The 72089-nt window shown below is 43.0% G+C and overlaps 1 protein-coding gene across 1 annotated transcript; it reads right to left on the bottom strand.

Annotated features, from left to right (window-relative positions):
* Positions 1-11615: 11615 nt before the first annotated feature.
* LOC122563024 (G protein-coupled receptor 61) lies at positions 11616-47688 on the bottom strand. The gene is made up of 2 exons (XM_043716336.2): positions 47262-47688; positions 11616-19281 (listed from the first exon to the last, which is right to left on the bottom strand). Exon 2 carries the CDS (start codon positions 18932-18934, stop codon positions 17588-17590), a length of 1347 nt encoding a protein of 448 aa, XP_043572271.1. The 5' UTR covers positions 18935-19281; positions 47262-47688; the 3' UTR covers positions 11616-17587.
* Between the last annotated feature and the right edge of the window lie 24401 nt (positions 47689-72089).

The raw sequence follows: 72089 nt of genomic DNA, 5'->3' as shown, positions 1-72089 counted from the left end.
CCCCTCATTATACCCTGGGGAAAAGTCTCTGGCAGTCCAGTCTTTCTATGCTTCTCACCATCTTGTGAACCTCTATCAAGTCACCTCTCATCCTTCTTTGCTCCAATGAGAAAAGCCCTCGCTCCTGCAATCTTTCTTCATAAGACATGCCCTCCAGTCCAGGCAGCATCCTGGTAAATCTCCTCTGCATCTCTCTAAAGCTTCCACATCTTTCCACATGAGGCAACCAGAACTGAGCACAATTTTCCAAATGTGGTCTAACCAGGGCTTTATAGAGCTGCAGCACAACCTCACTGCTCTGAAACTCAATCCCCCTGCTAATGAAAGCCAAAACACCATCTGCCTTCTTAACAACTCTATCACCTTGGGTAGCAACTTTGAGGAATCTATGGATATGGACCCCAAGATCCTTCTGTTCCTCCACACTGCCAAGAATCCTGCCTCAACCCTATGATCTGCATTCAAATTCAACCATTCAAAATGAATCACTTCACACTTTTCCAGGTTGATCAGTCCAGTTCTGCATCCTCTCAATGCCCCATTGCAACCTACAACAGCCCTCCACACTATCCACCATTCCACCAATCTTCATGTCATCTGCACACTTACTAACCCATCCTTCCATTTCCTCATCAAGTAATTTATAAAGATCGCAAAGAGCAGAGGTCCCAGAACAGATCCCTGCAGAACACCACTGGTCACCGAGCTCTAGGCTGAATACTTTCCGTATACCACCACCCGCTGTCATCTATTGGCCAGCCATTTCTGTATCCAGACAGCCATATTTTCCTGTATTCCATGTCTCCTTACTTTTTGAATGGGCCTACCATGGGGAACCCTATCAGATGGATTGCTAAAATTCATGTACACCACATGTACTGCTCTACCGTCATCAATGTGTTTTGTCACATCCTCAAAGAACTCAATAAAGCTTGTGAGGCATGACCTGCCCCTCACAAAACCATGCTGACTATCTTTAATCAAACTATGGTTTTCTAAGTAATCATAAATCCTGTCTCTCAGAATCCCCTCCAGTAATTTACCTACCACTGACAAAAGACTGACTGGTCTGTAATTCCCAGGATTATGTCTATTCGCTTTCTTGAACAAGAGAATAACATTTTCCACCCTCCAATCATCTGGTACTACTCCTGTGGACATTGAGGATGCAAAGATCATCGCCAATGGCGGAGCAATCTCTTCCCTCCTTTCCTGTAGTATCCTAAGGTATATCCAGGGGGCTTATCTATCTGCACGTTTTTCAAAGTTTCCATCCTCCTTCTTGACATCAACCTGTTTGAGCATATCAGCCTGTTTCATGCTGTGCTCACAAGTGAAAAGGTCCCTCTTACTAGTGAATACTGAAGCAAAGTATTTATTAAAGACCTCCCCTAACCTCCTCTGACTCCAGGCAAGAGATCCCTATCTAAATAGTTAGAGGCTGCAGAGCTGAGGATGCAGAAGGATCTGGGAGTTTCAGTGCATGGATCACAGAAGGTTAGTCTGCAGGTACTAGTAATCAGGAAAGATCATAGAATATGATGGTATATTGTGAAGGGAACTGAAAGCAAGAATAAAGAGGTTATGCTTCAGCTATACATGGTATCGGTGAGACTACATTTGGAGTACTGTGTACAGTATTGGGCACTGTACTTACAGAAGAATGTTAGTGCATTAGAAGCAATTCAGAGAAGGTTGACTAGACTAATGCCTGGAATGAGCAGACTGCTAGAGGAAAGGCTGGACCTGTATCTTCTAGGGTTTAGGAGAGTCAGAGGTGACTTAACCAAAACATATAAGATCCAGAATGGACTTGATGAGGTGGATGTGTAGAGGCTGTTTCCTCTTGTGGAACAATCTAGAACTGGGGTCAAAGTAGAAATATAAGGTGTTGCCCATGTAAAACAGAGATGAAGAAATACTTTTTCTCTTAGAGGGTTGGGAGGCTTTGGAATTCCCTTCTTCAAAAGGCAATGGATACAGAAGCTTTAAATATTTTTAAAGGAGAGGGAGATAGATTCCTGATTACTGAGGGGATGAAAGATTATCAGGGATATGCAGGAATGTAGGGTTGTGGTTAAAATCAGATTGAAGAGTGGAGTTGGCTTGAAAGGCCAAGAGGCCAACTCTTGTTCCTTATTTATACGTTTATGTGATACCTCAAACAAAAGACACACCTCAGTAGGTGCTGCAGCTGGGAGGTCAGTTTGGATTGCGGTGTAAGGGGTAGCAGATTGGCCAGAAGAGTTTGAGGAAAACAAAGTTCTGAAAGGAGTCCTTCAAACTAGCCATAGGGGCTGCGAAGTGTGACATTTCTGGAGGAATCATCACATGAGATCCTACCTCCACCAGCTCCACTCCAAATGCTGCAGCCAATTGCCCCTTAGTCACAGAGCTGAAGCCAGCTGGATGAGGTCTGGACAGTTTGCGTGGATACTATAAACCAGTCACGTGCAGCTCCTTTGACAGAGGAAAGGAATTGGACTGTAGAGGAGTTTACAGCAATCACTGAATTAGAATTTGAAAAGGTGACAATCAAACTCGTGCAGTGAGCTGTCGAATGTTCCCCTTTTATCATCACAGCCTTCTGAAAACAAGGACTTTGAGCTGAAAGGTCAGACTGAAAAGGCTTCTCAGAAGCGGCAGTCTTGTAGACTCCATCTGATGTAAGATGAAAGGGGGTGAGTCAGAAAATCCACCACTTTCTCTCAAGCTGCTTGACCCAAAGCTTGTGATGACTGTGCCAAACATTAACCCCTCCAGTGCCTGATCTTCACTACCTAATACCCAAATAGCAGGGGTTGCTTGTCACTTTTTAAAATAGTATTCAGGTGGTGCAGTTAGCGTTACATCAAACAGCATCAAATCCAGGTCATTCGGCCCAATGAAGCTTTACCTGTACTTCTGTTCTCAGCAAGACTCCTCCCCTGTCTCATTCTGTCCACATATCTTTCTATTCCTTTTTCCTCCATGTATTTAACATGCTTCCCCCTAAGTGTATCTCTGCTACTTATTTTAGACACTGTCTCTGGTAGTGAGATCCACAGCCTTATCACTCTCCAGATAAAGAGGCTTCTCTATTGGATCTGTTAGTGATTACCATGTATTTATGGCCTCTACTTCATTGCTTTTGAAAAATTCTTTCGCGGACACGACGGGCAAGGCTGACATTTATTGCTCATCCCTCATGTTGAACCACTTTCTTGAACCATTGCAAGTGGGTACACTCACTGTGCTGTTGGGAGGGGGAGTTTTGGGATTTCAATACAGTGATGACCACAGAACATAGAACATAGAACACAGAATGTAGACTATTACAGCACAGTACAGGCCCTTTGGTCCTCGATGTTGTGCCGAACTGTGGAACCAATCTGAAGCCCATCTAACCTACACCATTTCAATTTCATCTATATGTTTCTCCAATGACCATTTAAATGCCCTTAAAGTTGGGAAGTCTACTACTGTCTCAGGCAGTGCAGTCCACACCCCTACTACTCTCTGAGAAAAGAAAGTACTTCTGACATCTGTTATAGAGTCATAGCATTATAGAGATGTACAGCACAGAAACAGACCCTTCGGTCCAACTTGTCCATACTGACCAGATATCCCAACCCAATGTAGTCCCACCTGTCAGCACCAGGCCCATATCTCTCCAAACCCTTCTTATTCATATACCCATCCAGGTGCCTCTTAAATGTTGCAATTGTACCAGCCTCCACCACTCCCTTTGGCAGCTCATTACATACACGTACCACCCTCTGAGTGAAAACGTTGTCCCTTAGGTCTCTTTTATATCCTTCCCCTCTCACCCTAAACCTATGCCCTCTAGTTCTGGACTCCCCCACCCCAGAGAAAATACTTTGTCTATTTACCCTATCCATGCCCCTCATAATTTTGTAAACCTCTATAAGGTCACCCCTCAGCCTCCGATGCTCCAGGGAAAACAGCCCTAACCTACTCAACCTCTCCCTATAGCTCAAATCCTCCAACATCCTTGTACAAGATTTACATCCTTGTAAATCTTTTCTGAATGCTCTCAAGTTTCACAATATTATCTATCAGCCTTCAATTTAAAGGTATATCCCCTTGTGCTAGCTATCACTATCCAAGGAAAAAGTCTCTCACTGTCCACCCTATCTAACCCTCTGATTATCTTATATGCCTCAATTAAGTCACCTCTCAACCTTCTTCTCTCTAACAAAAACAGCCTCAAGTTGCTCAGCCTTTCCTCATAAGACCTTCCCTCCATACCAGGCAACATCCTAGTAAATTCCCTCTGAACCCCTTCCAAAGCTTCCTCATCCTTCCTACAATGTGGTGACCAGAACTGTACTCCAAGTGCAGCCGCACCAGAGTTTTGTACAGCTGCAACATGACCTCATGGCTCTGAAACTCAGTCCCTCTACCAATAAAAGCTAGCACACCATATGCCTTCTTAACAACCCTCGGTTGAATGGTGAAGGAATGGCGATATCCTTCCAAACTGGAATGATCTACAACTTGGGACAGAGCTTGGAGGTTCCCACATCCTGTTTTGTTGACTTGGTAGAGGAGAATGGATGGGGGTGTGGCTGGGAGATGCTGTCAAAGAAACCTTGGCAAGTGTGTAGTTTCATTTCCACTGAGGCCAATAACCTCTCGCTTCATTCTGGGTGTCAAAACTTTGGAATTCAAAAAGGTAGTAAGCTATTCCAGATCCTACTAATACATTGTAATGTGGTCCTTTCCATTCAAAAGTGAATCCAGATGGAAGAGAAGAAGGGGACCTTACTGATCTGAGAGAGTTGTCAATTCTGACTGAGAATAATCCAGAAGATTTCATCACATGCCCTTCATCTTCAAACCATCCCATTCCCACACTCTCCTCATTATTCCATCCTCTAGATTCACTGTTCTTTGATGTCTAAATGGAAAACCATCTTAGAGTCATAGAGATGAACAGCACGGAATCAGACCCTTTGATCCAACTCATCCATGCCGATCAGATATCCGAAATTAATCTAATCCCATTTGCCAGCACTGGGCCAATATCCCTCTAAACCCTTCCTATTCCTATACCCATCCAGTTGCCTTTTAAATGCTGTAATTGTACCAGCCTCCGGCTCATTCCATACACACACCACCCTCTGCATAAAAACATTGCCCCTTAGGTCTCTTTTAAATCTTTCACCACACGCCTTAACCCTATGCCCTCTGTATTTGGACTCCACTACCCCGGGGAAAAGACCTTGACTATTTTTACTCTATCTGTATTCCTCATAATTTTATAAACCTCTATAAGGTCACCCCTCAGCCTCCGATGCTCCAGGGAATACAGACCTAGCCTCTTCAACCTCTCCCTATAGCTCAAACTCTCCAACCCTGGCAACATCCCCGTCTATTTTTTCTGAACCCATTCAAGTTTCACAACATCTTTCCTATAGCAGAACTAAACACAATATTCCAAAAGTGGCCTGACCAATGTTTTCCAATTGGATGAACCCTCTCAGATGGATGGAAAAGATCTTATGGTTTTATTTTAAAGAAGATCAGGGGAGTTCATTCTAAGTGCCCCAGTTCAATGTTTATCCTCCAACTAACATTACCAAGCTAAATTATATGATTGTTTGTGGGAGTTTGCTATGCATAAATTCTCTGCTACGGTTCCTACATTACCACAATGACCATGACTGGGTACGATTTCCTTCCCTAAAGAGCATTACTGAATTAGATGGGTTTTTACATCAATTGACAATGGTTACATAGACATCATTAGATTTCTTTTTTAAATCCGAGATTTTTTATTGAATTTAAATTTCACCTTCAGCCATGGTGGGATTTGAACTCAGGAGCACCAAGGACAGTTGTTGCACTCCCTGATGGATTGATAATTCATTGCTGTTTGTAAATTGAAACTCCAGGACCTTGTGGTGGTTTATTTCCCTGCTACAAGAAGCAGCTAAGGCCTTTGTTTTAGAGTATATGAATCCTTCCACTAACAGCAGACATTATTACATGTAATGTGTCTGTGAGAAGAAAGTTTCAATACAAATTCTTTGTTTAAAAAAATCCACCAACACCTTTTATTCTGTGACAGATTTCACTTCCAACCAACAAAGCTCAACATTTTTCTTCTCGCAAGAATTATAATTTTGTACTGAAATGACTCAACATCACGATTGATTGAAAGTGAATGAGAACTGGAAATCAGACTCAAGGACATCAATAGAAATTCATTTCACACAGTTTGAGTGGAATAAAACAGGACTGTTAGGTGAGATCATTAGGTTTTCTCTGAACAGTGAAATCCTTTCATAATAGACATATTTCCATTCATAAACCCATTACAACAGGTGCGGCTTCGTTCCAATGAGACAATTTCTACCCTATCTATTGTCAATACAGGAAGATGTCCCTCAAACACTGCCTGCAACTAGTGAGCTTAGAGCCTTTGTATGTTAAATTAACAACAACTTGCTTCCTCATAAGCACCTTTAATGAAGCGAGATATTCCAGGAGGTAAAGCAGGATGAGATTGGACCCTAAGACCATTAAGGACATAATAGAGCCTATGACTGAAGGTTTTGTTAAAGAGTTAGGTTTAAGGAGGGACTTAAAGGGGAAGAAAGTAATAGAAAGGTCTAGGGAGGGGAATTCACAAATTAGGCTCCAGCCAGTTGAAGGCACAGCTTCCAATGGTGGGCGATGAAACCTGGGGCAAAATTGGAACCAAATGATCTCAGTGGGTTGTAGGTCTGAAGGCAATTAGCGAGACAGAGAGAGAATGGGCCAAAAAAGGATTTGAACATCAGAATGAGAATTTGGAGCCAAATGTCTTCTTCTCCTTCTTCTTGGCTGGTCCCTTAGGACTGAGGATGGCGTTTCTTCTCTCTGGAATGGTGGGCCCTGCGGTGATAACACAGTCTAATGCTGGGTCCTCATACCCTGCCACAGGAGGGGATAGGTGGTGTTTGAAGGGGTGGCTGGGTGGGATGCTTAGGTTTCTGAAACTCTCCTATTACTGTTTGTACTCAGCCTGTCAGAGGCATTCATGTTGGTTGTCTTCTTCATGGATGCTTCTTTTCCAGCTTGAACTGTTTTGGCAATGTCTCATGAGTCAGTGAGTAGATAGTATATTTTCAGAGAGGCTTTAAGACCATAAGACCATGAGACCATAAGAAATAGGGACAGGAGTAGACCATTTAGCCCCTTGAGTCTGTTCCACCTTTCAATAGGATCATTGCTGATCCAACATTACTTTCCTGGGCTTTCCCCACAACCATTCTCCAGTTAAATAATGCTCTTTCTTTCTCCCTTCCAAAATGAACAAGTTCACATTTTCCCACGCTCTCCTGACGTCATATTGTGGCTATACAAGGCATTGGTGAGACTGTATCCGGAGTACTGTATACAATTCTGTTTTCCCTCCTATTGGAGGGATGTTGTTAAACTGGAACAGGCAAAAAAAAGAATTGCAAAGATGTTACCGAGACTGGAAGATTTGAGTTATAAGGAGAGGTTGGATAAGCGGGGACTTTCTTCCCTGGGTCGTCAGAAGTTGTGGGGTTTATAAAATCATGAGGGGCATAGATAAGGCAAATAGCCAAGGTCTTTGCCCTAGAGTAGGAGGTTCCAAAACTAGAGGGCACAGGTTTAAGGCAACAGGGGAAAGATTTATAAGGGACTTGAGGGGCATCTTTTTCACATAGGGAGTGGTGCGTGCATGGAATGAGCTGCAGAGGAAAAAGACATTTGGACAGGTACATGGATAGGAAAGGTTTAGAAGTATGGGCTAAACACAAGCAAATGGGACTAGTTCAGTTTTGAAACCTGGTTGGCATGGATGAGTAGGGTTGAAGGATCTGTTTCCATGCTGTATGACTCAATGACTCTATTTAACCTATCAATATCTCTCTGTAAAGTGCTTGTATCCCTCTCACAACCTGACATTCCACCTATTTTTGTGTCACTTGCAAATGTGACAACAGCATCTTCACTTTCTTCCTCCATGTCACTAATATATATGGTAAACTTTGAGGCCAACCATGAAGTGATGTATTTTTCCGATCCTTCTGGTAACTGCTTGCCGTGATGGAACTGGGAGTAGAGAGCTTGTTTTGGAAGTCTTGTGTCAGGCATGTGGTCAAAGTGGCCTGACCAATGCAGTTGATTGACAGTAACCAGTGCCTTGATGCCGATAGATGGCATTGATATTGGAACGACTATCACGAATCGCAGGATTTTACTGTGCAGATGGAGGCCATTTGGTCCATAGTGACTGCATTGTTTTTGTTCCCTACTGACAATCTCCTGCCTTTTGCCCATATTCTTGCACAGCATTTCTATCCAAATGCCCATCCAATGTCGTCTTGAATGCCTGAATTGAACCTACCCCCACTACATTTCCAGGTAGTGCATTCCATACCCTGATGACTCGCTGGGTGAAAACGTTCTTTTCTCATATCACTCTTACACACCAGTGGATTTGTGGGATTTTATTAATGCATCACTGGTGATATTTCTCAAGGGATGTGTGTTATCTGTTGTACATTGTCCACATCTCCGATGGATATAGAAGGGCAGGTATCACAGCTGCCCTGGAGACCACAAACTGGTTATTAGGTTTCGTGTCATTGTTGCCAACACCAGAGGAGATGTTGGATTTAATCATCAATGTCTGTCGTTACTGAAAGAAGCTTCCCAAGGTAAACATACTGATCTTTATTGTCCAGTGGTTCTCGATGTATCTTGGTTTCTCTCTCTGCAAATGTTGCCTGGTCTGCTGTGTATTCCCAGCATTTTCTGTTTTTATTTCAGATTTCAGCGTCTGCAGTATTGGACTAATAGTTTTGTTGTCTTGTTTGGGACTTCGTATTCTGCTGAAAATGAAAAGTTACATCCTTACGTTTGTGCAAGTAAAGATAAAGGAGCTTCCAAAAAATTTTTGAAAGAACTGTGGATGCTGGAAATCAGAAACAAAAACAGAAATTGCTGGACAACATCAGGAGGTCTGGCAGCATTTATGGAGAGAAATCAGAGTTAACATTTTGGGTCCAGTGACCTTTCTTGATGATGAAAATTCTCCCTGACATCTGGCAGCTTGATCTGTTGTCATTGGTACAGCCCTTACTTGATCAATCCTCTCAGATTTAAATTGTCATGAGGTCTGGGATCTCGGTATTGTCCTACTTTATACAGGCCTTCTTCCTAGACTAGAATCGCTACAGTGTGGAAGCAGGTCAAATGGCCCTTCAATCCACACCAAACCTCTGAAGATCATCGCGAGCTTCCTACCCTAAGCCTATAACCCTGCATTTATCATGGCTAATCCACCTCACCTAGGCATCCAGGGGCACTATGGACAATTCACTATGACCAATCCACTTAACCTGCACATCTTTATGACCCCGTTGGAGGAAACCCACGCAAACACAGGGAGAATGTGGAAACTCCACACAGACAGTTCCCAAAGGTGGAATTGAACCTGGGTCCCTAGCGCAATGAGGTAGCAGTGTTAACCACTGAGCCACTATGTCGTCCCTGCTCTAGTCTTCAGACTATATCTACTCTAAATGCGTGCTGTATTTTGTCTCTGCCTCTTTATCATACATCAGGGGCATCCCCAATTTTATTTGCTCCACCATTGATGACTGTGCCTTCAGATGCCTGGACTCTAAACTCTGGAACTCCCTCCTGAAAGCACACAGCCTCTCTCACTCTCTGCTTAAAACTCACTCCTATACCCAGCCTTATATTTATCAGTTCAAACTTTGTCTGCTTGGCTCCTGTACTGTGCCTTGGGGCATCTTATTTTGTAAAGGGTGCTATATAAATGCAAAGTGTTAGAACAGATAACAGTACAGCACAGGAACAGGCCCTTCGGACCACCAGGTCTGTGGCGACCACAAATATTGTTGAAAAATTGGTTATTGACATTTTATTTTGCCAAAGAACCTGGGCAGCTGGTCCAATTATCAGACGCTTCTGAGAGTGAAAATAAATCAAAATGTCATTGTTTTTGATGTAAGCTGTAACTTCCACCCTTCACCACCTCACACTAGGAACAGAATCATGTTCCACAGGGATCCTTGCTGCCTATAGAGTCACTGTCAGAGGAAAAGAGTCCACATTTTCACTAATCAGTAATGGTGACCATCATTACCCAACCACTCAATGATTTACAATTAGTCTTTCAGGAATGAGCCAATTACTCACATAACCACTCTGGTCTATGCCTCCAGACCTACTTTGTATTTAGTCTCATGCTGTCCCTGTCCTGGGAGTATTTGGTGGGGACGGTGAAGTGGAAGCTTTACTTTCAGTTTAAGAGAGTAGAGAGTGCTTTACTCTGTACCTAGTCCCTGTCCTGCGAGCCTTTGATGGATGCAGTGTAGAGACAGATTTACTTTCAATTTAAAAGAGTAGTGGGAGATTTAATTTCAGGATAAAAGAGTAGAGAGAATGTTACACTGTATGTACCCCCATGCTGCACTCTTTATGGCAGTGTTTGATGGGAATATAAAGAGAGAGCTTTATTTTCAGTTTAAAAAGTGTAAAAAGCTTCACTCTGTATCTAACCTCATGTTCTCTACATCCTGCGAGTGTTCTGTGTGGATACTGAAATGGTTGCTTTATTTTCAGTTTAAAAGAGTTGAAGGAGCTTCAGTCTGTATCTAACCCTATGTGTACTGTTTTGGGATTATTTAATGGGAGCAGTGTGGAGAGTCCCTTACTTTCAGTTTAAAAGACCAGCAGGAACTATACTCTGTACATAACTTAATATTGTACCTGTCCTGGGGGTATTTGATGGGAACCAAATAGAGGGAGTTTCATCACTAAGGTTTGTAATTTCTACCTCACTGCACTTAGAGTCATAGAATCATACAGCACTGAGATAAACCCTTTGGTCCAACTTGCTCACACTGACCAGACATCCTGATCGGACCAAGTCCCACTTCATCCCTGTCTCAGCTCACCTGCTGCAGAAACCTTCTTTTATGACTTTGTTACCTCGTGTTGGAATGACACCGATTCACTTGTGGCTGGTCTCCCACATCTATAGACCATCCATTACTCTGCTACTGTGTCTTAATTCATAGCCAGTCCTGTTGCCTGTTACTGCTTGGACTCACTGACCCACACTGGTTCTCTACAGTCAAGCAACATCTAGATTGGAAAATACTCATCCTTTTTTTGAAATCCTTCCATAGTGTCCACCTCTCTTATCTCTGTAAACTCTACCAACGCAAAACCGGTTGTGATGTCTGCACTTCTCTAGTTTTGGCCTTTTGAACATTATCCAATTTAATCACTCCAACATTGGCAGTCAATGCCTTCAACTGCCTAGGGTCTAGAATTCCCTCCCTCCATCTCTGTTACTATCATGTTGTGCTTGAAAGTATCTCTTAAGATCCATCTCTTGGACCATTCTTGGACCTATCCATCTCTTATGCCTCAGAGTCATATTTTGTTTTATATTGCTTCAGTAAAGTGTATTGGAGTGCTTTGTTACATTAAAGATGCTATAGAACTGTAAGTTGCCATTGATGATTGCTTGTTACTAACACTGAATGCCTAAATGATAATTATTCCATTTGGTATACAAACCTCCTCATTTATTTTAGGACAAAGTTCAACAAAATTAGTGCGGAAGAACAAGAAACAGAAAAAGTACAGCAACATTGGCTTCATGTATCACCAATGTGACAAAGAAAAGCCTGCTCCATTAGGAATATTCCTATTCCAAAGGAATTCTCTGTTTATTAATACACTGTTTAATTTAAATCACAAATAAGATTCATGTGGAATTTACATAGGAGCTAGAACTACAGTCAAATTAATTACAAAACATACATCTGGGTAAAGTATTAAATCAAACCACAGGAGTTCAGACTACTTGCTGTTTCATACACCTTAAACAAATACTAATCCTGATTGTAATTGCACAATTGCAGAGATGCAATGAACAGACACTAACTGTTTCCTAATATCGGTTGGAAGGATTGCAGAGGGACGTGAGGGATAGTGAGGGTGACTTGTGGGGGCTAAGAAGGTCCCAAACTTTGAAGGGGTTGCTGAGCCTGGAGGTCTGATTTGTGAACATCTAAGATTGCAGGGTTCAATAATGTTCACAGGTTCCTGGAGGACAGAAAGATCACAGAATGAATCTAGACTTTGGGCAGTTCACTTGCACTTTGGCCACTATTTGACACTTCAAAGAGTCCAAAAAGAAAGTAGCCCTTAATTTTCAGGATGTGGCTGTCAGAGGCAAGGCCATTGTTTATTGTTCATCCATAGTTGCACTTGAGAAGTTGCTGGTGATGGGTCTTTGAGCAGGAGGGTTGCAGTTTTTCTGGGGAAGGTGCCTACAGTGCTGTGTGCTCTGCTCTGAGCCTCACACCCTCACATCCTGGTTTCTCAAACAAAACACACATGTACGGGAGGCATTTAATTGCTGACTAAGCAATTCTCTTGAAAAGAAGCATTGAAATTGAAGTCTTTAGATTCATTCCGAGGTTTGACAGGGTAAGTATATTAAGCCTGTTGCCTGTTGTGGGTCGTGTAAAAATATCCTGAAAGGGTACAATTAGCACGACCTACCGTGATGAGATCACAGAGAGTTGATCAGAAAAGAAGGAGCTGGTAGGAGACAAACCTGAGGCTAGTGTGGTCACTCAGTCTGTATTTTAATTGAAGTTTCTATTCATGGAACCTGTAAACAACTGCAATGATGCAACAAACTTCACATTGTCTACTTAACAAGACTCTTTTAGTTAGACCAGAAAGGTGGCTATTTTTCAACCACACTACATCACCCTGGGCTTCAAGGAACCCACATACACAAGACTGGAGGCTGCCAACGCTAGTATCCCATTGTAGATATTTTCTAGTCAGCCTGTTCAGAAATGGTATTACACACCTCTGGATCAGGTGAGACTTCAGCCCAGCCACAAGAGACCCCTTTTGGTGGTGATGGAGGGGAGTGCATTGTATTCTGATCAATTTGTCAGCTTGTTGACCACAGATACACAGTTCTACATGAGAGTGGTGCTGGAAAAGCATAGCAGGTCAGGCAACATCCAAGGAGCAGGAAAATCAATGTTTCTGGCAAAAGCACTTTATCAGGAATTAGGCCTTCATTTTGCCCGAAACGTCGATGTTCCTGCTCCTCGGATGCTGCCTGACCTGCTGTGCTTTTCCAGCACCACTCTAATCTAGACTCTGATTTCCAGCATCTACAGTCCTCACTTTTGCACAGTTCTACATGGTTTACTTGGGGAGTGTTTGTTCTGTCTCAGCAAATGGTCAGAGTACACTATCTTCCTGATTACCAGCCATATTCAAGACCAGATGCAAGGCAGTGAATTCTTCCTGTCGTGCTCCAGCAGAAGTGGAGGAATGCAGAGGATGGAGACGGTTGAAAAATTTGGAACAAATGCCTTCTTTATACTATTGCTGGTTCAAATGTCTTGCAGCTTCAGCTTTAAATCAGTGGATTGTGGACTCAATCCCATTCCAGTATTTGATGACAACAGCTGCTCGCATTGTCCTGATTGGATACTGACTTTAAATGTGCATCATATGGAACTGAAATTAAAGTTCTCTGTAAGAGTCTTGGGTGAAAAAAGAAACAGGTGGACGCTATCAAGTTGTTATCAAAGGTTTGAGAGAGATGAAAGCTTATTGCCAAGAGGAAATGGATGAGGAAGACAGGACTGGTAGAAATGATGCAGGTTAGAAATGGGACAAGTAAAGGAGAATGAGAGTGTAGATGAGAAATAAGAAGGCAATAAATATAGGCAGATAGAAACACCGAAATGGAAGATGTGAGGAAGAGAATGAGAAATGGCAGAAGCGAAGAGCAGGCTGAAAAGTGAAAAGAAAAGATTGGTCCAGCAGGGAGAAAGATCAATTTTTAGCTTCACCTGACAGTAATCTGCTGTCAGAATTAATGATGAATTCAGTTCATTGACGTTCGACCCACTGATACATTAACCAAACAGCAGAAGCTTGTAGGTGTTTCTAAATGATTACATTCCCAGAAACAAGCACTTCAAATGTCTGACAGTAATTCTCTTGTATTTTTTGCAAGAAGTGACTGATTCTGACACACAATTCTACTCATACGAATAAGAGAGTTAATATCAACCACATGATAGGTTTCAGTCTGAGTGAAAATTCTGCTGCCTAATTGTGATCAATTCAAACCCTCAGCTTATACCTTAGAGGCGGCAGTAGCTCACTCAGCCTCTCAAACTCATTCCATTATTTTGATTACTTCACATTCCTGCCTAGCTTCTGGTAACCTTTCACATTCCTTGTTTATCAAGAATCTATCTATCACCGCCTTAAAAAAACTAAAGAACTCCATTACTTTTTGCTCAGTTGGCTGAAAGGCTGGTTTGTGATGCAGAGCGATGCCAACAACGTGGATTCAATTCCCACACCATGAAGGACTCTCCTCCTCAACCTCTCCCCTTGCCTGAGGCATGCTGACCCTCAGGTTAAATCAACACTAGTTGTCTCTCTCTCTCATCAGAAAGCAAACATACAGTCTGCTCAGACTGCGGTGACTTTAGCTTTTAATAAATGAAGTACCTAAATGATTAAATCTACATGTACTTCAGTGCCTGTTATGTGCAACTAGTGTGTTAGTTTGTAATTTTAAGATAATTTAAATTAATTTTATTTACATCAAATAAAAACTGAAGAACTGTGGATGCTGTAAATAAGAAACAAAAGCAAAAGTAGTTGGAAAAGCTCAGCAGGTCTGGCAGCAACAGCGAAGAGAAATCAGAGTTAACGTTTTGGGTCAGGTGACCCTTTCTCAGAAGGTTGTTATTGGTGTTATTTGTTTTAATACTGTTTCCATCACTTCCCTGTTAACAGCTGAATTTATTAGTCTATTTTATTACTAGATAATTGTCACACATTCCCATTTTTTTTGACCTGATTACGACACCTACCACGGAACTGATACAGTGCAGAAGGAGATCATTTGGCCCCATTATGTCTGCACTGAATATAAAGGAACTCTTTGATGTAAATTACACCACAATTCAGCTTTAGGATAGAACATTTTCTTGAATAAAATACCATTCTTAAATATAAGGATAATGTCAGAAAGCACAAATTCACAAAAAAAGTGCAGTGGAAATCTGGAACCTTTTCTTCATAAAAGCTGTTAAATATGGGGGGTCAATCGAAAAGAAGCTTCTTGGCATGGAATGCTTGAGCTAAGTAGCCTGGTTCTGTGTTGTATATGCAAATTACGCAATCCTATACAAAACTTCCAAGATTGAACTTGATTCAATTTTTGTTGGGCAAACATTCTAAAACCAAGGCGAATAGATGGAGTTCAGCCATAGTATAAGTGAATGATGTAACAGACTCAAAAGGGCTGAGCTGTCTACTCCTGTATCAGTGTTCCAACGTCTCAATCTTCCTGTGAGAGTCTCGGCAGCGATTGTTGGCAGGCTGTTTGTCTATGGGTGGCATCACAGTCAATTCCCAAGTTGTCTTCACTTGACATGCAGGAGGGATAAAAGAGGTAAAAACAATGACTGCAGATGCTGGAAACCAGATTCTGGATCAGTGGTGCTGGAAGAGCACAGCAATTCAGGTCGATTTTTCCTGTCCTCGGATGCTGCCTGAATTGCTGTGCTCTTCCAGCACCACTGATCCAGATGCAGGAGGGATGACTGTGGGGAAGGGTGGATTTGAGAATGGAATTGAGGATGGGGCTGGTGGAATGCTGGTTAGGTTCTGCTTGGGGTAAAACCCTGACTGATCTTTGAACTCATCCTAGAGAGACAGAACAAGATTAGAGCTTTATTGTTTCCATAGTGTTAAGGCCCTATCTGAGCTGGAATGGTTCCTTGATCTTCGGGGTTGAGCTACTTCATTTGGGGTTGTGTATGACACTGGGGGATTCTGTCCTTGTCATGATGCTTTTATGTTGGGTAATGTCATATGATTGAGTGACATTAAATTAAAGACATAACATTATCAGAAACTCCAAACTAACTCTGATTAGGAATCCATTGTGGTCCATTTGTGTCAATAGTATTCTTGAGAAAGTTATTGATTTTCATCAAGCTGTTATCAAATATTAATGATAAAATACCTGATAATGAATCACTGAAAAAGCCACAATTTCTCTTTCAGAAAATTCTTCTAAATTAACAGTGAAAGCTACAAAACAGACTTCAAATCCTTCAACAGTGTCCCACAGTCATCTGACCTTTACACGCTGAATATTCAAATCTCAGGGAAGATGTGAAGCTGAAGAACAGAGTCCAAAAATTTTCATTTTCTTCTCCTCCATGAGAGAGATCTTGGCCAAGTTGTAGAAAGTATCACAATGTCAAGCACGGCTGGTCACTCTGTGTCCTGTTCTGACCTTTCCTTTAGTGGACACCATGATCTGTTAAATTCCTTAGGCCACTCACTCACTGCTTTCTGAAGCTTGGACTTTCAAACCATTGGCTTCTTGACTTATCCATTCTCCTCCTTTTAAAGCCCCCTGCAGCCCTGCCACAAGGACATCAATCTCTGGCTTTTCATTACAAGGACTGGATTTGATCGAGCAGGAAAGGAGAGTAGTAGTGTGGCTGGAACAAAGGTGCTAGCAAACTTGTCAGAGACCCAATGACAAGAAAAGAAATATGTAGAGATTTACAGAATGATTAGGGGACATTCATTTCAACCTTCCATCTTCTGCATTATGAAATGTTCAGTACATTCAAAACTCTGCTAACATATATGTCCTATTGACCCACTGCATTTGCTGAAACATATGGACCAGTTGGCAATGCCTTCCTTTTAACATTCTTACCCTTGTTTTTAAATCCCTCAGGGAATTGCTCATCTTAAACTCTTCATCTGGATCTACAACTCTCTGAGACCCCTGCACTCTGCCAATATTAGCCTCTTGAGCATCCCCAAATTTAATTGTTCCATCTTTAGACACCATGCTTGCAGTTGTTTGGGCCTCAAGCTCCATAATTTCCTCCCCAAACATCTTTGTCTTTCTGTCTCTCTATCTTAAAGGCATTTCCTAAGACAATAACTTGGGCCAAGCTTTCGTTCACCTATTCCAATATCTCATTATGTGTCCCATTTTCATCTGCTATTGCTCCTGTGAAGTGGCTGTGAATTTTCTATTATGGTAAAGATGCTTTATAAATGCAAAATTATTATTGTTATTCGACTCACCAGATCCACTCTCCAACGAGTGCCAATCTAAAACTATCCTAAACTCCTCAGTGAGGAAGCAGGCACAATGTTAAGAGACAAGTAGAATCAGTTTAAAATCTACAAACAGCAAAGGTTAGCCACCATCTTCATATATGGCCTCTAGAATGAATATTTGGCCTATTTGCAAAAGCGGATCAGTGTGTGATTGCTTCTGATAACTGATTTATAACTTTAAAGGTAACTCAAAACAGGAATCAGCTAAGATAAAGAATACAAAAGCGGATCCAGTCAAATATAAGGCTTCCTTTCTGTTAGGATTAACCTTCTGTCTGGAAACAATCATGAGAGATATAACCATTTAGTGTTAACTGACATCGACCAACCGACTCATTCATTCCACAGATAGCTGTTAAGCGTCGTGTTTTGGAGATCTGCTGATTCGAATACAGCTGTTGGACATTGTAAAGTCAGTAGCTATGTGTTGTTCAAGGAATTCTGATGTTTCCTCCACAATCTGACCTGGTATCCTGAAACCCAATGCCGACTGGTCTAACTTTGGACTGGAAGCATCATAGCTAGACCTGGTTTCTGCGTTGCAACCTGTCCTCTGCAAAAACTGCATAAAGTTCTCCTCAATGGAACCTTCTCGGCTGGGCAACCGGAGGTCCTCTTCCAGAGTCTGTTTGAAGAGACAATTGAGGTGCTTGCTTAGCTCCCCTCTGATCTGTCGATTGAGGCAGCCATAAAAGAAGGGGTTGATGCTGAAGGATGTGTACCCAATCCATGTGACGATGGTTTCCCAGAGGTCCAGATGGGTCGAGCTCGTGCTCAAAACAGAATGCAAGTGAAAAGCAAAAAATGGCAACCAGCAGACGACAAACTGGCCACCAACCACGAAGAGGATGATGGCTGCCTTCCCTCCACCGAATGTCCGTTGTGGGGATGCCCTTGGCCCTCCAGAGCTGGTGACCATGGTGGACTGACTGCTGAGTGACTCTGATCTTTGCCGAGGTGTGTCCATCCAGGTGGGCAAGGGTCCGTGTTGTAGTGCTGCGACCCTGGCGACTTTGAACATGTTGCAGTAAACAATCAGGATAACTAACACTGGGAACAAGAAATAAAATAGGCCAAAGAAAATTATGAAAACCTTTTCATATATCTCTCCGCCCCATTGCCAGGCACACTGATTGTTCACGTGCCTTTGGGAATTCCAACCCAAAACTGACAGTATTGACATCAAAGTGGCTTTGATCCATATGCAGATAATGACAGACACTACCAACTTCAGTGTCATCCTTACCTCATATCTCATGGGATGTACTATGTAATAATAGCGTTCAACATTAATGGCCAGTATAGACAGTATGGATGCACTTATAAATAACATGCTTAGGAAGAGGTATATCCGGCACAAAGTGTCACCAAAAATTAAGTTGTCAAAAAGAGTGGAGCTGGACATCATCCCTAAGGGCATGAGGATTAAGACAGCTGTCAGGTCCACTACACACAAATGGAAAACAAAAACAAATTTTTTGAACAATGGGGTCCTGATAATTACAAGCATCACTGCCGTGTTCCCAATTATTCCGACCAGGTCAACCAACAGCATGAAGAAGAGACCTATTGATTGAGAAACGAGATCTCTGTCCTTGGGCACGAGACTTTGATTGAAGTGGATGGATGTAGGAGAGACTTTATGCTGTCTTCCTGGAGTGGAAGCATTCCACGCCCATTCCACAGAAACTGGAGCATCCATGAGTGTGTAGGGTGATGCAAGGATGGAGACCCTAAATCTCTTCTTCCTAGTCCATCGCCCATCCTCTTTTGGGATAGGGAGTTACTCGTTGGTAGATTTATTTTTCTAACCATGCAAACCTTGCCTAGCCATCAGCATCAAACAATTAGTTGTTTTGCACATTTCAGATCAAATAGGTTTAGATGGAATATTTGCCTCCAATTTGTGGTTTGTATTAGCTTTCATTACCAACCAGCATAACTAGCAAAGACTTGGCACATGTCCTCCATTTATGTCTCCTTCCTGCATTGTCTTGTAAACATTAAGTTCACAGCGTCCATTTCCCACTTCTTCAGCATCATAAAAACCTGTAGAAATAAAAAAAGTGAAAAGAATTAAGTCTGTCCAGATGTAGATGACTGGTTCTGATTTTGCTGTACAATTACTGGTCCAACTTTGAAAATGCTCTTGTCAGGGAACTTTGGTTTGCCAGGTCTGAGTTATGGAAATTTAGGAGCTGCATCCATTGAACAATCAAGGGATCAAGGGTCTACTTTTTACAAATTAATTTGTGGGATGTGGGTCTCACTGGCTGAAGAACATAGAACAGTACAGCACAGGAACAGGTCCTTCAGCCCACCATGTCTGTGCTGACCATGAGGCCATTCTAAACTAATCTCATCTGCCTGCACATGGTCCATATCCCTCTATCCCTTGCCTGTCCACATGTCTGTCGAAATGCCTCTTAAATGTTGCTGTCATATCTGCTTCTACCACCTTCCTTAGAAACATGTTTCAGGCACCTACCACCGTCAGGCTTAAAAATCTTCCTTCGCACATCTCTTTTAAACTGCCCCGACTCACTTTAAACCTACGCCCCCTAGTGTTTGATATTTCCACCCTGGGAAAAAGACTACAATTATCCACTCTCTCCATGCATCTTATAATTTTATATATTTCTATCCCCCAACTTCTCCTTATTGCTAATACACTCCAATCCAGGCAACATCCTGGTAAACCTCTTTTGTACCCTCTCCAAAGCCCCTACATCCTTCCTATTGTGTGGTGACCAGACATGAACACAATGCTCCAAATATGCCTGACTGAAGTTTTATGCACTGCATTATGATTTGTCAATTTTTATAATCAATGCCCTGACCGATGAAAGCAAGCACACTGTATGCCTTCTTTATCACCTTATCCACTTGTCAGTCAGACAAAGAGTAATAGAAACATACAGCACAGAAACAGATCCTTTGGTCCAAATTGTCCGTGCCAACCAGATATCTTAAAAACATCTAGTCCCATTTGCCAACATTCGGCCCATATCCCTCTAAACCCTTCTAATTCATACACCCATCCAGATGCCTTTTAAATGTTGTAATTGTACCAGCCTCCACCACTTCCTCTGGCAGCTCATTTCATACACACACCACCTTCGTGAAAAAGTTGCCCTTTAGTTCCTTTTAAATTCTTTCCCCTCTCACCTTAAACCCATGCCCTCGAGTTTTGGACTCTTCACCCCAGGGGAAATGCCTTCTCTGTTTATCCTATCTATGCCTCTATAAGGTCACTCCTCAGCCTCCAATGCTCCAGGGAAAATAACCCCAGCCTCTATACAGCCTCTCCCTATAGCTCAAATCCTCCAACCCTGGCAACATCCTTGTAAATCTTTCCTGAATCCTTTCAAGTTTTACAACATCCTTCCGAAAGCAGAGAGATGGGATTTGCACGCAGTATTCCAAAAGTGGCCTAACCAATGTCCTGTACAGCTGCAACATGACTTCGCAAATCCTATTCTCAGTATACTGACCAATAAAGGAAAGCATACCAAATGCCTTCTTCACTATCCTATCTACCTGCAACTCCACTTTCAAGGAATTATGAACCTACACTCCAAGGTCTCTTTGTTCAGTAATGGTACCCAGGACCTTACCATTAAGTGTTTAAGTCTTGTCCTGATTTGCCTTTCCAAAATACAGCACCTCACATTTATCTAAATTAAATTCCATCTGTCACTCCTCAATCCATTGGTCTATCTGATCAAGATCCTGCTATACGCTGAAGTAACCTTCTTTGTTGTCCCCTACACATCCAATTTTAGTGTCATCTTCAAACTTACTAACTGTGCCTCGTATGTTCACATCCAAATCATTATAAATGACAAGAAGCAGTGGACCCAGCACCATCCTTGTGGCATACTGCTGGTCACAAGCCTCCAGTCTGAAAAGCAATCCTCCACCACCCCTCCCTCACCTCTGTCTTCTACCTTTGAGCCAATTCTGAATCCCAAATAGTTAGTTCTCCTAGTCCATGTGATCTAACCTTGCTAACCAGCCTACCATGGTGAACTTTGTCAAATGCCTTACTGAAGTCCATATAGATCACATCCACCACTTTGCCCTCAACAATCCTCTTTGGTATTTCTTCAAAAAACAATCAAGTTCATGAGACACAATTTCCCATGCACAAAGCCATGTTGATTACCCCTAATCAGTCCTTGTGTTGCTGTTTTCGGGGAGCTATAGACGTGTACCCCAAGATCTTTCTGTATATCAATGCTCCTAAGGTTCCTGCCATTTACTGTATACCTTCCTCTTACATTTGACTTCCCAAAATGCATCACTTCACACTTGTTCAGATTAAATGCTATCTACCATTTCTCTGCCCAACTTTCCTATATATCCTGCGGTATCCTTTGATAATCTTCCTCACTAACCACAAATTCACCAATTTTATTGTCATCTGCAAAATTACTAATCAGCCAACCAACATTGTCATCCAAATCATTTATATAAATTACAAATATTAGAAGTCCCATCACTGATCCTTATGGAATACCATTGGTCACAGATCTCCAGTTAGAAAAACACTCTTCCACAACTACCTTCTATCATCTATCAACAAGCCAATTTTATATCCAACTTACCAATGCACCATGGTTCCCATGTGACTTAATTGTCTGGACCAACCTATCATGGGGGACCTTATCAAATGATTTAATAAAGTCCATGTAGACAACATTCACCCCCATATCCCCAAATTATCTTTGTCACTTCCTCAAAAAACACAATCAAATTTGTGAGACAAGACTGCCCCCACACAAAGCCATGCTGACTATCTCTAATAAGCCCATTCTTTTCCAACTGCAAGTAAATCCTCTTTCTAGTAGTCTTCTCCAATAATTTCCCAACCACTGATATAAGGCTCACCGGCCTATAATTTCCTGGATTATCCCTGTTTTCCTTCTTTAACAAAGGAACAACTTCAGCTACTGTCTAGTCTGCTCAGACCACATCTGTGGCTAAAGAGGATACAAAGATCTCAGTTAAGGCCTCAGCAATCTCCTCCCTTGCTTCTCTCAGTAGCATGGGATATATCCCATTAAGCCCTGGGGGCTTATTTACCTTAATGTTTTTCAAGACACCCAACAGTTAATACCTTTCTTAATTCAACATGACTTAGAATATCAACATATACCTCCTAATCTTACCATCATCCATGTCCTTTTCCTTGGGGAATCCTTATTTGAGAAACGATGTACTGACATTGGAGGGCATACCGAGGAGGTTCACTACATTGATTCTAGAGTAGAGAGGGTTGGTTTATGAGGAGACACTGAGTAGACTGGGACTATACTTGATTAGATTAGATTCCCTACAATGTGGAAACAGGTCCTTCGGCCCAACTAGTCCACACCAACCCTCCGAAGAGTAACCCGCCCTGACCCATCCCTCCTAACTCATGCACCTGACTCTACGGGTAATTTAGTATGACCAATTCACCTGACCTGCACATCTTTGGACTGTGGGAGGAAACCGGAGCACCCGGAGGAAACCCACGCAGACACGGGGAGAATGTGCAAACTCCACACAGACAGTCGCCCGAGGCTGGAATCGAACCCAGGTCCCTGGCGCTGTGAGACAGCAGTGCTAACCACTGAGCTAACGTGCTGCCCCAGTTGTTGGAATTTAGAAGAATAACGGGGGATCCTAAAGAAACATATAAAATAATGAATGGAATAGATAAAATAAAAGCAGGGAGATTGTTTCCTCTAACAGGTGAAACTAGAACTAGGGGGCATAGCCTCAAAATAAGGGGTGTGGTTTGCAGTTGGAGGTGTGCAAAAAGGAATTTAAAACATACAAGCCCTATATGTTCCCTTTAGTATGAAATGTAGGAGCAACCAGCCCAGAGGACCCTGGATGTCTTGGAACATTCAGATCTGAATTAAAAGGAAAAAAAAGGCATATAACAGATACAAAGGGATCAAGTGAACAGAGGGCCTAGTAGAGTATAGATTGTGCAGGATAGGGAGGGAGCGTCTTACAACAGCAATTAGGAGAGCAAAGAATTGGCATGAAGAAACACTGGGCAAGGTTAGAGAGATTTCCAAGAAATTTTATAAGTAGATTTAAGAGGAAGAAAATAACCAGGGATAAAGTACAGCTCATTAAGAACCAAAGGGGAAATCTGTGTTTGAAGCTGAAGGACATTGATACAAACACTCTATATCTCTCTTCACTCTGGAAAAGGATGATTTTGTTAAAGATTTTGGGAAAATGGACCGTGAGCAGATTGACACAGGGAGTGAGGCCGGTTTAAAAGCGACAAATCCCTAATTGCATCCCAGACTGCTGTGGGAGATAAGGGAGAAAATCACCAGCACCCTGACTCAAATGTTTAATTCCTCACTGACTGCAAGGAAGGTGTCAGAGAACTGAAGGACAGCTAATGTGATTCCACTTTTCAAGAAGGATGGTATAGGTAAAGCAAGGAATTACAGACCAGTGAGTCTCACTACAGTGATTGAGAAACTATTAGAGAAATTTCTGAAGGAAAGAATGAATCTCCATTTTGGGGAGTTAAGGTTTTATCAGAGATAGTCAGTATGGGTTTGTCAGAGGGATGTCATACCTAACAAATTTGACTGAAGTTTTCAAGGAGATGACCAAGTATGTAGATAAAGGTAGTGTAATTGATGGAATTTTATGGATTTCAGCAAGGTCTTTGACAACGTTTCACATGGGAGACTGACAAAGAAGGTAAAAGCAACAGGATCCAGGTAACTTGGCAAGTTGGATCCAAAGTTGTCTTTGTGGTAGGAGACAGAGGGTGGTAAAAGGATGTTTGTGTAACTGAAGGCGAGTATCCAGTGGCACCCCATTGGGATCAGTGCTTTAGTTTCTTATTGTTTGTGATGTATGTAAACAATATGGAAGAAAATGTAGAGCAGGACATGGTGATAAGTAAGTTTGCAGATGATATAAAGATTGTTGATGATTGACACTGAGGAGGAGGCTCTTAGGTTAAGTGTGATGTGAAGTACTTCAGAAGAAGTAACCAGACAAGGGAGCATTCAGTGAATGGTAGGACACTAGGACATTCAGAGGAACATAGGGAACATGGAGTGCTTGTCCACAGATCTCTGAAGACAGGCAGGTAACAGGTAATTAAGAAGGCATTCTGAACACTCGCCTTTATCGATTAAGGCATATATTATAAGAGCAGGGAGTTTATATTGGAGCTGTACAAAACAGCTGGGATACACCACACAGTGGAAAACTCCTGCAACACTTAAGAAGCTTGACACTTTGAACGAATGAATTAGGAACTGATTGATTAGAACCCAAATACCATGTTAGACATTCACATCTTCACCCAGTATGGCAGCAGTGTGTCATATCTTTGACAGCAGCTCCCAAACTCACAATCTCTACCACCTAGATGACAAAGGGTAGCCAGTATATGGGAACCACATCACTGCAAATTCCTCTCCAAGTCACTCACCATCCAGACTTGGAACCAAATCCTCGCTGTTGCTGAGTCAAGATGCTGGAACTCCCTGCCTAACAGTACTGCGAGTATATCTGCACAAACCAAACTGCAGCCGATCAAGAAGGCAGCTCATTACCTCTTTGTCAAGGGCAATTTCACAACAAAAAAGAGAAATTAACCAAAAAGAGGTAACCTTCTTCTATCTTCAATCTTAAACAACATCTTGCACCATGAGCCTTGACTTACAGCGTACTAGTTCCAAAGACATCATCTGAGAACAGATAGATCAAAATGATAAACCTTTGTGAAAGGTTAGTTCCAACTGCAGCAGTGTGTGTCTTTTGTTAAAGGATCAAAGAGTTTATTTCTTTGAATTTAATTAGCATCATTGCAATTTTGATCAAAAAGAGTTGGTTTGTCTCCATTGTTCAGAATTGTGTTGATGCAAATCTGCACATTGTCCTTCACTCCCACCAGATAATCAAGACTGAAGCTGCATTTAGAAATTAGATTACAAATTCACAGTGCATGGAGTAAATATGCCATTCTCCCACTTTAATTGGATGAGTACTACATTTGCAAAAAAATTATTTTCAAAGTGCAGGCATTGTTGGGAAATCTGGTTTAACCCAAGCTGCCCTAAGCAACTGGTGATGGGTCTTGTCTTTCAACTATGTGAAGCCTGATAAAGCTAAAGGGTTTTATTACTTCAGAGGACCGATTAGAAAATCAACACAGGACAGGAGACATATATGGACCAGACCAGGTAAGGGCAATAGTTCGTATTTTGTTACAGTCAATAACAAAACAAGTTTAGTGTTTTCACACTCACTTTTACTGACAACAGCTTTAAATTTACCATTATTATGAAATTGTCAAAATACTATTGCTGGATCTGAACTCATCTTTCATCAATGATTTGGATGTGAACATAGGAGGTACAGTTAGTCAGTTTGCAGATGACACCAAAATTGGAGGTGTAGTGGACAACAAAGGTGGTTACTTCAGAATATAACAGGATCTTGCTCAGATGGGCCAATGGGCCAAGCAGTGGCAGGTTGAGTTTAATTTAGACAAATGTGAGTTGCTGCATTTTGGAAAGGCAAATCAGGGCAGGACTAATACGCTTAATCTAAGGTCCTGGAGAATGTTGCTGAACAAAGAGACCTTGAAGTGCATGTTCATAGTTCCTTGAAAGTGGAGTTGCAGGTAGATAGGATAGTGAAGAAGGTGTTTGGTATGTTTTCCTTTATTGGTCAGATTATTGAGAATTGGAATTGGGGTTCATGTTGTAACTGCACAGGATAGTGATTAGGCCACTTTTGAAATACTGTGTGCAATTCCTGTCTCCCTGATATAGGAACGATGTTGTGCAACTTGAAAGGGTTCAGAAAAGATTTACAAGGATGTTGCCAGGGTTGGAGGGTTTGAGCTATAGGGAGAGGCTGAATAGGTTGGAGCTATTTTCTCTGGACCATCAGAGGCTGAGAGGTGACATTGTAGAGGTTTATAAAATCATGAGGGGCATGGATGGGGTGAATAGACAAGGTTTTTTTCTCTGGGGTGGGGAGTCCAAAACTAGAGGACATAGGTTTAAGATGAAAGAGGAAAGATTTTAAAAGGGTGTAAGGGGCAACTTTTTCATGCACAGGGTGGTGTGACACAAAGCTGGGTGGCAGGGTGAAATGTGAGGAGGATGTTAGGAAAATACAGGGTGACCAGGACAGGCTAGGTGAGTAGACAGATGCATGGCAGATGCAGTTTAATGTGGATAAATGTGTGGTTATCCACTTTAGTAGCAAGAACAGGAAGACAGATTACTACCTAAATGGAGTCAAGTTAGGTAAAGGGGCAGTACAACGAGGTGTTCTTGTACATCAGTCAATGAAGGTAAGCATGCAGGTACAGCAGGTAGTGAAGAAAGCTAATAGCATGCTGGCCTTCATAACAAGAGGAGTTGAGTAAAGAAGCAAAGAGGTCCTTCTGCAGCTGTACAGGGCCCTGGTGAGACCGCACCTGGAATATTGTGGTCTCCAAATTTGAGGAAAGACATTCTGGCTATTGAGGGAGTGCAATGTAGGTTCACGAGGTCAATTCCCGGAATGGTGGGACTATCTTACGCTGAAAGATTGGAGTGACTGGGCTTGTATACACTTGAGTTTAGAAGGCTGAGAGGGGATCTGATTGAGATGTATAAGATTATTAAAGGATTGGACACTCTGGAGGCAGGAAGCATGTTTCTGCTGATGGGTGAGTCCCGAACCAGAAGACACACTTTAAAAATAAGGGATAGGCCACTTAGAACAGAGTTGAGGAGAAACCTCTTCACCCAGAGAATGGTGGGTGTATGGAATGCTCTGCCCCAGAAGGCTGTGGAGGCCAAGTCTCTGGATACTTTCAAGAAGGAGCTGGATAGAGCTCTTAGGGATAGTGGGATCAAGGGTTATGGGGATAAGGCAGGAACAGGATACTGATTGTAGATGATCAGCCATAATCATAATGAATGGTGGTGCTGGCTCGAAGGGCAGAATGGTCTACTCCTGCACCTATTTTCTATTATCTATTGTGTACAGAGTGAGCTGCCAAAGGAAGGGGTGGAGGCTGGTACATCTGGACATCTGGATGGGTAAATGAATAAGAAAGGTTTGGGAGTATATGGGTTAAATGCTGGCAAATGGGTCGGGATTTATTTTGGATATCTGGCCAGCATGGACGAGTTGGACCAAAGTTTCTGTTACCATGCTATACATCTCTATGACTTTATGACATTATCAGATTAATTGCCTGGGAACATAACCACTGCACATCCATACCCAGGAAGAAGCTAAAGGTTTTCTGGGACCTTCTACATTAATGAGTTAGTAATACTGATGGTTTTGACATCCAAAAAGGTAAAAGTAGAGTATCAGTGTCAGGAGAAGTAAATTGGAAAAAAGTTTCTGGAACAAAGATGTTGCACAGAAGCTTAATTTTCTGAGATGTAACAAAGGGCCTAGTTTTATGACTGAGTTCAAACTGTGGCTTCTTTTTGTGAAAACACTCATTGTCTGAATGCTGCTGGCTTCAGATGGGTTATGTCTTTGCCCATTTATAGGCTAAGGACAGCACTGTGTATTGATAAAACATCAACGAGGATTTTATAAGGCATCAACTGCGTCTTCTGAATTTTCCACATGATGTTACAACATCTGGCCTCCCATTTTTCAGCAGTAAAATCTCACTCAAGTAGTTATTGGGTTAAAGGGATCAACAGGTACGTGGAGAAAGTGGGAACAAAGTTCTCAGTTGGATGATCAATTATGATCATATTGAATGGCAGGGTGGGCTCGAAGGGTCGAATGACCTACCCTTGCTGCTGTTTTTTATGTTTCTATGTCTCTACACTTTTCTGCCCACAGGGCCACCTGACACCATCGTAGGGAGTTACACTTATGGCACTCCTCAGGTTAACTCTTTCAGATCCTTTTATACCTGGATACAACATTGGACAGTTCCCCAATAGGAGAAAGTGAGGACTGCAGATGCTGGAGGCCAGAGTCGAGAGTGTGGTGTTGGTAAAGCATAGCATGTCAGGCAGCTTCCGAGGAGCAGGGGAATTGATGTTTCAGGCAAAAGCCCTTTGTCAGGAGGGCTATTCCAGCACCACACTCTTGACACAGTTCCCCAATAGCGTTGGTTGTTTTTTTTGTTGTGACTGACAGCCATAGGGATCTCAAGGTGGTGAGATACCGATCAAGGTATATTCACTCAGCCTAGAATGGGGATTGAGTTTGCTACACTTTGTGTTTTCTAGGAGATTAAGTGCCTGAGTATAACCCATGATGTGGCGATTTGTATGCTTCTATATTTCTAATAACCAGGGCCGCCTTCTGGAAACATGAAGCTTCTATTCCTTTTCAGTAAATTGGATAACAGAGTTTCCTTAACATCCATCTGATTTAACACTTTCTCTGAAGGACAACATTTCCAACAGCATAGTGTTCCCTGAGTCCAGTATTGGAGCATTGGCTCAGGGTTCAAGTGGAGTCTGATCACGCTTTCAGTACACAGGCTTGACATATGTTTCACAGAAAGACACGACAGAGGTAGTTTGAAAATACATAGGATAGAACACAGAAAATAGTCTTGTTTGGCAAAAAGAAGAGGCAATTATCAAGACGTGGCTTACATGTGCAGATCCACTCTAGATTTCGTTATTCTTCAGAGTGTGAGTGTCATTTTGCAAGACAGAGGTAAAAGGGATGAATGGTTGGCATAATGGCAAAGGCAGCTATAAACAGTTCCTAATGCAATGCCAGCAGTATTGCGGATTCTGAGTTGATCAAGATCAGGAACCAATGACGGATATGTCAAAAATAACACAACTAATGCTGTTCAGTAGCTTCAATCTGCTTCCTATTTATTTGGGGCCACAGAATTAAATTAGTCAATTCTGACATTGAGCTAGAAATCACACAAAATTTTTAAATTAAAAGTATCTGAACTTCTGCATTTGTCCCAAACTGGACCTAATTTGGGAATGTTTGATGGGGAAAACGTAGAGGTGTATGGGTCTGTATCTAACCCCGTGCTGTCTCTGTCCTGGGAGTTTTGTTTGCAGACAATGTAGATGAAGTTTTAATCTGTATCTAACACTGTTCTATACTTGTCCTGGGAGTGTTTTATGACTACAGTGTGGGTGGTTATTTAATGAGCATCTAACCTCATGTTAAACATTGCCTGGGATTTTGAAAAGGGCTAGTGTAGGGGGAAGCTTTACATTGTATCTAACCTTGTACTGTACATATTATGAATTTAATCCTGTGCTGTTGCTGTCCTGAGAATGTTTGATGGGGACAGTATCAACTGAGCTTTAATTTCAATGTAAAAGAGTAGTAGGAGATTTGCTTTCAGTTTACTTTCTGTTTAAAAGAGAAGATGGAGCTTTACTCTGTATCTAACCTATGCTGTCCCAGTCTGAGGAATGTTTGATGGGGACTGTGTAGACAGAGCTTTACTCTCAATCTATAGACTCACATGCATTTACTGAACTGAAGGAGGCCATTCAGCCCATTGTGTCAACACTTGTCAACAAAGATCCAACCACACAAATCCCATTTCTAGCATTTGCCCCATAGCCTTGGAGGCTATGGCAATGCAAGTGAATATCTAAATAATGCATAATGTTATGAGAGATTCTGGCTCAACCACCTTTTCCAGACTCCCACCACTGTCTGAGTGAAAACCATTCTCCTCAACCCTCCTTTTATCTTTCCATCTATTACCTTAAATCTATGCCACCTGATTATTGAACCTTTTAGTAATGGATAAAAGTGCCTTCTATCCACTCACAATCTTTTAATGTTTATCAGGTCCTGTCTCAACCTTCACTGTTCCATGGAAAACAACCGCAGTCCATCCAATCTTTCCTCATAGCTCAGCCCCCACCCCCAACCCAGGCACCATCTTCTCTGTACTATCTTGAGTGCAACCACATCCTTCCTAAAATGTGGTAACCAGAACTGCACAATGTACTCCAGTTGGAGCCTAGCCAGCATTTCCAGCTGTTGTCCTCTATGCCTTGACTAATAAAGGCAAGTGTTCCATATGCCATTTTAATCACCTCATCCCCCTGTTCTGCTACATTTTAAAGGTTGTAGCTATCCCTTTGATCATAAGTACTTTCCATGCTCCTACAATTCAGAATGTAATCTCATGCTTTGTCAGTGTTCCCAAACACATTGCCTCACAGCTTTCCCAGGTTGAATTCCATTTTGCTCTGCTCTGCCTACCTGCCTAACAGAACATTGCTATGTTCAGTTTGCAGCCATCCTACTCACTATTCAGCATTTATAGTGTCATATTTTAATCATCCGAATCATAACCCCTACGTTTAAGTCCAAATTATTAATGTACACCACAAACAGGAATTGCCCCAGCACCAAACCTCATGGAACCAGACTTCCAGTCACTAAAACATCCTTCTACCATCACTCTTTACTTCCTGCCTCTCATCTCCTCCTCCTCGGATGCTGCCTGACCTGCTGTGCTTTTCCAGCAGCACACTCTCGACTTCCAGCCTGCTCTACCATTCAATAAAATCATCGATGATCCTACATTCTTCACATCCACTTTCTTGGATTTTCCCCTTAACTCTTGATTCCCCGACTGATTAAGAACGGATCCATCCCAGCCTGGCCTGCACAACTCTTTGTGGCAAGGAGTTCTAAAGTCTCCAGCCAGCAATGCCCACACCACACAAAATGAAAAAAAATTAAAATTCACAACCCTCAAATTCCTCCTCATTTCAGTCTTAGATTTGTGCTGCTATATTCTGAGAGTGTGCCCACTGGTCTTAGTCTCTCCTATGAGCAGTAACATTCCCTTATAGGAATTTCAGAGCATTGGAATAAGAGAAGGCCATTCAGCCCCCCAAAATAGTTCTCTGATTCCTTGAACAATATTGCAATCTGCACCCGCTTCTTCTCTCCCCCTTTTTAAAATCTCATCTGAAAACCTCCTACATCCAGGCATATTGAGCTAAGCCTGCCCACCTTTCAACCAAGTCCCAGTCAAAACTATGATATCTTACTTCCATGTGTCTATCTGTGTTCGCAGCTAGTTTGTCTTATTCCTCAGGCTCCTTGAATTAAAATATAATCCAAATAGCCTTGGCTCATTCCTTTGTTATCAAGCCTGTGCATTCCCCGCCTTCCAAACTCAGTGAGTATTTTAACTTGTAATTCCATCTCAGTTCCCTCACCTCTAAACTACTTGTCAGGATCCCATCCACTTGCCAATTTAGTTTAAATCTATGTTGTATGTGCCCTGGGAGTGTTGGATAGGGACACTCCTGATGATATATCTCTCCATAACTCTCAGCACAGTTAATTTGATCACTCTCACCTATACCTTTCATATTCTAATATTCCAAATATAAGAACATATTAAACAAAGGACATTTTAAGTGTCACACTGAAGGCTGGACTAATAATCCAAGAGTATGAAAGCAAAATACTTCATATAGAGAAAATATGGAATAAAATTATAAAATTCTAGAGAAACTCAGCAATTCTGGTAGCATCTGCAGAGAGAGGAACAGAGTTAATGGTTCAAGTTCCATGACCCATCTTTGGAACTTCATATCATGTTAAAAAAAACTGCCATCCTTCAGCAATTAATATGTGACTCCAGTCCCACAGTAATGTGATTGATTCTTAACTATCTCCTAAACTGGCTGGCATCATCAAACCCACACCACCTTCTGAAGGGCAATTTGGGTCAGTCCCGCTTGCTGGGATGCTGAGAATAACGTGTGTATCAGAAATTAAAATCAAGCAACAATATTTTCTAATGGGTTGAAGTAAGCAACTTCACTAAAGAGATTTCTTTCAGTAAAGGTCTGTGAAGTTTCCAAGTAATCAGTACTATTACAAAAACCTGGAGTGGTTAAAATGCCATTTGGTTGTGTCTCAGTGAACGTTTACAGCCCTAAAAATACCATGTTCCTGATAACATTTCTCTGTGCAGTGATTCCTACCTTTTCTCACATCCTACCTTTCTTTCAGAAACCTAGGGCTCAACTTTACCTGTAACTCTAATCCCTTCCCTGGCCATTTCTGTCCATTTCCTTGCCATAAAATTTGGCCAGATTGTGCAAACACAATTAAATATAACACAGGGTCTTTATTTCCTTTTCTGCCGTCCTCATGTTGCACTTTCTATCATCCATCTGCGCGTTATGATTTTAAGCCTCCCTCTTTGATATCGAACACTGACCTTGTCAGCCTCTGTACATGCACACACATGATCTTTCCAAAAATGAAAAGGCATTGTAAGATATGGTTTGTGAGAGAAAATGAAAGTGCGAGTCACAGAGCAGTAGGGAGAGACAAAATTAAAGAGGAGGTAAATGAGAAAATAAATGTGACAAACAAAAGAAAGAAATTAAATACAATGTAGGGAGGAGTACAGATATGGACTACCAATCTTTGCTGTATTCATAAAGAGTTAGCAGCATAACGGTAAAATTACTGGATTGGTAATCCAATGACATAGTCTATTTCACTGTGTGATGAAAGCTGTGATTTATATACATTAACAGCACATGTTTTAGAGTTTGGATCTTTGGCATATGGGTGCTGGCCTATTTTTATGAAAGAATTTAAAATTAACTAGATCAGTCTTTCTGGAACCAGGATTTTAAACCAGTGTGTGACTCTGAGAGTGTTATTGGAGTCTAGGACCAGAGAGAGAAAACATCAACCCCTTGGCTTAGTGAAATCTAGGATGAGCATATTTTTTTTAAAACAAAAGGTTTTCAAACATTCAAAAGATACTTGAATGAAGTCAGAAGCAAGATTAATTTCTTCTAGAAAGTTTGGCTAAGGAAATAAGTTATCATAGTGAAAGATTGTAGTTTGTGAAACTTCCAGACCAAGAGTGTTTGATTAGAATCTGCAGAATATTAATAGACTGAAAGTCTAAGCTCTCAGTTATGTGAATATTCGAGGCAAATATAGAAAAATAGAAAATAGGAACAGGAGTAGACTACTCAGCTATTTTCATCTGCTCCACCATTCAATATGACCATGTCTGATCATCCAATTCAGAAGCTTTTGACACTTATTTGATCCCTTTAGTCCTAAGAACTATATTTAATTCCTTTTTGAAAGTATTCAATGCTTTGGCCACAACCAATTTCTGTGGCACAGAATTCCACAGGCTCTCCACTCTCTGGGTAAGCAGTCCTAAATGATCTTTCCCGTATACTTAGGCTGTGACCCCTTGTTTTAGTCCTGTTAGAATTTTATAGGTTTCTATAAGATCCTCCCCCATTCTTCTAAACTCCAGTGAATATAGTCCTAACTGATCCAATCTCTCATCAAAAGTGTGATGCTGGAAAAGCACAGCAAGTCAGTCAGCATCGAGGAGCAGGAGAATCAATGTTTTGGGCATAAGCCCTACATCAGGAATGATCCAATCTCTCTTCATATGTCAGTCCTACCATCTCAGGAATCAGTCAGTAAACTTTGATTGCAATCTCTCCACAGCTAGAACACTTTTCCTCAGATAAGGAGACCAAAGCTGTACATAACATACTCCATTTGAAATCTCATCAAGGCCCTATACAATTGCAGGAAGATATACCTGTTCATGTACTCAAATCCCTTCGCTATGAAGGCCATCATACCATTTGTGTTCTTCATTGCCTTTCAGTAACTGGTGTACAAGGACACGCAGATCTTGTTGCACCTCAGATCTTGTTGGACTGGTAAGCTAGAAGAGATACCTGTTAGGAAGGAAGATGTGTTGGACATTTTGAACAACTTGAGGATAGACAAGTCCCCCGGGCCTGACAGGATATATCCTAGGATTATGTGGGAAGCAAGAGAGGAAATTGCAGTACCGTTGGCAATGATCTTCTCGTCGTCACTGGCAACGGGGGTGGTACCAGGGGACTGGAGAGTAGCGAATGTTGTGCCCCTGTTCAAAAAAGGGAATAGGGATAACCCCGGGAATTACAGGCCTGTTAGTCTTACTTCTGTGGTAGGCAAAGTAATGGAAAGGGTACTGAGGGATAGGATTTATGAGTATCTGGAAAGACACTGCTTGATTAGGGACAGCCAGCACGGATTTGTGAAGGGTAGGTCTTGCCTTACAAGTCTTATTGAATTCTTCGAGGAGGTGACCAAGCATGTGGATGAGGGTAGAGCAGTGGATGTAGTGTACATGGATTTTAGTAAGGCATTTGATAAGGTTCCCCATGGTAGGCTTATGCGGAAAGTCAGGAGGCATGGGATAGAGGGAAATTTGGCCAATTGGATAGAAAACTGGCTAACCGGTCGAAGGCAGAGAGTGGTGGTAGATGGTAAATATTCAGCCTGGAGCCCAGTTACAAGTGGAGTTCCGCAGGGATCAGTTCTGGGTCCTCTGCTGTTTGTAATTTTTATTAATGACTTAGATGAGGGAGTCGAAGGGTGGGTCAGTAAATTTGCAGATGATACGAAGATAGGTGGAGTTGTGGACAGTGAGGAGGGCTGTTGTCGGCTGCAGAGGGACTTAGATATGATGCAGAGCTGGGCTGAGGAGTGGCAGATGGAGTTCAACCCTGCCAAGTGTGAGTTTGTCCATTTTGGAAGAACAAATAAGAATGCGGAATACAGGGTTAATGGTAGGGTTCTAAGTCAGGTGGAGGAACAGAGGGATCTTGGGGTCTATGTACATAGATCTTTGAAGGTTGCCACTCAGGTGGATAGAGTTTGTAAGAAGGCCTATGGAGTATTATCGTTCATTAGCAGAGGGATTGAATTCAAGAGTCGTGAAGTGATGTTGCAGCTGTACAGGACTTTGGTTAGGCCACAGTTGGAGTACTGTGTGCAGTTCTGGTCGCCTCACTTTAGGAAAGATGTGGAAGCTTTGGAGAGAGTGCAGAGAAGATTTACCAGGATGTTGCCTGGAATGGAGAGGAAGTCGTACGAGGATAGGTTGAGAGTTCTCGGCCTTTTCTCGTTGGAACGGCGAAGGATGAGGGGTGACTTGATAGAGGTTTATAAGATGATCAGAGGAATAGATAGAGTAGACAGTCAGAAACTTTTTCCCCGGGTACAACAGAGTGTTACAAGGGGACATAAATTTAAGGTGAAGGGTGGAAGGTATAGGGGAGATGTCAGGGGTGGGTTCTTTACCCAGAGAGTGGTGGGGGCATGGAATGCGCTGCCCGTGGGAGTGGTAGAGTCGGAATCATTGGCGACCTTTAAGCGGCATTTGGATAGGTACATGGATGGGTACTTAATCTAGGTTAGAAATTCGGCACAACATCGTGGGCCGAAGGGCCTGTTCTGTGCTGTATTGTTCTATGTTCTATGTTCTATGTTCTCTGCATTTCCCGATCTACTGCCGTTCAGATAATAATTCTATTTCCTGTTTTTGCTACCAAAATGATTAACCTCTTATTTGTCCACATTATACTTCATCTGCTATGTATTCACATACATACTCAGCTTATCCAAGTCGCACTGAAGCATCTCTGCATCATTCTCACAGCTCACCCTCCCACTCAACTTTGTGTCATCTGTAAAGGCCTCACAGTTCACAGGCTGAGAACTTGAAAAGAGTAGTTCAAGCAAAACTACAGATTTGATAGGAAAGGAATTTCTATAGATGTTTGAGTAATTGGAAAGCTAAGAGATCAGGAAGTAAATGGGATTTTGTTGTGCTGTTTTCAAATTGTGATATGTTTAGATAGGGAGGTGATGATCTAATGGCTTGCTCCCTAAGCTATTATTCCAGAGACCCAGGTTCAAATCCCACCACAGCAAATGCTTGAATTTCAAATAAATAAACTATGCAGAATTGACAATCTAATGATGACCATGAAACCTTTATTGATTTTTGGTGAGAAACCAATCATGTTCACTTATGTCATTAGGGAAGAAAATTTCTGATCTACATATGACTCCAGTTACAGAATAATGTGGTTAATTTTTAACTGCCCTCTGGGCAATTAGGGATGAGCAATAAATACTGGCCTGGACGCAAAGCCCACATCCCGAGAATGAGCAAATCAAAATTTTAAAAGCAAATTACTGCGGATGCTGGAATCTGAAACCAAAAGTGAAAATGCTGGAAAATCTCAGCAGGTCTGGCAGCATCTGTAAGGAGAGAAAAGAGCTGACATATTGAGTCTAACTGACCCTTTGTCAAAGCTAAAAAAAGGGAGAAATAGGGAGGTATTTATACGAGGCTGAGAGAAGGTGAGTCCTGGCTCCAGAAGCAAAGGTAACAATAAAGAGATGATAATGACAGTGCATAGAGAGATTATAGGACCAAGGCTGAAGCCAGTGCTATGTGGCAAAATATGTGAGGGATGGGTGAAGCAGAGGCAAAATGCAAAAGAGAAAGAGAGACAATCAAGAAATAATAGGTACAGAACAGTGAAAACAATATATAAAAAAAGATAAATGAAATAAAACTCAACACACAATCCTGCTCCCACTCCCACATGTCTGTCCTTGGCCTGCTGCAATGTTCCAGTGAAGCTCAATGCAAACTGAAGGAACAGCATCTCACCTTCCGACTAGGCCCGTTACAGCCTGCCGGTCTCAACACTGAATTCAACAACTTCAGATAATTCTATTTCATTTAAAAAAAATTTTTTTTACTGTTCTGTACCTCTTATTTCTTGATTGTCTCTCTTTCTCTTGCTCCCCACTCTCTTATCCTTTTCCTCTCCTCTTCCCCCTTTGCTACCCTTCTCCCCTGTTTTCCATTTTGCCTCTGCTTCACCCCTACCCCCCTCCATCCCCCACCCCCATCCCCCACCCCCCACCCCCCACATATTTTGTCACATAGCGCTGGCTTCAGCTCCTAATCTCCCTATAATCTTGGTGGGCGGCACGGTGGCACAGTGGTTAGCACTGCTGCCTCACAGCGCCTGAGACCCAGGTTCAATTCCCGCCTCAGGCGATTGACTGTGTGGAGTTTGCACATTCTCCCTGTGTCTGCGTGGGTTTCCTCTGGGTGCTCCGGTTTCCTCCCAGAGTCCAAAGACGTGCAGGGTCAGGTGAATTGGCCATACTAAATTGCCCATAGTGTTAGGTAAGGGGTAAATGTAGGGTTTTGGGTGGGTTGCGCTTCGGCAGGTCGGTGTGGACTTGTTGGGCCAAAGGGCCTGTTTCCATACTGTGATGTAATCTAATCTAATCTATGAAAACTCTCTATGCACTGTCATTATCACCCCTTTATTGCTACCTTTGTTTCTGGAGTTATGACTCACCTTCTCTCAGCCTAGTATAAATACCTCCCTAAATACCTCCCTTTTTTTCAGCTTTGACAAAGGGTCAGTTAGACTCGAAACATCAGCTCTTTTCTCTCCTTACAGATGCTGCCAGACCTGCTGAGATTTTCTAGCATTTTCTCTTTTGGTTTCAAAATTTCAAAAGGTAGTTTATGTTTGTTTTATTTTATTTTGATTTCATTTTTGAAATAAACTTATTTCATTGTTGAAACCAAATTTGTAGCCTTGTGCACTTATGTTTCAGTGAAAGGTAGTTTTGTTAAATTAAAAATAAAACAAAGTACAATTTACCAAGTCAGATTTAATTCTGGGATCTGAATTGTCCAGTAATCACATCAGCTGGAATCATAGCGACTGGCAAACATAGGTTCAAATCTCACCTTGGATGTGCAGGCCAAGGACATCCAAATTATCTGGTTCACTTATGATCTATAGAAAAGAAAATTTGCAATCCTCACCTGATTTGTGTACATGTGGTTTACTCTTAGCTGCCCTCTGGAATGACCTAGTGAGTGTATCAGTCCAAAGGCAAGTAGGGATGGGCAACAAATGTTGGCCATGCCAATGAGAACCACATCCCATGCCGTTATAAAGAAAATCTGCACTCCATATAAGTTTCCTCCCAAACTCGTCCATCTCATCTTTGATTCTTTTCTCACTCATGTGCATCATTTTAAACTTTCCCCATAAATGCATCAATGTTATTCCACACAGTAGTCAGTTTGACATTCGCATTAAAGTTTTCAAAGGAGAGTAGGAAGAGTGACAAATGTAGATGGTAAGGACCAAGCCAATAGAATGAAAATGAAATCTAGAAAAGAAATGGCGACATAAATCAAGACATTGTCATATCAGAGGAGTAATAACTGGTATAGAGTGCTCAGTGTAACAGAGGCAAATCTCAGACCATCCAAGTGCACAATGGGATAGACCCAAGATTTAGTACATTTTTGAAGCCTCTAATATTGAACAAAGTTTCTGAAACTTAGGAGTCTGTGGGGGCTAAGTTATTGAGTATTTTAAAGACAGAGATAGATAAGTTTTTGATTAGTAAGGGGATCAAAGGTAGGAAAATGGGGTTGAGAAATATATCAGCCATACGGAGCAAGGAGAAAGGGCCAAATTGCTCCTGTGTCTTATGGTCTTTTGGTTTTTAATTTTAGCCATGTGGAGTAACTGAAGAAGGTGGGGTTATTTTCCGTGGACTAGAAAGAGTTCTAGAGACATAGAATCATACAGCATTGAAACAGACCCTTGGGTCCAACCAGTCCTTGCCTAACATAATTCCAAACTAAATTAGTCCCACCTACTTGCTCCTGGCCGATATCTCTATTCATGTACTTACATAAGTGTCAATTAAATGTGTAACTCTGCTTGCATCCAACATTTCCTTATTCTGCACACGAGCCACTCTCTGTATAAATCTTTGCCCCACAAATCTTTTAAATGTCTCTCCTCTCACCTTAAAAATATGCCCACTAGTCTTAAAATCCCACTTCCTAGGGAAAAAGCAACTGCCATTAACCCTATCTATACCCTTATTATTTTATAAACTTCAATAAGGTCTCCTGTCAACCTCCTGTGCTCTGATGAAAAATGTCCCAGCCTATCCAACCTTTTGTTATAACTCAAACCTTCCATACCCGGCAACATTCTGGTAAATCTCTTTTGAACTATGAATTTCTTAATAATATCAAACAAAGATTTAACAGAAGTGAACAAAGTCATAAAGAGTTTGATACAGAAAATAAGGAGAGTTGGTTAACAGAAGTCATAGATGTAAGATAATTGACAAAGTCAGCAAGGAGGTGAGGAGAGTGGATTGTTCTGATTTGGAATGTACTGCCTGAAAGTATGGTGGAAGCATGTTTAATAGGAATTTCCAAAAAAACATTTGGATAAAAACTTGAAAGGGATTTTTTTTCCAGGAATGAACAGGGAAACGGGGCTTATTGATAAGGTTTGTTAAGAGCCAGCACAGGCATGATGGACCAAATGGCCTCCATCTGTGCTGTAATTTCCAATTAACCTAATATTCATTTTTTTCCCTTCCACACACTGGTGCCTCAAGCCCAGAATAAGCCTTCTGCACTACACAACAGAATAGACAACTTAGCAGGAATATCATCAGAACTTAGAGACAATTTTCATGCGGAATGACTCTGTGCAGACACAACACCTGTACATGCTGGTGTGATCCATTGGGTGTGAAAAGGCTGTCTGCTTATCACCCTATCACTCAACATGCTGAGCTCTAGCTACAGAGTCAGTGGATTTATAACAGGATCATCGAGCTGCTGGCAAGCTCTCTGAGCTCTTCACTCACATCAGTTTGAGTAAGTGTCTGCTATTGGGCTTGTGAATCATTAACTTTATCGAACAATTGTTCAAAACCTGACTATAATCTTCATTCACCAATGACAGTTACAACTGCCTTGAAGGTAATTTTCATTATAATACAAAATGTTTATTTTATACTTTTCACTTATTTTCCTTCTTTCCTTAAGATTTCCAGCAGTTCAGGTAGTGTACAGACTTGATGAGCTTGTGTATTATGTGATTCAATAATTTTGTGGTGCTGGGATGTACCACAGAGTTGATCTCCAAAACCTGTTCAGGCAGATAAGACTGATTGACCAATGATAGATAAAACAATGAACTGCAGATGCTGGAAATCTGAAACAAAAACAGAATTTGCTGAAGAAACTCAGCAGGTCTGGAGAACGAAAGCAGAATTTCGGGACCAGTGACCCTTCTTCAGAACTGATTGACCCCAAACAACATGGTCATGCTCTCTATGGTTTTCTGATAAGCACCAGCTGATGAATAGCTGTACCCACAAATAATGACCCTTTCCTCACCATGTCACAGAATAAAGGAGAACAGAAGGAGACCATTTGAACCAACTTTGAAAAAAAGGAGACAATTAACTCACTCCCTCCTGTCCTTGCCCCATAAACCTGCAAATATTTCCCTTTCAATTATTTATCTAATTCCCTGCCATCACCCTTCCAGCAGCACGTTTCAGATCACAACAACTCCCTATGTAAAAGAAAAATCATCCTCATCACTCCCTCTGCTCCATTTGCTGTAACCTTAAGATACAAGAGCAGAATTAGGCCGTTAAGCCCACCAAGTCCTCTCCACCATTCATTGATAGTTGATATGTTTTTCAACCCCATTCTCCTGCTTTCTCCTCATAATGCTTGATCCCCTTACTAATCAACAATCTACCTATTCCAGTCTTATTTACATTCCACAGAGTACCAAAGCCCTCTGAGGCAATGAGTTCTAGAGAGACACCAATCTCTAGCTAAAAAAATTCCAGCTCATCTCAGTTCTAAAGAGTCGTCTCTTCACTCTGAGGCTGTGACCCCAGGTTCTAGTCTCTCCTACTAGTGGTGACATCGTCTCCATATCCACTCTCTCCAAATGTCTCAGTACGCTGTAAGTTTCAATCAGATCCCCTCCCAACTTCTCCCCCCAACCCATCACATTCTTCTAAACTGAATACAGACAATCACTTCCAATTACATTTGGTTAGACACAATTTATTTAATTTCTTTATTTACTCAATCGAATGATTTCATAGTTTGAACACCTCTGTTAAATCGCTCTTTAATCTTCACCACTTTAAGGATGAATTTCCATCCAAAGTCTCCCAAGTCCTTAACCTGATGCACTGAATGAGATGCTGTACTCCAGCTGAGGTCTCACCAGTGTTTTCAAATGTCTCATCCTATTTATAGGTCCATGTCCAATTATAGCTTAAGCGTTGAAACTAATCTCTTTTTCACAAGCTTTCTCATCTCTCTAATTTATTAGGAGAAAGTGAGGACTGCAGATGCTGGAGATCAGAGTCAAGCGTGTGATGCTGGAAAACCACAGCCAGTCAGGCAGCATCCGAGGAGCAGGAGAATCGATGTTTCGGGCATAAGCCCTTAATCAGAAATGAGGCATTTAATAATAATTTATTAATACTGCTTAGGTCTTAAAATTACAGACTTTACAGCAGACAATAATTCCATTCAATCCATCAGCTCCAGTGAGAATCTTCTGCTGAACTCTCTACTAGCAAAACCAGGCATCATAAATATGACAGTCCCTAATAAATATGGAACTCAAGTGAAAGTTCTTTACCCAGTGAGGGGTGAGAATGTGGAGCTTACTATAACAGCGAGTGGATGAGGTGAATAGTAGGATAGATACCTTTAATGGGAAGCTGTACAAACACATGAAAGGGAAAGGAATAGAAAGATCCATTGATCAGGTAAGATAAAGCAGAGTGAGAGGAGATTTATGAGGGGCAGAGGTCCTGACATGAATCATTTGGGCCGAACAGCTAATTGCAGAGCTGTGAATTCTGTGCAATTATCCATTTCATTGTCTTTCCCCCTTATCAAATTACATCTTTTCTCTTCCCCTGTAACAAATCAGTAATTTCATGAAATACGTACCCAACATCCTTTGTAAATTATGTAACAGTCTCTACCACAACAGCCACTTGTCCTGATAATACTTTAGAAAAGTATCTTCTACATGCCCTTTGTTTCTGGGGACAAACCTAATTCTTTTCAATCACATTAGTTCTTCATTAACCAATGAAAGCTCAGGCATTGGTTCCTCTGAACTTGCCCTTCTTATTTCTCGTAAACTCCCGCTATGTTCCTTTACCCAGTTTAGATAATAATTTGCATATACATAGTACCTCAAACATTTTAAGGCATTTTACAAGAGCAATTATTGGACAAAACATGACACCAAGTCCCATAAAGAAGGCACTAGGATATGAAGCAAAAAGCTTGGTTTTTAGGATCATTTTAAAGAATAGGACAGATGTAGAACGTTTTAGGGACAAGTTCCAGAGATAAGAGACCAGTCAGCTGAAGGCACAGCCAACAGTGGGGTCTGGGAGCTATGCAAGAAAGTGCAGCAACAGCAAGTTGAAAGAAAATCAGGTTCAGCTGGTAATTCTTGGATAGGAGAGAGACAGATTTTGCAGATCCAACAAAGTCAGCTTGTCATTACAGTAATTGACTCTTTGTGATGCACAGTATCTCCACATCCCTACACTGTAGGAAGAAAAAGATGTCAATGAAATACTTTTTGAAGTGTGGTTACTGATTGACTGAAGGGAAATGCAGCTACCAATTTGTGCTCAGAGAGTTCTTGCAAACAGAAATAATATCAACGTGTGTTTGTGATGTGTGATGTTGGATGATCATTAGCCAGTATACTCAGGGGAACTCTCTCATGTCTCTTCGAGTGATGCAGTGGGATATTTTATTTTCATCAAATGCCTCACTTGCTCCACTGCTTCAGGACCGCAGCCAGGAGAAAGCCACCTACAGCCTCACTGTTACTGTTTCCTGAGGATTAGGACCACCTGAACCAAACAATGCTGAATTCTATCAAATGCAGCTAGTTCCGAGCTGTCTCACTTCTTACACAGCTGACCCAATTGAAAATTTACATTCAAACAATCCCTAAAAATAGTACAGTGATTTTGTTGTCTGTATGCATCCAGAGGTGTGATAGATGCAGTATGAAGCATCTATTTTGCTGTTTTCATCATTCCATACTGTGCTTAGATTAGTTAGTCCTAGTAATACAAGCTTTTTATTCTGTTTCAAGTGTTTGTTATCAATCTCCAGACACCCACCACCCCCCCAAAAAAACCCACTAGCCACCTGTGAATGAATCAGAAACAAAGTGCTCGAGAAACTCAGCGGGTCTGACATTGTCTGTGGTCACTGGACTTGAAACATTAACTCTGTCTTTTCTTCACAAACATTGCCAGACCTGTTGTGTTTCTCCAGCACTTTCTGCTTCTATTTCAGATTTACAGCATCCGCAGTTCTTTGTTTTTATTCTTATGAATGAATATCTGGCTGGAAATTCATCGTGTTCAGGTGCAGAAAATAAAACCTGACCCACCGCCCCCATTCCACTCACCCCCACCCTGGCCATCCCCCTAACACGAAACAAGATGTCTCATTACCGCTCCATCTCTTCTTTCAGCACAAACTGTCACACTTATTCCGCACTCTCTGAGTGAATCACATGAGCACTCTTGTTTTCACTCTGCACTGGGACTAATCTTCCTAATCATGGCCTTGATTCTCCCATGGTCCCCACAGGAATGATTCTTTTCCAGTAATGTATACTGAGAAAATTATCTCCACTACCTCCCTGTCTCCATCCTCCCTCTCTCAGTCTTTGCTTCTCGCCATGTTTTCTCTCTCAACATTCTGTCAGCCTTCTTTTGTATTTTGACCCCTCTTTCCACTCTCTCTGCATCCTTTCAGTATTTACACCCATTATCATCAGGGGACTAAAAGGATTCAGTTATCATGGCAGGTATTTAATTTTAAGCTGTATTTCCTTGAGTATCAAAGGTTCAGAAGTGATCGAATTAAAATGGTTAAAATTATTAAAAGATTTGAAAGGGTAGATGGGGCATACCAGGCATCTTCCTAGTAAATCTCCTTTGAACCCTTCCCAAAGCTTCCACATCCTTCCTATAATGCAGTGACCAGAACTGCACACAATATTCCAGGTGCGGCCTTATCAGTTTCATGTACAGCTGAAGCATGATCTTGTGGCTCTGAAATTCAATCCCCCTACCAATAAATGCCAACACACCATACGCCTTCTTAACAACCCTATCAACCTATGTGGCAACTTTCAGGGATTTATGCACCTGGATACTGAGATCTTTCTGTTCATCTACACTGCCAAGAATTTTACCATTAGCCCAGTACTCTGCATTCTTGTTATTTTTTCTGAAGTGAACTACCTCACACATTTCCGCATTAACCTCTCTTTGCCACTTCTCAGCTCAGCTCTGCACCTTTTCTATGTCTCCCTGTAATCCACAACACCCTTCATTACTATCCACAACTCTGCCTACCTTAGTCTCATCCGAAAATTTATTAACCCATCATTCTATGGCCACTTCCAGATCATTTATAAAAATGACAAACAGCAGTGGCCTGAAAACAGATCCTTGTGGCACACCACTTATCATTCCTAGCAGTACTGAAAGATTGTACAGCCTATTTATGTTCAGTGTTCTCACTTTGTCCTCCTTATATCTTTCACAGTTCCATTTTGCCTGTCCACGCTTCCCAGAAATGATTTCAATAACTTGTTTGTGTTAATTAAAATGCAGTTTGAAGTAAGTAATGGATTAACAAACAGAAGGTGGATAGGCAGGCCAGCAGAATACACAAGTGGAGAGTGGAATATAGAAGAGCAAATGGTGTATACAAGATGGCAGCAGACAGGTCATGCGGTGGATGAGGTATACAGTGAAGAAACTGCTTATTATGATGACAGAAACAATGAAGAACAGAAGAAGTAAGGACAAGAAACACGGCAGAAAGGATTAGTCAGCTAAGCGGGCTTTCCAAGGGAGGATGAATGCCCAACTTGCTGTTTTATGGCAGAGGGAAATGAATATCTTGAAGAGAGAGTTGTGTATAAACTTTCAAGTTTAAGACATTTTTGAAATTGATGCAGAGAACAAACCAACAACCACACCTCCTCCCCCCTCAGATTAGAAACTCGTTTTAATTGGAGAAATCAGGTTATAGTTTACATATCTATGTTTTTCAGTCTATGATCAGGCCTGTATCAATGATGAGAACTAAATTGATATGTTTTCACAATGCTCTGGACACAGCTATTGACCCAAAGCCAAATAAAATACAACATGTCATTAAACAATATTCATTTATAAATAAAAACAAATTACAGTCAACTAGTTGGTGCAGTGAATTGAATTATTTGGTTGCCATGGTGATTTTGATCACCCCCATCTGCCTCTCACTAAGAATTTTTTTTAATAGAATCATTCTCAGGATGTGGGCGTCACTGACAAGGTCGGCATTTATTGCCTGTTTCTAGTTGCCCAGAGTAAAAGAAATATTTACAATTATCTTTTAGATGAAAGTTAGTGGATGATCAAAAGAGACTAGTTTTTGAGTTTTCATTGTTCCACTAGTGGCCTTCAACTCTGAAATTCTTTCCTTAAAATGCCCCCTCTTTTTGTTCTTCTCTAAGATGTTACTTAAAACCCACCTCATCAATAAAGTTTTTGATCACATGTTCAAATACCTCCAGTATCTTGCTATCAAATTTTGTTTGATCACATTCCTGCCAATGGTGATATATAAATGCAGGTTTGTTTTTGCAATTGGATCAAAGTACTTTTATGGGGAAAGTGAAGACTGCAGATGCTCCCTGGCCTGCTGCGCTTTTCCAGCACCACACTTTTCAACTCAAAGTACTTTTATGTGGAGTACAGTGTGAAAACACAATTGAGGTACAAATCAGCCATCATATAGTTAAATGGTAGAGTAGACTTGATGGACTGAGTGGGCTTCTCCTGTTTCCAAATATTGAGGTAACAGACTGTATCCCTGCCGTGAAAACTCTATATGTGTTGGAAAGTGACCATTAATCACTAAAAGATGTGACAGTAACACACAATAATTTGTGGATGATATGTTTGAATTTCTGGATGGTATTGCATTTATTGGGCAATTCATAATGACAAACTTCTGAATGTCAGCCACAGTTCCACATAGGCTCCAGTAAATGAACCTTCATGAGAATGCGGAGTGACCAGATCAGCCACAAACTTATTATGATAGAATAAACTCAAGGGGCCAAGTGGCCTACGCCAGCTTCTAGTTCATATTTAAAAATCGCACGACACCAGGTTATAGTCCAACAGGTTTATTTGGAAACACCAGCTTTCGGAGCGTCGCTCCTTCATCAGGGGGTTGTGGAGGTGGTGCTCCAAAAAAGCTAGTGCTTCCAAATAAACTTGTTGGACTATAACCCAGTCCAACACCAGCACCTCTAAGTCTATGTTTGCTATGTTTTTAATCTCACCCCATTGATTGTTTAACACAAAGTAGGTACAAACATAATATAATAATGCACCAGTCTGTACTGATCTCTGCTGGGTATAGTGAGGCATAGGGCAGGGCAGGGACAGACAGAGGAAGGATGAAAGCCCCACAACTGGCCTTGGTTCTCCAAGAATCAACGTCAAAAACCAGTCTTATTGACTCCTGGAAATTCTGCATGAAGTGAGCGTGGAGAAATTCAGACCCAGTTGCCCAGTATCAAATAATCTGCCAATGCTTCCTTAATGGAATCACTAATTTAGCAAGATTATTTTGACAATGAACAAGTAAATGGATAAATATCAATGTTTGTACCTCAGATCCATATCAAGCTGGTATTCAATTAAATTCATCATCAACCTTGGGTTAAGCATAGTGGAAGATCAAATGCCATATCAATTATACTTGGACCTTCTGATTTGGGTTTGGCAGGATGGTAACTAGGGAAACTGAAAATGACCGAACCCACTCATCTTTGAAACAAAAATTTAGGAAGCCACAATTTCATCAAAAATTGCTAGAAATTCAATACTCCATGTCTGCTTCGCGGCACAGTTTTCAACATTGGAGTTCTCATCTCCACCCTGGTAAGGTTGAAGTCCTAAGAGACATACACTGACAAATACATGTTTTCAACCAGCTCAGAATAGCACAGCCAGACAACTAACAAAATGAAAGATTGAGTATTCATCCGTGTATTCAGTAAACTTCAAAACAGAATTTCCAAGAATGCACACCAAGGGGATGGGGAAGAGAGGTGGCTGGGCTTGGGGGGAACGCTGAAGTTTATTTATAGTGCAGACCATTTATTTATTTATATAATTAGCCTGTACTCGCAGTGCATACTGAAACCCATATTAATAAACTCTACCTCTGATCCACTTGGGCAGTATGATCTAGCATTATCCTGGAGATCCACTTCTCTCGATTATTGCAAATAACACTTGCAATGAGCAGAATGTTGTAAGGAAATGTTTGCAGTCGACAGCAGATTTAAGTGTCAATTTGTTAATTATTGAATTCCATGGGAAAGCAAAACTGGCTTTTTTTGCAATATGTTAGCTCGCTACACCTTCTCCTCGCCTGGCGTTGCAGTTAATTCTATGATCGAAGGAAGAGGTGATAAAGGCACGGAATGCATGTGGAGGCATACGGTTGAAAAGGGAACCTGACGCGGCTCGGGTGCTGTCGTTGGCCGTGGTGCTGAATCTGCCGCCTTGTCCCGTCGCTGGCCGTGGTGCTGAAGCTGTCCCTCTGTTCAGGCGCTGGCCGTGATGCTGAAGCTGTCGCACTCTCCAGGCGCTGGCCGTGGTACTGAAGCTGCTTCTCTGTCCCGCCGCTGGCTCCATGTGCAGACGCTGCGGATCTGGGCACAGCACTCAGCAGCCCAGAGACATGCAGTCAGTGGTACCAGGTCCTAGCGCCTTCCTGCTCAAAGCAAACCAAACATAAACATACCAGCAACAACAACTTAGATTTACATAGCCCCTTTAAAACAAAATGCCCCAAGGTGCAACATAAACTTCCAAAGGACTGTGGAGACAGGAAACCTCAACACATTTAAAAAAAAAATTCTGGATTTCTCCTTGAAATGCTGGAACTTAAAAAGATAAAGACCAAGTGTTAGAGGGTGGGATTATTCTGTTAGCTCTTTTCCAAATAGGCTTGGACATGTGTCTAAATTGCTTCCTTTTGTGTTTCCAACTTTCCAACTCAACAACGAAGCTACACGTTAGGTAAGTAAAGACAGAAAGCTTTTCAATTTGCTGTTTAAATATTTTTTGATGAATTTTTTTCAAGTCTGCATAGGAAAACTGCCACACTTTCCTGGTTAAAATAATTTCTGCAATCATGGTAAAGATTTATTTTATGTAACACTGCTTGGATTAAATGAGAAATTTGAAATTATTATGTGCATTGTTTCTGTCTAAGTGGTTATGAATTTGGTTCAGGAATAACATATTCCATCTGTGAGTCTTATAAGGTTACAGGTTCCAGTCCTGCTCCAGATGTAATGATATACACTGGGCTGTCACTTTACTGTTGTATGAAGAGTTCCACACTGCCAGAAATGCTGTATTGTGGTTGTGACATTAAGCCAAGAAAACATCTATACTTTCAGGTAACTATATTTAAAGAAGGGGAAAGGATTTCTCCCTGAACACTATTTAAACTTCAATGAACATTAAGATACCAAATAAATGGTCATAAATTAATTAGTGTTTGTGGAGATTCATTGACTTTCAGCATATTGTGTGCAATTTGTCTTACATTTCCAACATTACTTAGGTGACTACCTTTCAGAAATACTAAATTGGTTGTAAAGGAATATTCAGTGTTCATACAAAGTACTATAGGAATGCAAACTGCTCTTCCTTTCCTTGTCATTCTTCCAACAACTCTTCAGAAATAAGCTAAATCAAGAAGGAGAAGGATGTTGAGAAGGATTGGCTTAAGCCACGTTTTTTCTTTATTCTTTCATGGAATGTGAGCCTTGCTGGTAAACCAGCATTTGGTGCCGATGATAATTGCTATTGAACTGAGTGGCTTGCTTGGCTATTTCAGACAAAAGCTGAAAATGTGTTGCTGGAAAAGCACAGCAGGTCAGGCAGCATCCAGGGAACAGGAGAATCGACGTTTCGAGCATAAGCCCTTCTTCAGGAAGAAGGGCTTATGCTCGAAACATCGATTCTCCTGTTCCCTGGATGCTGCCTGACCTGCTGCGCTTTTCCAGCAACACATTTTCAGCTCTGATCTCCAGCATCTGCAGACCTCACTTTCTCCTCCTATTTCAGACAAAAGTTAGGAGATCAAACTGCTGTGTCATGTGTTGGTCAGACCAAGAGGAAATGACATATCTCCTCCCCTAAAGGATGTTAGTGACTATTAGATACATTTTTACAAAAATAGCCATCATCTTTCAATCCTATGTCAATAGAGTATCACCTTGAGATTTGAATCCAAGGTGTCTTTGTTCACAAGGTAGGTGCTTACACTGAACAACCATAAGGGAAAATCACTTATTGGGAAAAGAAAACTCAGATATGAATGTGGTATTTTACCAAATTATCATTGCCAGTACTTTGTAATGTTGCCATATCTACCACTGTTTGGCAGTGGATAATGGTTGTTTGAGCCCTCCTTTATTCTGCATTAATGATGGACTGAATAATGATTAATGCCAGATGATAAATACCACCATAAGGTATCTACAGAAGAGGCACTGTTTAACAAGAAGGTTTCTTGCATGGTAACAATAAGTACACTTATGGAATTGGTACAGATACATCTGCTCCCTCCAATACTTGAGTAGAGCTCCTTGTCTCCACCTACAGATTGTCTGTAATATTATTAGAATGGGCAGACCCAATAGAGTATACGCTTTGATCCTTTCAGAATCATTCCCTTATGCAACAAAATGGATATCCATGCTGGAGAATGTGATTTTTCTTTTAGAAAATTACTGCATTTTCAGCTTCAGGTTTCACAAGATTGTGAGAACAATTGTCAATAAGTGTATTCCTGGAGAATTCATCACATCTCACTCCCACCCAATGTATCCATACTTGTAATGCACTGCCTTTCTTCGCTAACTGGAATATAAAGACTCATTAGCAAATGGCTAATGCTTGACCATCAGCCAAACAGCTTTTTCTCCCACTTTCAACATATTTAAATCTGTTAAAGAGAAATATTTAAAGAAAGTAACAAAAAAAACTTGATTTTTTTTAATATCCCTGTGATTATTTTCTAATGGTTGCACATAGCAGCGTCCTGGAGTTTGATGTTTAATGCTGGGACATTCCAGATCAGTTAGAAGTAGGCCAGTCAGCTCCTCAATACCTGATCCACAATGCAATAAGATCCTGGCTGATCCGTTTATGCTTGATTTCCACATTTCTGTCTACACCTGATAACTTTTGATTCCTTTGCCAAACAAGAATCTGTCTACCTCTGCTTCTCTCAATCTAATAAATGCTCTCTGAACTGCCCCCTATGCATTTAAATCCTTTCTTAAAGCTCACACAATATTTGGGATGTAGTATCTCCAATGCCTATGTATTTGAGTATAACATCCTTTCACGATCAATTTCTCTGATGATAAAACATAGCATTTCAGAAACCTTCTTAAATACTTGTTGTATCTGCATACTAATCTTATTGGACTTTTGCATTCAGAGAATCAGCAGCCTGAAGAATAAGGTCACATTTGGCTTTACCTCAGTTTTGTAGAAAGCTGGATGGAAGTTTTGACAAACACCCAATTAAATGAGTTTAATTGAATATGACTTTATCATATCATTCTTGTTCAAAGTTTTCAGCTTTTATCATGACTAGAGAACAGCAAATGTAATTCAACTTTTCAAGAATGGTCATGATTTGGAGATGCTGGTGTTGGACTGGGGTGTACAAAGTTAAAAATCACACAACACCAGGTTATAGTCCAACAGGTTTAATTGGAAGCACGCTAGCTTTCGGACTAATGCTCCTTCATCAGGTGATTGTCAACAAAGGTTTTGACAGGGTCCCATGTAGGAGACTGATAAAGAAGGTAAAAGCACATTGGATCCAGGGTAACTTGGCAAGTTGCTTAGTGACAGGAGATAGAGGATGATCATAGAAGACTGATTGTGTGAATGGAGGCTTGTGATCCAGCAGCATACCAGAAGGATCAGTGCTTTAGCCTCTTATTGTTTGTGAAGCAAATATAAACAAAATAGAAAAGACTGGGAGGAGAAGTGATACGTAACTTTGTAGATGACACGAAGAATGATCGGGTGACTGACAGTGGGGAGGAAAGTTTTGAGTTACAGAAGGATAGAGATGGATTGGTCAGATGGTCAGATCAATGGCAGGTGAAATAAGCCTGATAGGTTACCATTGATGGACTTTGGAAGAAGTGCCAAGACTAAGGAGTACTCAATGGAAGCTCCGAGGAACAGAGGGACCTTGGGAGAGCTTGTCCACAGATCCCTGAAGGTGGCAGAACAGATCAATTGGATAGTTAAGAGGGTAAATGGGATACTTGCCTTTATAGGTTGAGGCACAGATTATAAGAACAGGGAGGTTATGTTGGAGCTGCACAGAACTTTGGTTAGGCCACAAGTGGAATACTCTGTGCAGTTCTGGTCACCACATTATTGGAAGGATATATTTCTACTGGAAGAGATGTAGAAGAGATTCACGAGGATATTGCCTGGGAAGGAGCAGTTTATCTATGGAAAGAGGTTGGTTCTTTACAGCAGAGAAGCCTGAGAGGGGATCTTTTGGAGGTGTATAAAATTATGAGTGGCACAGTGCATAAAAGATGTATAAAAAGCAGCTGTTCCCCATAAGTTAAGGGGTATAGTTTCAAAGTTTAGAGGTTTAGAGGAGATTTGGGGAAAGATTTTAGTTTCACCCAGAAGGTAGTAGTGTCTAGAATGTACTGCCTGGAAGGGTAGCTGTGGTCAAGAAGGCATACAGCATACGTTCCTTCATCTGCTGGGGTATTGAGTACAAGAGTTGGCAGGTCATGTTACAATTGTATAAGACTTCGGTTCGGCCACATTTGGAATACTGCATACAGTTCTGGTTGCCACATTACCAAAAGGATGTGGATGCTTTGGAGAGGGTGCAGTGGAGGTTCACCAGGATGTTGTCTGGTGTGGAGGGTGCTAGCTATGAGGAGAAGTTGGAGGAGGTTGAGGGGAGAGTTGATGAGAGGTGTAGACAGGGTGGATAGCAAGAAGCTTTTCCCACAGTGGAGGACTCAATTACTAGGGGTCACGAGTTCAAAGTGAGAGAGGAAATGTTGAGGGGTGATATATGTGGAAAGTTCTTCACACAGAGGGAGGTGGGGGCCATGGAATGCGTTGCCAGTGGAAGTGGTAAGGGCGGGAATGATAGCATCATTTAAGATGTATCTAGACAGATAAATGAATGGGAAGGGAGCAGAGGGATATAGATCCTTAGAAAATAGATGGCAGGTTTAGATAGAGGATGTGGAACGGGGCAGGCTTGGAGGGCAAAAGGGCCTGTTCCTGCGCTGAAATGTTTTTTGTTCTTTCTTCCAAACCTCACAACCTTTAAAACGTACTTGGATGAGCTCTTGAAATGTTATAGGCAAAAGTGAGGACTGCAGAGTTTAGATCAGAGTAGTGCTGGAAAAACACAGCAGGTCAGGCAGCATCCGAGGAGCAGGAAAATTGACGTTTCGGGCAAAAGCCCTTCATCAGGAATAGAGGCAGAGTGCCTGAAGGGTGGAGAGATAAAGTGTGTGTGTGTGTGTGTGTGTGTGTGTGTGTGTGTGTGTGTGTGTGTGTGTGTGTGTGTGTGTGTGTGTGTGTGTGTGTGTGTGTTTGGAGAAGGTAGCAAAGAGTACAATAAGTGAATGGGGGTGGGGATGGAGGTCATAGGTCAGAGAGGAGGGTAGAGCGGATAGGTGGGAAGGGAGATTGGCATGTAGGACAGGTCATGAGAATGGTGCTGAGCTGGCAGGTTGGAACTGGGGTAAGTTGGCGGGGGGGGGGGGGGGGAAATGAGGAAACTGGTGAAGTCCACATTGATGCTCTGGGGTTGAAGTGTTCCGAGGCGGAAGATGAGGCATTCTTCCTCCAGGCATCGGGTGGTGAGGGAGCGGCATGTCCTCAGCAGAGTGGGAGGGGGAGTTGAAATGTTGGGTCACGGGGCGGTGAGGTTGATTGGGGTGGGTGACCCAGAGATGTTCCCTGAAACGCTCTGCAAGGAGGCGTCCAGTCTCCTCAATGTAGAGGAGACAGCATCGGGAGCAACGGATACAATAAATGACATTGGTGGATGTGCAGGTGAAACTTTGATGCATGTGGAAGGCTCCTTTGGGGCCTTGGATGGAGGTGAGGGAGGAGGTGTGGGCGCAGGTTTTGCAATTCCTGCAATGGCAGATGAGGGTGCCAGGACGGGAGGGTGGTTTGTTGGGGGACATGGACCTGACCAGGTAGTCACAGAGGGAACGGTCTTTGCGGAAGGCGGAAAGGGGTGAGGAGGGTGGTGGGGTCCGTTTGGAGGTGGCGGAAATGTTGGTGGATGATATGGTTAATGCAAAGGTTGGTAGGGTGGAAGGTGAGCACCAGGGGCATTCTGTCCTTGTTATGGTTGGAGGGGTGGGGTCTGAGGGCAGAGGGGCGGGATGTGGATGAGATGCGCTGGAGGGCATCTTTAACCACGTGGGAAGGGAAATTGTGATCTCTAAAGAAGGAGGCCATCTGGTGTGTTCTGTGGTGGAACTGGTCCTCCTGGGAGCAGATACAGCAGAGGTGGAGGAATTGGGAATACGGGACGGCATTTTTGCAAGAAGTAGGGTGGGAAGAGGTGCAATCCAGGTAGCTGTGGGAGTTGGTGGGTTTGGAAAAAATGTCAGTGTCAAGTTGGTCGTCATTAATGGAGACAGAGAGGTCCAGGAAGGGGAGGGAGGTGTCAGACATGGTCCAGGTGAATTTAAGGTCGGGGTGGAATGTGTTGGTGAAGTTGATAAACTGCTCAACCTCCTTGCAGGAGCACAAGGTGGCGCTGATGCAGTCATCAATATAGCAGAGGAAGAGGTGGGGAGTGGTGCCAGTGTAATTACGGAAGATGGAGTGTTCTATGTAGCCGACAAAGAGACAGCCATAGCTGGGGCACATGCCAGAGCCCATGGTCTGTAGGAAGTGGGAGGATGCGAAGGAGAAATTGTTGAGGGTGAGGACCAGTTCAGCCAAATGAATGAGAGTGTTGGTGGAAGGGTACTTTTGGGGGCGTCGGGAGAGGAAGAAAGGGAGGGCTTGGAGGCCCTGGTCATGGCGGATGGAGGTGTAGAGAGATTGGATATCCATGTTGAAGATGAGGCGTTGGGGGCCAGGGAAACGGAAGTCTTGGAGGAGGTGGTGGACGTGGGTGGTGTCTCGAATGTATGTGGGAGTCCTCTGCTACATTGATGACTGCATCGGCGCCACCTTGTGCTCCCCGCCCCCATTTATCTCTCCACCCCGCAGGCTTCCTGCCTGTATTCCTGATGAAGGGCTTTTGCCCGAAACGTCGATTTTCCTGCTCCTCGGATGCTGCCTGACCTGCTGTGCTTTTCCAGCACCACTCTGATCTAAACTCTTGAAATGTTATAACATTCAAGTCTATGGGCCAAGTACCAGGAAGTGGGACTAGTGCAGAGTGAAAGTAGTTTCGCACTGTATAGGGTGTCACAGTGATTCAGTGGTTAGCACTGCTGCCTCACAGCGACAGGGACCGGGGTTCAATTCCTGCCTCGGGTGACTGTCTGTGTGGGGTTTGCACATTCTTCCTGTGTCTGCGTGGGTGTCCTCCGGGTGCTCTGGTTTCCTCCCATAATCCACATGATGTGCAGGTCAGGTGGATTGACCACGCTAAATTGCCCATAGTGTTAGGTGCATTAGTCAGGGGTAGTCTGGGTACTCTTCGGAGGGTCAGTGTGAACTTGTTGGGCTGAAGGGCCTGTTTCCACACTGTAGGGAATCTAATCTATAGACTCAATAGGCCAAGGAGCTTTCTGTATAATATGATTGCATGATTCTAAGCCATGTTCAGTAAATGTGTCATGAAAAGGTAGATATTATATGTGGGCAACTCAGCCCAGTTCTAAATAGCATCAATCCACTTTATAAATTCCCCCAGTTTGATCAGAATTGGAACCTTACATAGTACCAACAGATACTTGTTTCCAGGAATAGTATGACAGTATAAGAGAAATATATTGTGCATAATTCAGTTGGCAGGGTAAGGAGGAAAGAACTTTACTCTGCATCTATCCCACTATGTTCCTGCCTTCAGAATATTGCTGGGGACAGTGTAGAGGGTATTTTATTCTCCACCTAGCTCATGCTGAACCCTGAATGCTTAATGTTGATTGCCTGCAATGGAAACATGTTAGATTTCCTGATCCTGATATTCTAATCTTGAGCAACACAGAAATTAAATATAATAACATAAGGAACAAGACAGGTCTCTCTGGTGCAATATGACAGTCTCATTCCTTTTTTTCCTCTGGAGTTCCTCCTGACATACATAATATGCTGTACTTGTCCCAGGAGTATTCGATGAGAACAGTATGAGGGAGCTTTATTCTGTATCTAACACTAAGCAATCCCTGTTCTATGAGTATTCAATGGGGACGGCAAGGAGGGAACTTTACTCTGTGTCTAAACTTGTGCTTTCACTGTCCTGGGAGTGTTTGATAAGGGACAGGGTAGAGAGAGCATTACTCTGTATCGAACTTTGTGCTGTCACTGTCCTGGGAGCATTTGATGGATGACAGTGTAGATGGAGAAAGTGTGGACTGCAGATGCTAGAGATCAGAGTCAAAAAGTGCGGCACTAGAAAAGCACAACCAGTGAGGCAGCATCCGAGGAGCAGGAGAATCGACATTTCGGGTATAAGCCCTTTTAACAGGAAAGGGGGTGGGTGGAAGGGGACTAAGAGATAAATAGGAGGGTGAATGTGGAGATGGGGGTAACATAGCTGGGAAGGTGATAGGTAGATGCAGGTGGGGGGGTGATAGTGATAGGTCAGAGGGGTGGATGGAGTGGATAAGTGGATAGGAAGGTGGACAGTTCTCCCCGTGTCGGCGTGGGTTTCCTCCGGGTGCTCCGGTTTCCTCCCACAGTCCAAAGATGTGCAGGACAGGTAAATTGGCCATACTAAATTGTCTGTAGTATTAGGTAAGGGGCATTGGTGCCTGGTTTGGCAGCAAGTCGATTGGGAATTGGGTGGGTTGCGCTTCGGCGGGTCGGTGTGGACTTGTTGGGCCGAAGGGCCTGTTTCCACACTGTAAGTAATCTAATCTAATCTAATCTAAACAGTTCAAGAGAGCGGTGCCAAGTTGGAGGGTTGGATCTGGGATAAGGTGGAGAAGAGGAGATTAGAAAACTAATGAATTTGATCACTTGAAGGGTTCCAAGACAAAAGTTGTGGCGTTATTCTTACAGTCGTCAGGTGGCTTGCATTTGGCGGTGGAGGAGGCCCAGGACTTGCATGTCCTTAGTGGAGTGGGAGGGGGAGTTGAAGTGGACAGCCACCAGGTGGTGAGGTTGTTTGGTGCGTGTTCCTAGAGATGTTCCATGAAACATTCTGCGAGTTGGCATTCTGTCTCCCCAATGTAGAGGAGACCACATTGAGAGCAACGGACTCAGTAGATGAGGTGGGTGTATGTGCAGGAAATCTTTGCTTTGTGTGAAAGGATCCTTTGGAGCTGGAGGTGAGGGGGGAGGTGTGGGCGCAGGTTTTACACCTCTTGCAACAGCAAGGCAAGGTGCTGGGAGTGGAGGGTGGGTGGGTGAGTGTGTAGACCTAACAAGGAAGTCACGGAGGGAATGGTCTCTGCAGAATTCTGAAAGGGGTGAGGAGGGAAATATATCTCTGGTGGGGTCAGAGTGTAGGTGGTGGAAATGGCAGAGGATAATGTGCTGTACCCAGAAAATAGTGGGGTGGAAGGTGAGGAGCAGGGGAGTTCTGTCCTTGTCGTGGTTGGATGGGTGGGGTTCAAGGGTGAAGGTGTAGGAAGTGGAGGAGACTCACTGAAGGGCATTTTTGATCACATGGGAAATTGCGGTCCTTGAGATAGGAGGCTACCTGAATGTCCTGGAGTGAAATTGAATCTCCTGGGAGCAGATGTGGCAGAGGCGGAGGAATTGGGAGTAAGGGATTTTTACAGGAAGGGAGATGGGAGGAGGTGGAGTCTCCCAGGTGGCTGTGGGAGTTGGTGGGTTTGAAATAGATGTCTGTGTTGAGTCGGCCACTGGAGATGGAGACAGAGGGATCCATGAAGGGAAGGGAAGTTCCTCGAAGATCCAAGTGAATTTAAGGTCAGGGTGGAAGGTGTTAGTGAAGTTGTTTCAGAGAACATCTCTGGGACACATGCACCAAACAATCTCATCGCCCTGTGGCCAACCACTTCAACTCCCCCAACCCACTTTGCCAAGGACATGCAAGCCCTGGGCCTCCTCCACCACCAAGTCCAAGCCACCTATGACTGGAGGAAGAACGCCTCATCTTCTGCCTGACCCTTCAACCACACGGCATCAACATCAACTTCACTAGTTTTCTAATCCATCTCCCCCCCCCCAGCTCATCCCAGATCCAACCCTCCAAATTGGCACTGCCCTCTTGAACTTTCCTCCCTGTCCATCTTCCTTCCCATTATCTACTCCACCCTCCCCTCCGACCTATCACCATCACCCACCACCTGCATCTACCTATTATCTTCCCAACTACCTTCTTCCCAGCCCTACCCCACCCTCCTATTTATCTCTCAGCCCCATTCCCCACCCCCTACCCCCAAACTCCCCGCATTCATAACAAAGGGCTTATGCCCAAAACATCGACTCTCCTGCTCCTCAGATGCTGCCTCACCTGTTGTGCTTTTCCAGCACCACAGTTTTCACCCTATTCAGGCCCTTCATGATTTTATAAACCTCGATAAGATCACCCCCTCGGCCTCTGACATTCTAGGATCTTTTCTGCACCCTTTCAAGTTTAACAATATCCTTCCAATAGAAGAGCATCCAGAATTGTACATAGTATTCTAAAAATGGCCTCATCAATGTCCTTATTTTCACCATGGACATCCAGTCCCTGTACACCTCCATCCCCCATCACGAAGGACTCAAAGCCCTCCGCTTCTTTCTTTCCCGCCGTACCGACCAGTACCCTTCCACAGACACCCTCCTTCGACTGACTGAACTGGTCCTCACCCTGAACAACTTCTCTTTCCAATCCTCCCACTTCCTCCAAACGAAAGGAGTAGCCATGGGCACCCGCATGGGCCCCAGCTATGCCTGCCTCTTCGTAGGATATGTGGAACAATCCATCTTCCGCAACTACACTGGCCCCACCCCCCACCTTTTCCTCCGCTACATCGATGACTGTATCGGCGCCGCCTCGTGCTCCCACGAGGAGGTTGAACAGTTCATCCACTTCACCAACACCTTCCACCCCGACCTCAAATTCACCTGGACAGTCTCAGATTCCTCCCTCCCCTTCCTCGACCTTTCTATTTCTATCTCAGGCGACCGAATCAACACGGACATCTACTATAAACCAACCGACTCCCACAGCTACCTGGACTACACCTCCTCCCACCCTGCCCCCTGTAAAAACGCCATCCCATTCTCCCAATTCCTTCGACTCCGCCGCATCTGCTCCCAGGAGGACCAGTTCCAAAAACGCACATCCCAGATGGCCTCCTTCTTCAAGGACCGCAATTTCCCCCCCGACGTGGTCGACGATGCCCTCCACCGCATCTCTTCCACTTCCCGATCCTCCGCCCTTGAACCCCGCCCCTCCAACCGCCACCAGGACAGAACCCCACTGGTCCTCACGTACCACCCCACTAACCTCCATGTACAGCGCATCATCTGCCGCCATTTCCGCCACCTCCAAACGGACCCCACCACCAAGGATATATTTCCCTCCCCTCCCCTATCAGCATTCCGTAAAGACCACTCCCTCCGTGACTCCCTCGTCAGATCCACACCCCCCACCAACCCAACCTCCACTCCCGGCACCTTCCCCTGCAACCGCAGGAGGTGCAAGACTTGCGCCCACACCTCCCCCCTCACCTCCCTCCAAGGCCCCAAAGGAAACTTCCATATCCGCCACAGATTCACCTGTACCTCCACACATATCATCTATTGCATCCTTTGCACCCGATGTGGCCTCCTCTATATTGGGGAGACGGGCCGCCCACTTGCGGAGCGTTTCAGGGAACACCTCTGGGACACCCGGACCAACCAACCCAACCACCCTGTGGCTCAACATTTCAATTCCCCCTCCCACTCCACCAAGGATATGCAGGTCTTTGGACTCCTCCATCGTCAGACCACAGCGAAACGACGGTTGGAGGAAGAATGCCTCATCTTCCGGCTAGGAACCCTCCAACCACAAGGGATGAACTCGGATTTCACCAGTTTCCTCATTTCCCCTCCCCCCAGCCTGTCTCAGTCAAATCCATCAAACTCAGCACCGCCTTCCTAACCTGCAATCTTCTTCCCGACCTCTCTGCTCCCACCCCAGTCTGACCTATCACCCTCACCTTGACCTCTTTCCACCTATCACATTTCCGACGCCCCTCCCCCAAGTCCCTCCTCCCTATCTTTTATCTTAGCCTGCTGGACCAACTTTCCTCATTCCTGAAGAAGGGCTAATGCCCGAAACGTCGATTCTCCTGTTCCCTAGATGCTGCCTGATCTGCTGCGCTTTTCCAGCAACACATTTCCATCTCATCAATGTCCTGTACAGCCATAACATGATGTCCCAACTCCTATGCTCAGTTTTCTGACCAATGAAGGCAAGCATGCCAAATGCCTTCTTCAAGACCCTGTCTGTCTGTGACTCCACTTTCAAGGAACTATGCACCTGTGTCCCTAGGTCTCTTTGTTTGGCATCACTCCCCAGGGGCCTACTATTAAGTGTATAAGTCCTGCCCTGACTTGTCTTACCAAAATACAATACCTTACATTTATCTAAATTAAACTCCATCTGCCACTCCTCAGCCCATCAACCCATTAGCCCATCTATTCAAGGTCCTGTTATACTCTGAGATAATCTTCTTTACTTTCCACTACATCTCCTATTTTGGTGACATCTACAAACTTACTAACCATGTCTCCTATATTCACATCCAAATCATTTATATAAACAATGAAAAGCAGTGAATCCAGTATCGATCTTTATGCCGCATCACTGATCACAGATTCCAGTCTGAAAAGCAACCCTTTACCACCACCCTATATCTCCTACCTTGAGCCAATTTTTTATCCAATTGTTAACTCCCTCTGGATCCCATGTGATCGAACCTTGCTAACCAGTCTATCATGTGGAACCTTGTCAAATGTTTTGTTGAAGTCCATGTAAACAAAATCGCCTGCTCTGCCCCCATCAACCTTCTTCATCACCTCTTCAAAAACTCACTCAAGTCAGTGAGACATGATTTCCCACACACAAAGCCATGTTTGCTATCTCTTGCCTTTCCTAATGCAATCCTTGTCCCTTAGCATTCCTTCCAACAACTCACCCACTACCAAGGTCATGCTCACCGGTCTATAGTTCCCTTGCTTTCCCTTTCCATCTTTTTAAAATTTGGCACCATGTTCGCCAACTTCCAGTCTTCTGGCACCTCACCCATGATACAAATATCTCAGCAAGGGGCCCAGCAATCACTCCTCTGGCTTCCCACAAAGTTCTGGGAAACAACCTAATCATGTCCTGGAGATTTATCTAGCTTTTTGCATTTTAAGATGTCCAGCACCTCTTCCTCTGTAGTATGAATCCTTTCCAAGACACCACCATCTCCCCAAGTTCCCTAGCTTTCATTTTCCTTCTCCACAGTAAATACGGACATGAAATATTCATTTAGTATCTCACCCATCTCCTACCGTCCTACACATGGATGGCCACATTAATCTCGAAGGGTTCCTATTCTCTCCCTAGTTTCTCTTTTGCCCATAATGTACTTATAGAATCTCTTTGGATTCTCCTTGACTCTGTTTGCCAAAGCTTTCTCATGTCCCTTTTTCCCCTACTGATTTCCCTTTTTAGGTATACTTCTACTGCTCTAATATTTGCCTAGGAATTCATTTGATCCCGGCTGTCTAGAGCTGACAAATGCCTCCTTCTGAATGCTTCATCTAGCATTGCCTTCAACTACCAAACTTGTCTTTCCAACTAACTGGAACATACCATCTCTGATCTCCCTTTGCCTGATTTTTAAAGGCCTCTCACTCCCAGGTGACCACTTTACCTCTGAATTACTTCCCCCAATCAACTTTTGAAAGTTCATGTCTAAAACCGTCAAAATTGGCCTTTCTCCAATTTAGAATTTTTAACTTTGAAGGTCAAGTTTTATTCCTTCTCTTGTAGGTACATCAACATACTGAATAAAAAAAGATTTCTTGTACGCAGTTTACAAATTTCTCCCCATCCAAACCCTCAACACTATGACAGTCGTAGTCTACATTTGGAAAGTTAAAATCCCTTAACATTACAACCCAATTATTTTTACAAATATCTGAGATCTCCTTACAGATATGCTTCTCAATTTCCCACTGACTATTGGAGGACCCATAGTACAATCCAAACTAGGTGATCATCCCTTTTTTATTTCTCAGTTCCACTCATATACCTTCACTGGACAATCTCCCAGGATTATCGTCTCTAAGTACAGCAATAATGTTAACCCTAACCAAAAGCTTTACTTCTCTTCCTCTCTTTCATCCCTTTCTATCCTTCCTAGAATATTCATAACCCAGAACATTAAGCTGCCAGTCCTATCCATCCTTGAGCCATGTTTCTCTCATAACTATGACATCCCAGTCCCATGTTCCCATCCAAGCCCTAAGTTCGTCTGCCTTATCTGTCAGGCCACTTACATTGAAGTAAATGCAGTTTAATTTGTCAGTTTTACCGCATTCTATGCCAAGCTCTTGAGTTCTTACCCATGTGGACATAGGGACCTATGCAGAAAGGTTAGGGCTTCCCTAATGAGCTTTGTCCCATGTGATTTGGGGAAAACAACTCCTGATCAGTTTATTGAACACTTTTCAAAGAATCATAATATTACCCAGTGTATACCAAGGCCAGTCAACCTATTGTGCCCATGCTGGCTGTTTGAAAGGGCGAACCAATTACCCCCGCTCTCTCTGCTCTTTCCCCACAACCCTTCTAAATGTATTCTCCTTCAAACATTTATCCACTTCCTCTTAAAAATTAAAGTTGAAATCCATTTCCACCATTTCTTCAGACAGAAAGTTCTAGATCACAACAACTCATGTTGTAAACCAATTTCTCCCCATCTTTCCCTCTAACTCTTTTCCTAATCATCTTAAATCCACATCCACTGGATTCTGTGAGAACACTTTCTCTTTATTCATTTTGCTAAAACATTTATAATTTTGGATGTTGCTATTAAACCTTCCTAATTCTCTTTGCTCCTGGACAAACAATCCCAGTTTCTGGGTCAATACAAATTATTTAGTCAAAACATTAACTGAGAATCCTGAAGTGCATTTGTTTATATTTCAAAGTGGCATGACAAATTTTGAAGATTATTTAAAACAAAACATACTGAACTTGACCATATTACAAAAAGCATAAAGTAGGAAAGCAAGGAAGTTATCCAAATCTTTTATAAGTTGCTGATTAGTCCCACTTGGAATGTCATGATATGTTCTGACCACTTCTGGATTTGTTAAGAGGACATGGTGATTGCCAAATTTGATTGATTGTTAATGAGGGCAATGCATCTGATGTGGTCCATATGGACTTTAGCAAGGCTTTGATAAGGTACCTCATGGCAGACCGGTCCAGAAAGTCCACTGGATCCAAGAGAAAATGGCAGGTTGGATTCAAAATTAGTTGAGAGGAAGGAAGCAGAGGGTGAGAGTAAAAGAAAAACAAAAATAGGAAGTGCTGGAGAATAAATCTGGCAGCATCTGCACAAAAAGAAACAGAATTATCATTTCAAGTCCAAAATGGCTATTCTTCTAAAGCTGTTTGTGGCATACATTAATAATTTGGAATAAAATGTAGTGGGTATTAGTAAGAAATTCTTGAAAGCCAGGAAAATTGGTTGGGTGATAAATAATGTGACTCATAACCATAAACTGCAGGAGGCTGTCAATGGAATCGTCACCTGGACAGAGCAGTGACAGATACAATTCAACCTTGAAAAGTGTGAGGTAGTGCACTTGGGAAGGCTAACAATGCAAGGGATTACATTATGAATGCTAGTACTCTGGAAAGTGCTGAAGAACAAAGTAACTTTGGTGTGAATATCCATAGAATCCTGAAGGTAGCAGCATAAGTCAATAAGCTGGTTAAGAAAGCACATTCAATACTTGTCATTATTAGATGAGGCACAGAATATGAAGTATGGAGGTGATGCTGGAACTGTATAAAATGCTGGTTTGGTCACAAGTGGAGCACCACTTGCAGTTCTGGTAACCTTATTAAAGGAGTAGAGTGGTGCTGGAAAAGCACAGCAGGTCAGGCAGCATCCAAGGAGCAGGAAAATTGATGTTTCGGGCAATAGCCCTTCATCAGGAATACAGGCAGAGTGCCTGAAGGGTGGAGAGATAAATGAGAGGAGGGTGGGGGTGGGAGAAAGTAGCATAGAGTACAATAGGTGATTGGGGGCGGGGAAGGAGGTGATAGGTCAGAGAGGAGGATGGGGGAAGGTAGCAAAGAGTACAATGGGTGGATTGGGGTGGGGATGAAGGTGATAGGTCAGAGAGGAGGGTGGAGTGGATAGGTGGAAAAGAAGATAGGCAGGTAGAACAGGTCATGGGGACGGTGCTGAGCTGGAAGTTTGGAATTGGGGTGAGGTGGGGGAAGGGGAAATAAGGAAACTGGTGAAGTCCACATTGATGCCCTGGGGTTGAAGTGTTCCAAGGCGGAATATGAGGCGTTCTTCCTTCAGGCGTCGGGTGATGAGGGAGCGGCGGTGAAGGGGGCCCAGGACCTCCATGTCCTCGGCAGATTGGGAGGGGGAGTTGAAATGTTGTGCCACAGGGTGGTGTGGTTGATTGATGTGGGTGTCCCAGAGATGTTCCTTAAAGCGTTCTGCGATGAGGCGTCCAATCTCCCCAATGTAGAGGAGACCGCATCGGGAACAACGGATACAATAAATGATATTAGTGGATATTCAGGTAAAACTATGATGAATGTGGAAGGTTCCTTTTGGTCCTTGGATGGAGGTGAGGGAGGAGGTGTGGGCGCAGGTTTTGCAATTCCTGCAGTGGCAGGGGAATGTGCCAGGATGGGAGGGTGGGTTTTTGGGGGGCATGAACCTGACCAGGTAGTCACGGAGGGAACGGTCTTTGCAGAAGATGGACAGGGGTGGGGAGGGAAATATATCCCTGGTGGTGGAGTCTTTTTGGAGATGGCGGAAATGTCGGCGGATGATTTGGTTTATGCGAAGGTTGGTAGGGTGGAAGGTGAGCACCGGGGGGTTCTGTCCTTGTTACGGTTGGAGGGGTGGGGTCTGAGGGCGGTGGTGCGGGATGTGGACGAAATGCGTTGGAGGGCATCTTTAACCACATGGGAAGGGAAATTGCGGTCTCTAAAGAAGAAAGCCATCTGGTGTGTTCTGTATGAACTGGTCCTCCTAGGAGCAGATACGGTGTAGGCGGAGGAATTGGGAATACGGGATGGCATTTTTGCAGGAGGTAGGGTGGGAAGAGGTGTAATCCAGGTAGCTGTAGGAGTCGGTGGGTTTGTAAAAAATGTCGGTCGTCATTAATGGAGATGGAGAGGTCCAGGAAGGGGAGGGAGGTGTCAGAGATGGTCCAGGTAAATTTAAGGTCAGGGTGGAATGTGTTGGTGAAGTTGATGAATTGCTCAACCTCCTCGCGGGAGCACGAGGTGGCGCCAATGCAGTCATCAATGTAGCGGAGGAAGAGGTGGGGAGTGGTGCCGGTGTAACTACGGAAGATGGACTGTTCTATGTAGCCAACAAAAAGACAGGCATAGCTGGGGCCCATACGGGTGCCCATGGCTACCCCTTTGGTCTGGAGGAAGTGGGAGGATTCGAAGGAGAAATTGTTAAGGGTGAGGACCAGTTCGGCCAAACGAATGAGAGTGTCGGTGGAAGGGTACTGTTGGGGACGTCGGGAGAGGAAGAAACAGAGGGCTTGGAGGCCCTGGTCATGGCGGATGGAGGTGTAGAGGGATTGGATATCCATGGTGAAGATGAGGCATTGGGGGCTGGGGAAACGGAAGTCTTGGAGGAGGTGAAGGGCGTGGGTGGTGTCTCGTACGTATGTGGGGAGTTCCTGGACTAGGGGGAATAGGACAGTGTCGAGGTAGGTAGAAATGAGTTCAGTGGGGCAGGAGCATGCTGAGACAATGGGTCGGCCAGAGTGGTCAGGCTTGTGGATCTTGGGAAGGAGGTAGAACCAGGCAGTGCGGGGTTCCCGGACTATGAGGTTGGAAGCTGAGGGTGGGAGATCTCCTGAGGTGATGAGGTTCTGTATGGTCTGGGAGGTGATGGCTTGTTGATGGGGGGTGGGGTCATGGTTGAGGGGGCGGTAGGAGGAGGTGTCCTCGAGTTGGCGTTTGGCTTCAGCGATGTAGAGGTCAGTGCGCCAGACTACCACTGCGCCCCCTTTATCCGCTGGTTCGATGGTGAGGTTGGGATTGGAGCAGAGGGATTGGAGGGCTGCGCATTGTGAGGTTGGAGTGGGGGAGGGGGGTAGACAGGTTGAGGCGGTTAATGTCTCGGCGGCAGTTGGAAATGAAGAGGTCGAGGGCGGGTAATCGGCCAGCGCGGGGTGTCCAGGTGGATGGAGTGTGTTGGATCCAGGTGGATGGAGTGTGTTGGATCCAGGTGGATGGAGTGTGTTGGATCCAGGTGGATGCAGTGCGTTGGAGCATCTGCAGTCATTGTTTTCACCTTATTAAACAAAGGATGTGGTTGCACTAGAGAAGATACAGAGGAGAGTTACCAGAATTCTGCCTGGACTGGAGGGTCTGATCTATGCTGAAGGATTGGGGTTGTTTTCCTCGGAGCAGTGAAGGTTGAGGCGGGATCTGATAAGGGTGTATAAGAGTATGAGTGGCATAAATAATGTGGATAAGAAGGCTGTTTTTCCATTAATAGAGGAATCAATAACCAGTGATAAGAAGTAAAAAGCTAAGAGGAGAATTTTCACCAGAGGTGCTGGGTGTCTGAAAACCTCTTCCTGAAAAGTATTTAAGTCAGAAACTCTCATGACATTGAAGCAGTATTTAAATATTCACTTGCATTGTCATAGCCTATTATTAGATTCGAGAGTGTGGTGCTGGAAAAGCACAACCAGTCAGGCAGCATCCAAGGAGCAGGAGAGTTGATGTTTTAAGCATAAGCCCTTCATCAGGAATGAAGAGCCAAAAGCTCGAAATGCTACTGTTAGCAAAAGCTGGAACATGGGATTGGTGTGTTCAGATCTTAATTAACCAGCAGAGAGACTGAATGGCCTGTTTGCATGCTGTTAAAATCCATGATTTTCTGAGACTGTACTACAGGGAGGATGTGATACCATGCGATAATAGTCCTTGCACCCCATTCCCCAGATGCACCTAACACCCCATTCGACCCCAGCAATCTATTTTGAGAGTTCGTTTGACAGTAGATTTAACAAACACTTATTGATGTTAGAATAGGGATCAATATTTCTTTTTGCTTCGTAAATAGAACTGATCACCTGTAACAGTGGCACTTTAACTCCGGTATAGCCCAGGCATGACATTAGAGAATCTTCCTAACTTTTCAGAATGCTTAGCCAAACAGGTTAAAACAGCCCATAGAGTGAGATTGAGGACACAGTTAAAACTGTGAAATTGGAAGGAACACACAGTATTGATGCCCAGGATTGGTTTCAGGAACTCACAGCTGTGTCCATCCTTTCAATTTGAATCCAACAATCTGAATAGAACTTGCAAGGCACATGACCAGAGAGAGATGTTAAAGTACTGTGCCTTTAAGAGACATATGTTCTGTGCCATTTCACTTGCAGAGGGGGTTGTCACTGTGGAATGTCTGCTTCAGATAGGCAAATGGTAAACAGCGTGTAAATTCTCCCTGAATCTTTTTAAATAAGATAAAAGGATCATCGGTGGGCAGGGTCAAGGTTTGTACAAATGCAGAAAGTTTGATTTTGAGATAGTGAGAAGGTCTGCTGGTTGCTGAGTTAAAAGCTTGAGTTCTCTGCTGGAGTGAAGTCTTAGATAGTGAGGCTCCATCTTCAAAATCAAAAGGTACAGATAGTTTCCTCCTTCTGGGCTGGAGAGAAACAGCATGTGAGAACTATAGTTGTTGAGTTGCATTTTAGCTAATGTGGGCAGGTTTTACAATTGGGGGAAGGGTAAATATGATGCTGCAAGACAGGATCTGAGGAGCATAAATTGGGAGCATAGGCTGTCAGGGAAGGATGTTGTTGAAATGTGGAACTTTTTCAAGGAACAGATATGACGTGTCCTTGATATGTATGTACCGGTCAAGCAGGAAAGAGATGGTCGTGTGAGGGAACCTTGGTTGACAAGGGAGGTTGAACGTCTTGTAAGGAGGAAGAAGGAGACTTACATAAGGTTGAGGAAACAAGGTTCAGACAGAGTATTGGAGGGATACAGGATAGCCAGGAGGGAGCTGAAGAAAAGGATTAGGAGAGCTAAGAGAGGGCATGAAAAATCTTTGGCGGGTAGGATCAAGGATAACCCCAAGGCCTTTTATGCATATGTGAGAAACATGAGAATGACGAGAACGAGGATAGGTCTGATCAAGGACAGTAGTGGGAGACTGTGTATTGAGTCAGAAGAGATAGGAGAGGTCTTGAATGAGTACTTTTCTTCAGTATTTACAAATGAGAGGGACTGTATTGTTGAAGAGGAGAGTATGAAAAGGACTGGTAAGCTAGAGGAGATACTTGTTAGGAAGGAAGATGTGTTGGGCATTTTGAAAAACTTGAGGATAGACAAGTCCCCCGGGCCTGACAGGATATATCCTAGGATTATGTGGGAAGCAAGAGAGGAAATTGCAGAGCCGTTGGCAATGATCTTTTCGTCTTCTCTGTCAATGGGGGTGGTGCCAGGGGACTGGAGAGTGGCAAATGTTGTGCCCCTGTTCAAAAAAAGGAATAGGGATAACCCCGGGAATTACAGGCCAGTTAGTCTTACTTCGGTGGTAGGCAGAGTAATGGAAAGGGTACTGAGGGATAGGATTTATGAGTATCTGGAAAGACACTGCTTAGGGACAGCCAGCACGGATTTGTGAGGGATAGGTCTTGCCTTACAAGTCTTATTGAATTCTTTGAGGAGGTGACCAAGCATGTGGATGAGGGTAGAGCAGTGGATGTAGTGTCCATGGATTTTAGTAAGGCATTTGATAAGGTTCCCCATGGTAGGCTTATGCAGAAAGTCAGGAGGCACGGGATAGTGGGAAGTTTGCCCAGTTGGATAGAGAACTGGCTAACGGGTTGAAGTCAGAGAGTGGTGGTAGATGGTAAATATTCAGCCTGGAGCCCAGTTACAAGTGGACTTCCACAGGGATCAGTTCTGGGTCCTCTGCTGTTTGTAATTTTTATTGCTGACTTGGAAGAGGGAGTCGAAGGGTGGGTCAGTAAATTTGCAGACGATACGAAGATTGGTGGAGTCATGGATAGCAAGGAGGGCTGCTGTCGGCTGCAAAGGGACTTAGATATGATGCAGAGCTGGGCTGAGGAGTGGCAGATGGAGTTCAACCCTGTCAAGTGTGAGGTTGTCCATTTTGGAAGGACAAATAAGAATGCAGAATACAGGGTTAACAGTAGGGTTCTTAGTAAGGTGGAGGAACAGAGGGATCTTGGGGTCTATGTTCATAGATCTTTGAAAGTTGCCTCTCAGGTGGATAGAGCTTGTAAGAAGGCCTATGGTGTATTAGCATTCATTAGCAGAGGGATTGAATTCAAGAGTCGTGAAGTGATGTTGCAACTGTATAGGACTTTGGTTAGGCCACATTTGGAGTACTGTGTGCAGTTCTGGTCGCCTCACTTTAGGAAAGATGTGGAAGCTTTGGAGAGGGTGCAGAGGAGATTTACCAGGATGTTGCCTGGAATGGAGAATAGGTCGTACGAGGATAGGTTGAGAGTTCTCGGCCTTTTCTCGTTGGAACGGCGAAGGATGAGGGGTGACTTGATAGAGGTTTATAAGATGATCAGAGGAATAGATAGAGTAGACAGTCAGAAACTTTTTCCCCGGGTGCAACAGAGTGTTACAAGGGGACATAAATTTAAGGTGAAGGGTGGAAGGTATAGGGGAGATGTCAGGGGTGGTTCTTTACCCAGAGAGTGGTGGGGGCATGGAATGCGCTGCCTGTGGGAGTGGCAGAGTCAGAATCATTGGTGACCTTTAAGCGGCAATTGGATAGGTACATGGATAGGTGCTTAAGCTAGGACAAATGTTCGGCACAACATCGTGGGCCGAAGGGCCTGTTCTGTGCTGTATTGTTCTATGTTCTATGTGTGTGTTTATGGGATGTTGTGTATTTTGGAACGGTTGATGATAGTGGTTAAATAATACATTGTCTTGTTAAGTATCTCAACAGAGTTATAGCTATGTCAATTCTTCTTTTGTACTTTAACTATATAGTAAAAATAAAGTGTGTTTTGATTAAAGCCTAGTGGTGGACTAATTGAATCACATCTAGAACACAGCGCCTTACACTTGCCTTTAAATAAATATAAAAGTTCGGGCCTTGGCTATCTCCTTACAATACTTCTCAGGGTTTCTGGTCCATAACAGGTGGATGAGATAGGCTGAGAAAGCACAGGCAGCTTTACTCTGTATCTAACCCTATGCTGCCCCTGTCCTGGGAGTGTTTGATGGGAGACAGTGCAGAGGAGCTTTGCTTTGCATTGTCCAGACTCTGAGTCTGTGATTCATCTGCTCCGCCTGCTTTTCTTTATCTTCTTCCTTTCTTAACTTTTCTTTAAATTTTTGCTTCTATGTACATTCTGGTGAATAGCTGGTGAAAAGCATCGTCTGGAGGGAGACTATTGGCAGTGGTGGCTACAAAGGCAGCTTTAGTGGCATTAGCTTTGTGGGCCTGAATTCTGCCGTTGGTGACTTCAATGTTGGCTGGCTGGTGGACGAAGGGCGTGTTGGGCGGCTGCTGCAGCAGTGGAGGGGGTGTGGTTTATTCCTCGTTACCATTGTAGCTGCATTCTGGTGGGTCCGGTGAAGTGGTGATCTGCTTCAGCGGCTTTGGAGGTGTGATGGGTCCAGCCTGGGATTCGATCTGAAGTGGTGGACAATGTAGGTCCCACCTTTTCCTCAAAAGGTGGACTATCTTAATTTAAAAACATCTTATATGTGATTTCTGTTGTTAATATAGGCACCGGGGAATGGTGACTTAAACACTTTTCACTGTATTTTTTGTAAAATACAAGAGACAATAAATTATTATTCTATTTCATCCTGTACTGTCCTTGAACATGCTTGGGGTGGGGAAAGTGAGAGTGGTGACCTTAAGGAAGAGCAGTTTGGAGGGATTGTTATTCTTTGTTATATCTTTCTATTGGGCCTTTTTTTAAATGACAGTGGCTGGTTGCAAAGGAAAATATTTCCATCCCTTCACCGAGATGTGCATTAAATGTTGGAAAGGCAGAGATGGAGCCCAAAAAACTTGAATAGTCCAAGTGTTTTTTTTTATTCTCTCATGGGACATGAGCATCATTAGTTGGGCCAGTGTTTATTGCCTGCTCCCAATTGTCCTTGAGAAGGTGATGGTTCCAATCTTGAACTGCTGCAGTCCATGTGCTGTAGGTTGACCTACAATGCCCTTAGGGAGGGAAGGAATGTTTAAGAACACTTTATGTTTTTGGAATTTGGAAATTAACCAACAAGGGGTGGCACGGTTGTTAGCACTACTGCCTCACAGCGTAAGGGACCCGGGTTCGAATCCCAACTCGGGCGATTGTCTGTGTGGAGTTTGCACATTCCACCCCCCCCCCCCCCCTCGTGTCTGTGTGGGGTTCCTCCAGGTGCTCCGGTTTCCTCCCACAATCCAAAGATGTGCAGGTTAGGTGAATTGCCCACGCTAAATTGCCCATAGTGTTAGGTGCATTAGTCAGGAGTAAATGTAGGGTAAGGGAATGTGTCTGGGTGGGTTACTCATCTGAGGGTCGGTGTGGACTTGTTGGGCCAAAAGGCCTGTTTCTATACTGTAGGGAATCTAATCTAAAAAAAAAATTGATTTCTTCAGTGAAAGATTTTGTGTGGTCACAAAGTTTCTAATAAGCAAACGCAGCTTCAAGACAATATCTTGAGGTTTGACCCCTCAAATGCAATCACTGGGTACTGACGCATCTTCAGGTGTGATTTAAGGAACCCATGCCAAAGTTGCACATTTCCTCTGGTAATTAAGCTTCAAATGAGCCATTGCATAATTAGCACTCCCTCTGGTGTCTGGAAGCCTGCAAGAGATGGTCGTTAATTGGAGTTGCCTTGTGCACAGTTAATTCAAATTTACTTCCCACACTGAATGAGGTGACAATGTATTGATAGTTTTATGTTTTCTCATTTGTAAATGATGTCAAGTTTTGTGATTTGATCTTATCACTCGGCTTTTAGGAAGGAACGTTATTTCCTTTCTTGAAAAGTCATAACTTTTGCAAAGTGGCTGTAATCTTAACCAAACTTTTAAACATTTCTGAAGATAAGGGAAAATAATAATAATGAACTTCTGTTTCAATTACACCTTACACACCCTAAGAATGTCCAAAAGTGCACTCAGGCCCGAAAAGGTCTTTTTTAGGGTCCAGTCGTTCCTGTAATATAAGGAGCACAGAAGCTAATTTACAGACAGCAAAATCCCACATACTGCACTGTGATAAATGACCAAAGAAATGTTTTTGTGTGATGTTGGCTCATGGATACATTTTGGCCAAAACATCAGGGAAACATCCCCTGCTCCGATCAAGTACAGGGAAGATATTTACAATACAGCTTACCAAAGTTGTAACATATGTTAATGTGGAAATATTGTTAATTTATGTCATTTCTGCAATGTATTAATTTATATAATTTAAAACTGACACTAAAATGTTCAGAAAGACATCCAGAATTTGAGGGCTTATCAGGAGACGTTACTCAGAAATGAAACCTACAGCATGTTTGTTATACTGTGTCCCTTAGTAATAGCTACATCGGAGGATGAGAAATTCCAAAC

The sequence above is a fragment of the Chiloscyllium plagiosum genome, unplaced genomic scaffold (assembly GCF_037043375.1).
Source record: "Chiloscyllium plagiosum isolate Xiang-an unplaced genomic scaffold, Cpla_swu_hap1 HiC_scaffold_26, whole genome shotgun sequence".
Taxonomy (NCBI): Eukaryota; Metazoa; Chordata; class Chondrichthyes; order Orectolobiformes; family Hemiscylliidae; genus Chiloscyllium; species Chiloscyllium plagiosum.
The sequence above is the reverse complement of the archived record's forward strand: the minus strand, read 5'-3'. Positions and strand labels throughout refer to the sequence as shown.

Excerpts from the sequence above, each read along its gene's own strand:
- LOC122563024 (XM_043716336.2), bottom strand. The coding sequence starts at position 18,934 with ATGGATGCTCCAGTTTCTGTGGAATGGGCGTGGAATGCTTCCACTCCA.